Source organism: Carex rostrata, chromosome 1 (assembly GCF_964058835.1).
Source record: "Carex rostrata chromosome 1, lpCarRost1.2, whole genome shotgun sequence".
Taxonomy (NCBI): domain Eukaryota; kingdom Viridiplantae; phylum Streptophyta; class Magnoliopsida; order Poales; family Cyperaceae; genus Carex; species Carex rostrata.
In genome coordinates, this window is record NC_135918.1 from 16,456,699 (window position 1) to 16,512,371 (window position 55,673).

At 35.2% G+C, this 55,673-nt stretch overlaps 3 protein-coding genes and 1 pseudogene across 5 annotated transcripts; 3 read left to right on the top strand and 1 right to left on the bottom strand.

Annotated features, from left to right (window-relative positions):
* Nucleotides 1-4,163: 4,163 nt before the first annotated feature.
* Nucleotides 4,164-6,674, top strand: LOC144551039 (envelope glycoprotein). Of its 3 annotated transcripts, none has more exons than XM_078298871.1 (4): nucleotides 4,164-4,361; nucleotides 4,994-5,115; nucleotides 5,912-5,967; nucleotides 6,177-6,674. In XM_078298871.1, exons 1-3 carry the CDS (start codon nucleotides 4,249-4,251, stop codon nucleotides 5,929-5,931), a joined length of 255 nt encoding a protein of 84 aa, XP_078154997.1. In that variant the 5' UTR covers nucleotides 4,164-4,248; the 3' UTR covers nucleotides 5,932-5,967; nucleotides 6,177-6,674. The 3 variants fall into 3 exon arrangements, with proteins under 3 accessions (XP_078154997.1, XP_078155070.1, XP_078155155.1); XM_078298944.1 differs by having other exon boundaries at nucleotides 4,177-4,361; nucleotides 5,912-5,953; XM_078299029.1 differs by lacking the exon at nucleotides 5,912-5,967 and having other exon boundaries at nucleotides 4,177-4,361.
* A 19,428-nt stretch (nucleotides 6,675-26,102) lies between these two features.
* Nucleotides 26,103-28,214, top strand: LOC144561151 (L-type lectin-domain containing receptor kinase IX.1 pseudogene; annotated as a pseudogene).
* A 4,164-nt stretch (nucleotides 28,215-32,378) lies between these two features.
* LOC144561167 (uncharacterized) lies at nucleotides 32,379-33,827 on the bottom strand. Its single transcript, XM_078310321.1, has 2 exons — nucleotides 32,819-33,827; nucleotides 32,379-32,510 (listed from the first exon to the last, which is right to left on the bottom strand). The coding sequence occupies exons 1-2, from the start codon at nucleotides 33,783-33,785 to the stop codon at nucleotides 32,473-32,475; spliced, it is 1,005 nt and encodes a 334-aa protein (XP_078166447.1). The 5' UTR covers nucleotides 33,786-33,827; the 3' UTR covers nucleotides 32,379-32,472.
* A 5,674-nt stretch (nucleotides 33,828-39,501) lies between these two features.
* LOC144561183 (disease resistance protein RGA2-like) lies at nucleotides 39,502-43,962 on the top strand. The gene is made up of 2 exons (XM_078310322.1): nucleotides 39,502-43,364; nucleotides 43,816-43,962. Exons 1-2 carry the CDS (start codon nucleotides 39,700-39,702, stop codon nucleotides 43,910-43,912), a joined length of 3,762 nt encoding a protein of 1,253 aa, XP_078166448.1. The 5' UTR covers nucleotides 39,502-39,699; the 3' UTR covers nucleotides 43,913-43,962.
* The last annotated feature ends 11,711 nt before the right edge of the window (nucleotides 43,963-55,673 follow it).

Here is a 55,673-nt window from a genome sequence, read left to right on the forward strand (position 1 = left end):
TAAATCTGAGCCTGCTACATTTGGATGCTCCTAACTTCATTTTTTTAAAAATATCCTCCTAAGTCTTTACTTCATTTTTAAAAAAAAATTTGCAAGAATGGATTAAACCTGTTTCTCCGTTGAGAGACGGGGCTCGCGCCATTGCGCTAAGTCCGCTATTCTCCAAAGCTTGGATTCTCCTCCCTATCTTTTGAAAAAATATACCATTTGCACAAATATTGTCTCATGAGCGCTTTTAAAACTAAAATGAGAAAATATACAATTTGCACAAATATACAATGTGCATGTCAACAGAGGGCTTGGATATCTTGAAGTAACCCAAATTGTGAATTTGAATTTATACAGTTTAATCAGAACCCGGTCTAATTCAGTCTAAGTTGAAATTTACGGAGCCCTTTTAATATTCATGCCAAAACTAATCGGATGATTGGGAACTAATCGGATGATTGGGAACCAATCTCAAATTTTAGATTACTTTAAAGGATTCGAATTCGTCAATAAACACACACACTTAGTGAGAACAAGCATAGAAGAATATTTCAAAAAGTTTCTCTCTCATACATACACGCACACACACACACGCAATATTCGGTTGTGTTTTGCCAAAAACAAAAGGGACGTTCCAACACAAGTAACAGGAGAGCATAGAAGACTATTTTGAAAAGAAAAAAATAAATAATATCGCTGGTACACTTGGTAAAACCTCATTCCATATCCATGACATGGAAGAACAGGTAAAATCAAACCATAAATGCCTTTGCCTTTCTTTTTCTCAGATTATGTTTCTATAAATTACCCCACAATTCTAGTTTGAGAATGAATTAATGGTTGTTCTGAAAATGAGAGTTGGGAGGAATTGGACTTTTTACTTCAAATAATTGGCGAATTAAATGAGTTCAGTTTTCTCCAACATCTCGTATTCAACTTTAATCTTACAAGAAAGAAAATATGAAATCATATATGGGTAATTGAATGTGAGATTGCAGGAAATCAAACCAATACATTTTACTGTTTCCTTGAGTTGCTGTTGGTTTGGTTTTCTCCAATATATTACCTTCAGTTGCTCATTCAAAAGCCTTCTTAAATGTAAGGTAGCTGTGTTGCCATGTCGATACACACAACACACACACACACTAACGACTATTATTGGTGTTTATGGGATTCAAATATGAGAATTGGAGGAAATTTAATCCATGTGTCATTGAGGAAATTTTGGATTCAATTTCCTCCAATATCTTATTCTTTATTCCTCCGTTGGATATCAACCAGATGTTTTAGGCAAGAAATATTTTTCATAATACAAGGTATTGTGACCCAAAAATTACATCAAAAATAAATTAATTCCTGTAGCTAGAACATGTAGAGAAAGAGGTTTGTGTAATCATACTAAAAATTATAGCTCCGTATCAACTAAGAATTAATTTGGAGAACAAAAAATATAAGCCAAAATAAAAATTGCAGAGGTAGTACAATCAGCATCAGCAGCAAAAATGCTTCTCTTGATCAACTTGATTTCTTTAGCTCCTTCATGCATTGTAGCTTTAAAATCTCTCTTTGCTTTGATTTTTCTCTCTCAACCATTTTTCCCACCATTTTTTTTTCCAATATAAGTTGCTAGGTCATTTCTTTGTATGAGCAGCAATGTTTTGGCCTTTATATATAGGTCTATATATGATTGGCACTTGGATAACTGTAAACTGCATTTTTGTATTAAATATTTGTGGTTCTGATCCTTATAAAAAATAATAATTTATAGTTTTGGGAGAATTTGTTGGTTGTGGTGATGCACAGAACATATCACATGCACATGCAAAGGTAAGAATATTTCTTTTTTCTTTTTCTCCATATGATATGCTTCTTTTTTTGTTTATTGTTGTTTTTATTTGTTTTTGTTCAATTTAAATGAATGTGTACCCAGTGATCAAATTTGATAGGGGTGAATGAAATTGCACTAATTGTTGGTAAATCAGATTATTGGGTACAGACAATATAAAATAGCAATAAAATGAAATAAGCATAGGTATATGAAATGTGATTAACAAATGTTAAATTTGAAGTGATATTTATCTCAAGTATGGGCAAATTGTCTGGAATAAAATGGACAAAACCATGTGCCTTGATGCATGATCCTAACATGTGCCAAGGCATGTGACATTGTTTTTCTCTATTATTTTTTGTCATATATATGCTACACTCATTTTTCAAGTTCAATGCATCTGATTCTATGTTATTATTTTTTTTTCTTGGTAAAGGTTTTGTTTGCCACAAAGCTAAGTTATTTTTTGTTTAATTGGTGATGCTAATGGTCTAACAAAAGTACTGTCCGGCTTCATTTCTCAAGATCAAATTTTGCTTTCAACCAAAGTATATTGAGTTCAATATATTTTTTTTTATTTCTTTAGATTATTGTTGAAATCAATTTTCATAACTTAGCTAAACATCTCTCCTTATTACATGCCCATATATAGGATATATTACAATTATGTGATTAGAATTATTTATTGATTGATTCAGGGTAGATATATATGGTATGTATATATTTGTATTTTTGCCTTTTTTAATATACAAACACATGTATTAAAAAAAATTTAAAAGATTTTTATTCCCGATTCTAACAATTTTGTAAATAATACTAAGTAATTTACATATTTCAGATCTTACTACATCCAATTTTTTTCTCATATATTTCTATAATTTTTTTGCTCTCAACCAAATTATATTTAGTTCAACTTTTTTTTTTCAATGTCTTTAGATGTAATTACAATGTTTAAATAATTTAGTATTGTAAGAAAATGGTTGTTTGTCTTGGATTCTGGTTGAAATTAATTTTCACAACTTGCTGAACATCTCCTTATTATTACAAGTCCTCAATTAAAATTATTATTTATAGAAAATTGCAAAACCAGTCAGATATCCCATATATTATATTATATTGCAATTATGTGATTAGCATTATTTATTGATTGATCCAGGGTAAGTATATGGTATGTATATATTTTGCCTTTTTCATATATATAGTTGAAATATCGGCTAAATAACAACACATATATTAAATTTCTATATTTGGAATGTAGTTTAATTTATAACAACAGATATTTTTTTAATTTTTTTATTCCCGATTCTTTCATCTTTTTTAAATAATACTAAATAATTTACACATTTCAAATCTTACTGCAATATTTCTCATATATTCTTATCATATATTTTAATTCCTTATTTAAAGAAATAAATAAAATAAACAAACAATTAATAAAAAAGGCCAAAGTAACCCCGATTTCAATACAAATCCTTAGGTGAATTGTATCGAGTCTCTTTAATATTTGTGAGGATTTTGATCCGATGGTTCAAATCTAAACATAAATATTCTGTTACTTAGGTGATATGAATTCTATATATTATCCATCTGATTCGGCAATTTCAGTTGGCTCATATAATTTTGAAAAAAAACCTTATTTAAATCGAAAAAATATTAAATTTACAGGCACTGGACGCTCCAGTTTCTGATGCAATGTAGCAACAGCCAGCAAAAGTCGCTACACGTGAGAGCATCTACATCCCTGAAACTATTAGAGTTTCTAATCTGACGTGGCAGTTTCTAATCCAGTTTCAGAGATGTGGGAGAGTTTCTTATTTAGAAACTATACAGGAAAGTTTCTTATTAAGAAACTATTTATAAACTTTATGTTGGTCAAATGATTGGCTCAAATTGTTTCTCCTTTTTAATTTGTTGCTGACGTAGCTTAATAGAAACTCTAAAATGAGTTTCGGAGATGTGAGAGTTAGAAACTTTAAAGACCATAATTTCTAAAAAGTAGTTAACAGTTATTTAGAAATCATTTTGAGTTTTAGGGATGTAGATGCTCTGAGAGACCAGTGCTGAAACCTGTGCGGGATTGCCTACATCTCTTTCTGTGAGGAAACCTGTGCTGCTCCACCTTTTTTGTGCCATCAAACATCAATCTCTAAATCCATGTATATGCATAAAGCTAGCAGTGCCACATGTTTACTTTCCGATTATTGAATGGTCAAAAAAAAAAAAAAATTAAAAAAAAGCCGAAGAGGCTATTAATCAAACACAAGAATAATATAAAAGCCCAATAGGCTACCCAGCCCAAATATAGGCCCAATGCAAACCATCCAAACTTTCTTTCTTCATTGCCATTTGCCAAAAGGGTTTTGCGAGGGTTTCAATTTGGGTCTCCTGCGCCCGCGCCCACACACCATCGCGTAGAGCTTCTTGCACCGACAATGGCGTCGATCGGTCGCTCAGCCTCTGCCATTAAAGCCTTCAGAGCAGTGGCGAGAGGCGCCGCTCTTCCCAAACCCTCCGTTCCTCTCAGATCCTTCCCTTTCGTTCGCAGGTAACTGTTATATACTGGCTCTACATTTGAAAGGTTCGATCTGTGCTTAGGTTGTGTCAACGGATACGAAACGGGTCAGGTAGAAGCTTTTTCATGCCCTTACCCGTTACTGGTTTAAGTTAACGAAAAAATCTTTACCCTTAGTCGTTAAGCCGTTAGATTACTGGTACCTGATAAGCACAACAACCACAACCACAACTTGTTTCATTTCTACCCGTTACCATACAGGGTAATGGGTACAGAATACTCTTTACCGTACCCTTACCATTACCCATTATGTTAACGAATAAAAAACTTTACCCTTACCCGTACCCATTAAGCTATCGGAAAAAACCTTACCTGTTCCTGTCGTATTGAATATGATATGGACCTGGTAAGCATATATAATTTTTTTTTTTTAATAATTATCATATAGGGTAACAGGTACGAAAGACTCTTTACCATACCCTTACTATTACCCATTAAGTTAACGAATAAAAAGTTTTCCCTTACCCGTACTCGTTAAGCTAACGGAAAAAAACCTTACCTGTACCTGTTGTATTGAATGTGATATGGATCGAGTAAACGGTTAAAAGGGTACCATTGAGAATCCTAAATGTGGTATTACAAGGGTTTGTTTTGATTTTGGATAGGTCGGTGGTGTCGGCTTTGGGGAGTGTGGAGTCTCTGATGCCACTTCACAGTGCCATTGCTTCGGCACGATTGAGGTCCATTATTGCCTCTGATTCCTCTTACTGGAGCTGCCTCTCTCAAGGTCAGATTTCAAATAAAATTTCAGGTTCTTTTGTGTAATTACATACTATACTACCGAAGACACCTATGGATTGGGTTTTTGCACAAAAAATATATTTAAAAATTATAAAGATCGACAATGGGTTGTCTAATGCATTTCATGTTCATATCTTTGGTTGAACAAATTAGTAGAGAGGAAATTGGATGAGAGAATTTCAAGGGAAAGGTGGCGACAGGCATTTTTTATCTTTTGGACTGTTTCTGGTTGGGTTCAGTTAACTTCGGGTTCGATTTCCATTTTACTGTGTTTGAGTCTGGTTGGGTTTTTGCATTCAATTTTCGAAACATTTCTGGTTTGATATTGGCTCGGTTTGCACATAGGATTGGATTGTTTTTTAGGGCAGGTTCGATTTTTATTTTAAAATCAGTTAATTGCTGGGTGCTTTTGCAGTTACTGCATATCTTAGCAATTTTGCAAATACTTAATTAGGCTTTCTAAATATGCTATACTCTTAGGATTAGTATATTATGGGACATTGCTGGTAGACACTATCAATATTTGTTTAGACTGGTACCAGCTGGTGCAGTAATTGTCCCATCTTATAGTATCTAGTACAGCGCTATTGTATTAATGAACAATTAACATCTTACCAGATAGTTCTTGTAAAATATTACTGGTTTAACATTTTTAATGAGTGACAATTGGCACGTGTCATCTTCTCTCTATTTAATTTATTCTGAGAAAGTGTAAGATATATAAGTACTTCTTTTACTATGTTGAAAAAATAGGGATTTATGTTGAAATAATTGTGATATAGGTTTAAGCAAGCGCATCTGATTGCACCAGGAGAGAAAAGAAGGTATTCAGAATTAGGTGTGGTTCAGTGCTGAAAACCATGTTCACTCTTTCTTTTGTGTTCTTTTCCTTTTAATTTATTAGATGAGTTCATGTAAACTTGTCATATAAAGCATTTTTTATGCTGGTACAATAATATTTCTGGGCGTGAAATTTGGCAAAAAAAAAACAAAAAAAAAAGGATGCTAATTTTTTCTGATATATTTTTTTTCTTTTGATATCATTAGATTTTGCGCTCCCTCGGTGATGACAATGATCGAAATATGCGAAGTTTTAAACAAACAATTTAGCTGCTCCCTTTTTCTTACTTTATTCATCTCTTTTTTTTCAATTTCTTTATTTAGATGGAAAAAACGTGACGCTTCAAGCTAGTCGATAATTTGATTTTTTTTCTTGTCATCTTATCCAATTAATCAATAATCATTCTGGAGGTACAAAAAATATCTTTTTTTGTGACATTTTTGCTTGTAATTTTTATTTTATTTTTTCTGAAATGTACGCTCATGAAAATACAGATTATGCCAAGATGTTGTTATTTAATGTAGTTTGTGTATAAGTGTATTAATTTCAAGTCATTTTACTGTAATATTTTTACTGCTGTCGCAACAGTAATACTACAATTGTTTATATCCGTAGTATGATAATTAGGTTGCAGAATTTGAAGTTTCAAATCAGAAATCTACAATTTAAAGATTTTTGAAGATACAATCCTGAAGAAAAAGAAATTTGGGATTTTGAGTATTGAACAGAGGGTTTTAAAATGCGGTTTTGTTCATGCATGTGGAAGGCCACTGCATATGCAGTATGCGAATGCATATGTGGATTTTAAAATAAAAATTCACGTATATATATATATATATTCATATTCATATATTTGAATTTATTTCCACATAATGACATAATCAACGATATTTTTTTTTGACTTTTTTCATATAAATTTTAATTAAAATATAATTATATTATCAAAACTGCATAGGAGGACTGTATGGCTCCATATTTCAGTCCGCATGACTACATTTTTAATCTGCATATGCGTTTTTTTATTCCGCATAACCGCATATTCGGATCGCATATGTGGCTGCATGGTCAAAATCACATGAGAGGACTGCATGGGCATTTTGAGCACGGCTGCCGATCGCATACGCATATGCGGCCCATGCGGTCGCATTTTAAACCACGGATTGAACATGCACGATTCTAATTGCCGTTTTGATTGGCTTTTAGAATGGTATGCATCACAGCATGGCATGATTCCGTCATGACACGTGTGCTAGTCACATGTCATGGTTCGCGTGTTATGTGCTGTGATTATTTGTATGATGTAATTTTTTACTAAAAAATGTAGTTACAAATTGATCTGGTCATGACAAGTAACGTGTAATGAGGATCATTAGACCATCCTTGAATAATGGTGAGTTTTAAATAAACTACTAATATTACAAAAAATAATAATTAAATATGACTAAATGTGACTAGTTACGTTTAAACAACATGTATGATTACGATATGTCTAATGTGTTGCAATTTTTTAAATGTTGTGACTATTTCTTCAAATTTGATTAAGACGCATGCACGTATTTATCATGCAACTTATTGTTATATTTTATATCGCAAAAATAGGTGGCATTTGCTAATTCTAGTTTTGATGATTGTGTTAAGTAGCATGAATATCATTGTAATTTTGTGATAGTATATTCATAGTCTAAAGATGGCTCAGACTCCTTTTGCCCCTCAAGAGATGAAAATATTATCTAGAGTTCTTTATATACAAACCCCGCAGTTACATGAACAAAGGACACAGCGGACAGAGGAGAGAGGAGTGTATTTGCTCCGAGTTGGATTGGATTTTGAGAAAGAAAATGGGTTCCGGATAATACAGATATCCACTTCGTTTATCCACTCATTATATTACCTGAATGCGAATCCGAGTCATCTCTTTGTATTAAAATAATATTCTGATTCGAATTCGAAATTATCAACTCCAATTAATTCAGATACGGATAATACACGGAATCGGATTATTCAAATCCGTTTAAACTCCTAACTCAAAAGTGCTCAATATCATTTCGTTCTCCTATCGCCCCCCTCCATCCCGAATTCGTATCCTCTGCATTAACTCAAAAAGGAATCTTTTGCATTAATCCATATGGACTTTCCGATCAGCTTTAAGATTTGTGCGAATTAAATCCACACTAATATTAATGACCTTCTATGTTTTAGGCCAGTGCTAGATGAGCTCCGTTTGCAATCGGACAGTCAATATCTATTAACTCAAAAGATGCTCTTTTGAGTTAATGCAGACGATGCAGACTCCATCCCATAATCGCTCTGTACTAGGGGTGTCAACAAGTACGTTATGAGTCAGTAGGAAGCAAATTTCATATCTATATATGTTATGATAAAAAATATTTTCATATGTATCGAATAATTAAGTTAATAGAAAAAAAATTATTTTACTTGTTTTTTCGAATATAGTATGGATCGAGTAAACGAATAAAAAAGTGCTATTCATATCCTAATTTATGCTTTCGATAAATTATTTTTCAAAACAAGCAAAAAAAAATAAAAAAAATAAAATAATGAATACAACTAATTTGTTTATGAAAATTTAGTAACGTACAAGAGATTATCCTTATTTGTCTTTTCAAATATGATCTATATCAGAATAAACAGATAAAAAAATATAATCGACACCGCCACTCCGTATCCTCCGGTCTTCTCTAACCTCGGACCAACCCAATATCCGTTCAAAAGATAATTCAGATATAGACTGTTTATTATAAATCATACTATTCAGATCAAATCAGGCCTACGGGCTGTTGATGAAGCAAAATAAAACCAAAAAAAAGAACAAGATCAAATCAGGACAGTCCATAAGTATTTATTTGTCAAGTCTTGCCGTGATAAATTACGCTTCTTTGTATATGAACTGGATCTAAAATCAACAGCTATTCTGTTTAGGACGACCCAATAAAATCCAATCAATTCGATAAAGAAGCTGAATGAACTCTACACATTAGTTAGCCATAATAAAATCTTTTTAAACCAAAAGCATATTTGAATAGTTTTTTAAAAAGCATTATGGATATTTAAGACTAAAAGTTCCAATCCGCTCCTGTTCCTCATAGTGATAAATTGGTAATTAGATAAGGCTTATCAATATAATATTAATTAGAAAAAGCTTACTAGGTGAAATATGTGATTATTTTTTATTTAAAATAAAACAAAGAGAGGAAAGAATAAGCAGCAGGTTATTATTACCAACACGAGAACCAATTCATCTACATGCAATCTTCACAACTTTCTTCAAAGCCTAAAACTGGGACAAACACTGATAACTAAACTAAAATAGCTCTATTGGTTTAGAGAAAATAAATGATCTAAAGACAGCATTTGTACTGATAGTAGTGAATAAATAATATTTTGAAACATAGTTCTAATAATTATAACAAGATAAAAACTTGGTTCTTTTTTGGTGGAAGAACCCAGTAAGTGATGCATGATAGTACATACCACCATGGCACCATGTTTCCATCAGGGAAAAACTACAATTCACAAAAGAAAAAATGGCAAGTTTAAAAATAGCACCCAAAGTTAGTAGTATTGGTCATGTATTTTCGAACAAATTCAACAATTTAATCTGATAGAAATGATCAAGGAGATGTCACTAATTAATTTCATTATTCACAATTATCCAAAACATACAACAATGTTAACAGGGTCATAAGAAACATACTTTTTTTACATTATTTCCTTGGTTCAAAATATATAAACTCCAGAAGCTCAAGATCAAGATAATAGTCATATAATTCATACCCAAAGTATTGCAATTTCCTTGGATGAAGTATCAGTAAGCTATCAGTTATCTCAGAAATTATTGGGTTTCAATTGCAGACGAAATAAATATTGTCATATTTTTATCAGTATATTCTTGTAAGCAACCAATGGGCATGAATCAGAATTATATTATCACAGGTGTCATTTATGATCTGATCTAAATTAATAGCCATTTGTGAAATTATATGCTTAGAAAAGAAGATATACCATACTTCACCTGTGTCAAACTTGATGAAACACAGAAATAGTAAATTAAATTTAGCAATAAGAAATGTCAACAGCTTAGTTCACTTGCTCTTTTCCTCCTTGTCCTGCTGTGCTTTATCCAGATTCAACAAAATCTACAATCATAGCAACAAATGCTCAGCCTTTTAAGATAAGGAAGATGAGAAATCGACAAGAGATGTCCATCTCCACTGGTTTTTTATTATACTATTCTGAGAAGATATTGGTTGAGAAATTTTACCAGTGTGGACAGCTCTGACAACGCCTAAGAAGATGCAAAGATATCAGCTCAGATGATACCAAATTAGAGATGGTACTTAATGTTCCACCTTTTCTGACAATAGTTTGTAAGTTGTCAGTTAATTCAATTCAATTATCTTTCACACCAAAAGCAGTCAGTGTTACACCTAGTCTGGTACCAAACAGACTGCTATTAACTTTGTGCAAAATCAGGCAAACTTTCAGTACAAGACAGAATACATACCAGTTCTAAATGCAAGACTGGTTCTACCGATGGAGGTAGGCAGGCTTCTGGTAATTAATTTGGAAGAAAAAGGTAACAATACCTCATCTGACTTTCTCAGGAAGCTATTGCTTTAAGAATGTGAAAGCACCTGTCGCTGAGAGCAACAGGCATGAGGAATCTAATCCTATGTCAGAAAACTTTCTCAGGAAGCAATTCATCCTTGTCAGATAACTTCTCCACTTGACGTGATCCATTCGTAACTCTTTCATCTGAAGTGGTAACAACTAACCTACTCCTATGCTGCGGGATCCCATGGAGTAGGTTACTTGTCACCACTCGAGATGAAAAGGAAGAGGAAGAATGGACGGAAGATTTACGGCGGCGAAGGCGGTGGCGGCGCTTCTTCCCTCAGAGCTGATCCTTGCGTGCCTTGAGCGAAGAGTCCTTGTGGCGGCGTCTCCTCCGAGAGGATTCGCCATTGGAGGAAGCTATCGCAAGAAGCAGCCATGGCGGCTGGAGAGGTGGCTGGAGAGAGAGACGCACCCTATGAACAGATCGATCTGCTTTATAGTGAGAAATGATAAATTTATTATGGGCCTTTATTTGGATTTGGGCTGGGCCTTTGTTCTAGATTGAAGAGAAATAATATGGCATGAAATTCTATACTCATTTCTTTGTAGATTCAAGAGTGACAATACTGTATTTTGTTCCCCTCTCTCTTATGTTATAAATCAAGCAAGGAGTCGTAACAATGTCAAGTTTATTCTCTTCTTGAGTTATGGTACAATTTATAGTGTATATTGGCTCTTACTATGGACTTATATTTTTATTTTAAAAGTCCTAATGGTTGAGAATGTAATTACAAATCAAATTTTAGTTTTTTTAGATTTTTTTTACTATTTAGTATTTATTTAGAATTAAAGGTACAAAATTACTTGATCTCATATTTGTGGACCATCCAAAAACAAAGACTTTTTACTTATCTAAAAAAAATGAGAAAAAGTTTCTATCCATCTCTGTCTGTCCACATTTTGTCCACTAACTAATTTTATCCAATTCTAACGAATTTTAACGGTCTGACAGCTACTTAGATAAACCTTCCGTTCTTCCCTTTCTTCATTAACGCCATTTAATCATTTTAAAAAATTCCGATCTCATCCTCTTTTCTTTCCAGATCTCTCTCCCCGTACAGATTTCCAATTGGAATCCCTCCACTCCTCTCATCTCAATCGGGCGCGGCACCACCGATCGACCCGGTACCACTGATCGGAGTTCTTTTTGATCTCCCTGTCTCGCTAATCCACCACCAATCGGACCCGGCACCACTGATCAGAGTTCTCTCTCTGCCTGTCTCACTAACCCCTTTATCTCTCTACAGATGACACCGATCCCTTTCAAGCAAGGTCCCAGCAGCGTCAAACGGGCGACAGCGACGGAGTACGAGCGTACGACTACGAAAGGGACCACACTGGTCGGAGTATTGGAGCAATTTTCTCTTGCCTCCACACATGGCCATCTGACCCGAAGTCGTCACAATCACTGACAAATCCTTTGTCAGCAAGTTCAAATTATTTGTGTAGCTGGCTGGGTGGAAAATCAGTAAGTACTCTTTGAGTTTCTTAAGTTTCATGTTTCATGCTGGACTCTTAAGTACTTGCAATAATTTCAAAGCAAAGAATTCTAATACCAAATCAGCACGGCGAGAAGCTGGTGGGAGTGTTAGATCAAGTTCAATATGACAATCTCGTGATATTGTGCCATGGATTCCAAGTTTCTAAGGTTTATTTAATCAGTTTTTCAAAAGTCAGTGCCATCAAGTTCGATGTGACAATTTATTAATGTTCTAAGCTTGCTTGTTAAGCTTTCATGCAATTAAATTATGGTAAATTATGGTAAGTTCAATGTGACAATTTATTAACTTCTCTCCATCTCTGCTGCTCGTGAATTGTTTGATTAAATTCTTCAAAGATTTTGGCTAGTTTTTCTGCAACAAGTAATAGCCTTACTGATATATTATGCATCCTCTTAATTTGGAGAACATTAATAAAATTGAGTGTTATTGCAGGTTTGTTGTAGATAAGACCGTGAAATGAGATCATTTAATGATCCTTACGCTTTGAGATCGGTCTTAGAGTTGCCGAACAGGCACCGTAGAACCTGGCCTTGGTCCTGGTGCATCCGTACAGTGTGCTCGGAGGCTTCCAAGGACTCCTACGTGGGATCATCACTGGACTAGCCGAGAAGGGGTATCATGCCATCACCTTCGACATGCGAGGAACGGGTTGGTCCATACAGTGCCAATTGAGTTCTCGCAACTTTGAATTTCAGGTTGTGACAGGTTTACTTGTTGCAGAAGTAAATGTAAACACCATGTGTGAGCTAGGATCTGGAGGTGTCTTGTTGGTAATTTCACAATATCTTTTCTTGATTTTACCTCAATTTTCCAGTATGAACCTCTTGGACCTGCACAGATCTTAGTTTTTTCTTTCATCTTTCCTTTTTTATTTCCAATCTTTTATTTTTCAATGTTTCCCTGGTTATATGCACTAATGCACAGCTTGAGGATTCAAGGCTTATGGTTTATGATCAATCCAATAAAGTAAATTAAGTAAAAAGATTTACAAACACATATTTTGCCAGTAATTGCAGTCTCTGACAGCATGGAACCATAAATGGTGACAGTAAATACTTACACCTGCTAGTGTATAGACAGTTTTATAAAAAATAGCAAATAATCACTTTGTTTAATTAATATCTTAATTCAGGTATATATGGCCATGCGAACTCTAGGGAAGGTTGGAGTACAAGTTGCTTGGTATGTCAGAGGCCAACATTTCAATTCCTACAGCCTTTTTATTTTTCAGAGCTTTGCAACTTAATTGGTTTTCTTCTAAATTTATTGAACACATGAGATCATGCATATGTACATAATGTCATCAATTGTATATATACACATGAAAAAATGCTACTTTGGTTGTACCAGAGTTAGAAAAGACCTCGCTTTGACAGGATTCTAGGTGTGCTTGATTTTTTTTTTTTATATGATTTTTGGGCCACAAGTTGTAAGAACACTGACTGTATGCAATTATTCAAAATTGTAGTGTGATTTCCAAGACATTTTTTCATGTGGGCCATTTCATAAATTCACTAAGAGATGAGGTCAGAATAGTAAAGAAACTACCATCAAGGTTGACAAAGCGGTTTGAGCTTAGATTGGTGCCCTTGATGCCCCCTATAAGTTGGTATAACATCTCTTATTACCATGATAAGGTTTGTTGAAACTTTTTAGCTATTATAAAGTTTGATTGTACGTACATTTGATATACTCCTAAAGAAATACTTTTCTTTAATCATGTCTTGTTAAATGTAGAAGCCGATGAATTATTCTTTTGGATTGATATTTGATTTTTTTTATTTTGAATTTGATATCTGCATTCAAAATTACATAAATTGTTTTCGTAATATCGTCGATTTGAATTTTCTGATTTAGGAACTTACATAATTTGATATTTTGATTTACAGTATTCGATTTCACTTTTGAAAAGAAAACACGACGAATCATCATTTGCGATTTGGATTGAAGAGCAGCGGCGAAATATAAATTGAGTGAGTTATTTACGGATTTAAATTTTCAAGATGCATATAATCAGTTTATAGGTTCTATACATTATTTTACAGGATCGGTTAGTTAGGTTTTGAATTTCTGTAGAGTATTTTTTATGATATGTTTCATAGTCTTACAAGATATATCATATATTTTATATGAGCTATGCATTGTATTGTTTTTATTTTATTTTATTTTACTGGATCTGTTTAATAGTTTCAAATGATATATGTGCAACAGCTTACAACATATATGCAATATTTACGAGATCTAGTTAAGAGTTTTACTTATTTAAATTTTCAGTATTTTTCTAATATATTTACATAATTTATACAATATTTTACATGATATATGAATCAAGTTCTAAGGTTATATAGAGTAATTTTATATGATATAGTTCACAATTTTACATAATATATGCACCATCTTACAGTATCTATTATTATTGATATTTATAGGTTTACAGTATATAATTCACAATTGTACATGATATAGTTTATAGTTTTACATGATATGTAGAGTTTTTTACAGGATATAGTCACAGTTTTACAGTACCTACATGATATGCAATATTTTACAGGTTATTGATGTTTACAGCATATATGCAATATTACAAGACCAAGTTAACAATTTTATTGACTTAAATTTCAAGTATTTTTCTAATAGATTTACAGGATCTATACAATATTTTACAGGATATATGAATCAGGTTTAAAAGTTATGTAGATTATTTTATCGGATATAATTCACAGTTTTACATGATATATGCATCATTTTACCATTTCTATTATTATTGATGTTTAAAGGTTTACAGTATGTAGTTCACAATTTTAAAGAATATAGTTTACGGTTTTACAGGATATGCAGAGTTTTTACAGGATATAGGTCACAGTTTTGTTTTGTTTTTTTGCAGGATGATATTTTTAAAGAACGCATTGTTCTAGTGATGAGGCTTCCAAATCATCCAAACAATACTAAACAAAGGGTTATGAAGTAAAAGTTTTTGTATGTTGAATAGTATGTTTGTGTGGAATGTATGAATTTGTGTTTAGAATGTTATTGTTTGTTTTTGCTACTGTTGAACAATGATGTTTTCAATAGTGTGGTGAATATTATAGTTTTGTTGAATAGATGATGGATACATGTTTGGATTTAGAAATTTTACAGTATACATGAAATTGATTTATAGTTTAGATTTAGAAATTTTACAGTATTGATTGTTTGTTGGTTGTATGTTTTGTTTTTGTAGTTTAAGTTGAAATTTTATATTTTTTACATTTTATTCTATCATTTTCATTTGCTTATTTTACATTATTGAAATTTTATAGTTTTTACGTTTTGTTTTCACAGTTTAAATTCACAATTTTACAGTATTGAAAATTTATATTTTTTAAATTGCATTTAATCGTTATTATCTGCTAATTTTACATTGTTATAAATTTATAGTTTTTACTTTTTATTTTTACAATTTAAGTTTACAATTTTACAGTATTGAAAATTGACATTTTATCACGTTTTTTGTCAAAATAACTGCTAATAACTAACACTAACTGTCAATAATTGTAATTTCTGAAAGTATAGTTTGAAAATATATATTTTTTTGTCCTGTTGTGCAAGTTGCAATATGTTTCTAACTATCATGGGACCACTTCAAATAGTTGCTGGATGTTTTGTGATTAACTGATATATTTTATGTGATATATTGTATAATTATACAGCATGTAAAAGTAGTTTTACAGTATTTGCACAAGTTAAATCTGTGGACAAATGGTGGACAAAAACTTGTGGACAATTAGACGCTTCCAAAAAAAATAGTAAAACAACAAAAATAATATGCAAGTACATATTTATATATATGGAGATCATATTGAACATTTTTAATCAGCCATTAGAACATTAAAAATAAAAATAATGATCTATAGTATGAACCAATCTACACTATGCATAGTACCATAGCCTCAATCTTCTTTTATTATACACCAAAAATAGTGAAAATACCATAGTTCTTACTAAGACTTCTAAAAACAAACAAACATTTATCTGTACTTCTTAAAAAGATTTTGGTTAACCAAAATAAAAAGAAGAAAGTTGACATGACATATTTGAAATTTCAAAGAAAAATATGGATTTCATTGAAGCCATATCATGATTAGCAAAAGTACAATGGGACTTTTATAGAAAATAACTTTTTTTCCTTAAATAAAAAGGTTCAGTTTCACAAAATTACAATGACTTTATAAAAAATTGTGACCATAAAATTTTCAAAATAAAATAAAGGAAAAACATGCAATGACATCAGTGCTACTAAACGAGCTGCATCAACACTTTCAGCGGAATCTTTTGCAATAGAAAACAATCGCAATATATATCAAATTTGTTTGTCCCATATAAAAAACCAAACAACTTTTATTCACTTTCAAAAAATATTTTGGGTAACCAAAACAAGAAAGAAGAAACATGGATTTCATTGAAGCCACGTCATAATTAGCAAAAGGACAATACGACTTGAAACTTGAAAGGAAAATTAATTTTTCCTTGAAAAAAAAGGCTCAATTAGAAAAATAATCTCAGAAATCTTTATTGAAAATGTGACCATAAAAAATAAGAACAAAATGAAGAACAAAATTACAATGATATTCATGTTACTTAACAAGCATCAAAACTTTTTAGTAATTATTAAAGATACGCATATAATTAATTTGCAGTGCTACAAAATCATGCATAGTTTAGCTAGGCGGTTAGGATGATCATGCACTCTTCATTCATGATCAAAATACAAATAACATGATATATGAGCTGATAAAAACATGAGCAAACAATTTTGTGTATTAAATTATATTCTTTCTCGCGTTTTCAGTTAGAATATATAGTAACTTATTGATTTTTAAAATAATATATTTGCTATTTTTTCTATTATATATGCTAGTTAAAATATTCCAATCAACTTAAATTTGTTTGAGATTTTGGAGTAAATTGATATAAATAAAATTGGACTACATGTATTTTAAGTAATATTAGTTAAGATCAATTTACCTTTATGGCAAATTTACCCTATTAACTATTTACATAATTTATTATGATTTTGTAAAGTAATAATTAGACTCAAAGTGAGAGATACTGAGCTATTCGAATTTTAAATTAATAAAGACGCTGATGACATTTGATTGCTCCAGTCTCCATAAAGTGAGTTTTGATGTTTTATGTTTTTTAGGAGATCAGGAGATGAGACAATAAAATTTGCATGCAATCAGGTGTACTCTTGACCTATTTTGTGGTGCAAATAATACAAAAATTTATTAATTCATTAGAGATAAACGTAATTTTCAGACAGGTGAGGAAGCGTTAATTGATAAATAACAACTTAACTCAAATTCCAATAAGCGGGGGTGCAAAAAGAAATTTAACTAATATATTATAATATAGATATTAATATCTAAATAATATCTCATATGATTTATATTTAATAATAATGTTTTACAAAATTTGGAAATTAATTTAAGAGATTTTGGTTCATTGACCATACAAAATGTTATATATAGAGCAAGGTTCTAAATAGCGATTATAGCGGCATAGCGGGGAGACAAAAAAAAAAGCTATTGCGAATAGCGTAGCTATAGCGGAAGCTATCACACATAGCGATTTTCCCTTTTCAAACTTTATATTCTATATTTCTATTAATTATCAACATAATCAATATTAGAGAATTGATGTAACAACTAAATGACAACTAATCTAAGTCTATACTTTTTATCAATTACGCAAATAAGAAGAAAAAAAAATCTAAAAAGTAACATTATTTAATAGTTTATACTTCATGGTATTACATATTATAATAGACAAAGAGCAATTAATTTTATAAGGTAAATGAAGTCAATATACATATTTAAACATTTTATAATTATAATAATAATCAAAATCAGCTTTCAATTGAAATGAACGATAATAATTTTACAAATGAATACTATAAAAAGAGTAATCAAAATGAAGAATTAGTATTTGAATATTTCTCGATATAGAATGATAGAATAAATCACAAATAAAAATAGAAGCATATAGTTTGGTTTAGTATACTTATCGTAGAAGACCATGTAGCATTAGAAATAAGAATAGAAGTACAGAAGTCCATATAAATTGCAAAAAAAAAAACCATGTAGCATAGCGGTAGCTATAGCGGGTCTCATATAACGGTAATAGCGGTCAGCTATTATAGCTATAGCGGTCGTAGCTGAGTTAGCGCAATTTTATCTCATAGCTTAGCGTTTATGGTCCGGAAAAGCTATAGCGTAGCTATAGTGCCGCTATAGCTAGCTATTTAGAACCCTGATATAGAGAGACTTTGTCTCCATTGTAATTATTGTAGACCATCCAAACAATTAATTAAATAATTTATATATTCTTTAGTGAATTTCCTATTCATTTTCAGTTATTATTAAATTCATTGTGACATTTGTTGAATTTGCTTTATAGTAAAATGAGAACCGTAAAAATGAGAAAAATGGATTGTTAATTTTTTTTTTTATGCTAGCAAATATTTAGGAAGTGCTCCAAGTAGGGGAACGGAGGGAATGGAAGAAAGGGAAAGGAAAGGGACAGGTGAATCATATGTAGAAAAATGAGCAACCTATACACCTCCAAATCGGAGTATAAAAAAGGTGAATTGTTTTCTTCATTTTTTTTTTTTTTTTCTCTATTACAATATCTGTTTCTAGAGCACCCTCTTATGGGTTTATATGTTGAAATGAGTTAAAACATAATTATTATTTAATATATGTTATATTTAATAACTTAGTAAATTAAATAAATTATTAAAAATTGCATAATTATTGGGTGCTTGCTTTAATGGTAGTTTGCTCTCTTGCTCATATTACCCTATAGATGTAATATATTTTCAATTTATCATGTACTCTTACTATGATATCAATGGAAACTAACAAGACATGCAGCTAATTTACGAGGGATCTTTAAAAATAATATTTATAGATAATATTACAAAATTATTCCTAAATTAAAATTATGTTAATTGAATTCGATCCAACCAGTAATTAATTAAGTTCAATATTACTTTGTTAGCGAATGGCCCCTTTAATATTCAACATATATAACATTTATATAGAAGAAAAAAAATGGCGAGGGGTTGATATATAGAAGGAGCTATTCATGTTATGTTTTTTTTTTATATTTTTTAGCCTGAATATATGACAAAAGAATAAGGATTGTTATTATATTTTTCATGCTATATTTGAAGTTCCGCATTTGATTTGTTTAAACAATGAACATGTCATTAGCTATAGAGTTATATATGCATTTGACAAGATAGATCAACAGAAATGAATTGATTATTAATTTTAAATAACCAATTATAAAATGATAATTTTTATGATAATTTTTTTAATTTTATTATTAAAGTCTGTACACAGTTTCCACGGAACTGTGAAAATTAAAAATATATATTATACTAATTGTAGGTAATAAGCTGATGTACTGTATCGATAAAAATCATAAAACTTGACTTCTTTCGGGAAATAGGTTATGGAATAATTACGTTTTCAAACATTAATTCATTGTCTAATTTCTAATCATTAATTTGTACCATCAAGCATATCTTCTTTTCAAGTGAACATTGGAAATTATTTTTTGTGAGATTTAATTTCTTATATAAATTACTTTTGTAAAATGGAATGTTGATGTTTTAAGAATATTGCATAACTTAACTTTATTTTGTTTAATATTACGTTGGATTGCAATCCACGGCTACACTAAAAAAATCATAAAAGTTCGTAAGGTTTATATTTTTAGTATTCGAGTATGTTTTTGCTAGTTTTTTGATCATTTTTGTATACTTCTCTATTGATTTTATTCCTGCAAATTTGAGTATTTTATTTTCCGTTTTATAGTTAAAAATTAATGCATTTTCTTTGAATCGGAAATTTATTTATACTTTGAAATACATAATGTCTTTATTTTCTCAAATAGTATTTAAAAAAATTGTGGTGATAATATTTCTAATTAGTTATTTCTACAATATAACTTTAATTTATATAAATTGCTTCCTTAAATTTCTAAAAAAAATTAAAATATTTTACTAATTAAAAAGAAAACTATATATTTTTTTTTGTTTTGTTTATATTATCAAATAGTTATAATTTGTGCAATTTTTTATAACTTAGAAAATATATCCAAACTTTTTGTAGATACTTTTAGACCAAGAAATAGGGGTGTAAACGGAGTGGATTCAGAGCGGATAATGCTAATACCATATCCGTATCCGTCTTTCAATTAGCGGATACGAATACGGATACAGATAGTAAACATATACTAAATTTAAAATCATATCCGCCTTAAACGGATATGAATTCGAATACAAATACGGAACGGATAATTGTAAAATGTTGAGTAATTCTACTAAATTTCATAATTGTAACTTACCTAGCTAATTTCATAATTAAATTAATAGTCATTCTATGCAATAGAAAAAAAAAAGGAAAATGGAGATGTCCATGACACAGTTGAATGGACAAGAAGAGAACAAACAAAGAGTATATACAGGCATACAGCTGTATTATGTAAACAGCGTGCGCACGGAGCCACGGACCAAAGGAAAAAGTTATAAGCAGCGACTTTTACCGGACGTAAATGCTCTCTTGTTTGACATTCATACAAAATAAAAAATATATATATATAATTATTAGTATCGTGTCCGTACATTGTAACAAGGAACATATTATAAGTTTGAATAGAATATGAAGAGATTTTTGTTTGACATTTACACAAAATAAAAAAAATATTAAAATGAAAAAAACAGAAATCAAAATAATAAATAACAATAAAAGAAACAACAACAAATGAAAAAAAAAACAAATATAACATGATTTTTTTTTTATGAATTCTTTCTACTTCAGACAGATACGATTATTTTCATTTTCAATGCCGAAACTATAAAGGAAGAACAGAAATGAAACGAAGAAAATGGAGAAATAAGCAAATAATTTAATTGCAAGATTTGAAGATAGTTGTAAGGAGAAATATGAAAATGGATCATTTAGAGAAATAATGAATAATTTAATTGCAAGAATTAAAGATGGTTGTAAAAAGAAATGAAACGGATCGTTAGGGATTTATTCAAATTAATTTAATGTGATAAATCATGTAGTCTGTGTGGTGAATATATTTTTAACTAAATTTAGACTTCTACACATAAAATAAATGTATTTAATCAAAAGAAGACAAATTATATGATTGGAGGGTTGATACTCAATTCGAAAATTCATCTTTCAATTTCAGCCGTTGGCAGATCAGAACAACTACGTGCATAATATAAGAAACATGCTATGTCATTTATGAAACATGCTAATGTCCTGATTCGTCAACGGCTACGATTGAAAGATGAAATATTTTATTTAATATTAGCTCTCTATTTACATAATATGTCATCTTTTGATTAAATGCATCTCTTTATGTGTAGAAATTTAAATTTAGTTAAAAGAAGACTCGTGACACGTATGGCCACACTATATATATTACAATTAAATTTGAGGCGATTCAGTTTTTTAATAATATTTATTTGCATGAAATATGTTTCCTTATTTTTCTTACATCGAATTATGCAGCGTATAATAAAAATATGTTTCCTCATTCTCCTTTTTCAATTGAATATAATAAAAATCAATATTTTTTTCTTAAATGAAGATATCTCCTTCAATATTTAAGAATGAAAAAATTCCCACCATTAGTTGTTTCCATATACACAGATACATATTAAAATCAAATAGAGAAAGAGATGAAACTGGACTCATATAAATTCATTTCCGTCAATCCCACAAACCGTCTCTCTCCCCTTTGTCTCTCTCCGAGCGGGTTTCAATCTCTCTCTCTATTTGGTTTTTTGGTTTTTTTGTTTTTTGTTTTCTACTATGACTTGTTGGGCTTTAGAACTAACTAATGTACCAGTTAGCTTTTGATTTATTTGGCTTTCTACGATGACTTGTCGGGCTTAAGAACCAACTAATGTACCAGTTAGCTTTTGATTTATTCGGTTTACTACTATGACTTGCCGGGCTTAGCTTAAGAACTAACTAATGTATCAGTTAGCTTTTGATTTATTTGGTTTTCTACTATGACTTGGCGGGCTAAAGAACCAAGTAATGTACCAGTCAGATTTGGATTTATTTTGTTTTCTACTATGACTTGCTGTCTTGCTCTAGCCATGAAACATAAAATACTCTATGAATATGAATTCTCATAGGATAGGCATTGTCACTAAAAACGATTCTTAATTATGTGCAGGTTAATTAACTAGAATTTCATGACTAGCTGGTCGGACCTCGACTACGATGTGCTTGAGCACATCATCACATTTCTTCCCCTGGCAGATCATCATCGATTTAGTGCTATTTGTCGCAACTGGCGATGGGTGGAAAAACACAAGCACTGCTCTCCATGCGTGCAGCTCCCGTGATTGGTGATGCGTCAGGAAGCTTCCGGCGTGACACGCAAATTCTTCAACCTGACAGAAAACAGGGAGTACCACATTGACATCCCACACTTGTACGGGCAGTATTGCTGCGGTTCATCGTATGGTTGGCTTTTCATTGTTGACCATAAGTTCAAGGGCCGTCTATTGAACCCTTTCACTAGCGAGTTGTACGAGCTACCTGAATTTCCAAAAATGGATACAGAAATGAACCGGGGTAGGATCGTTAAGGCTATCTTATCTGACGACCCAAGTGTAAAATCAGATTTCACCGTAGTATTTTTATATGCTAGGCATATGCAGGCAGTGTTTTGATGCCCTGGTGATAGTGCTTGGACATACATAAGGTGCAAAAAGGGAGTTATAAAAGATGCTGTTTTCTTTCAAGGAAGGTTGTATGTTGTTTATTCAATGGGTTCGATTTATACAATCAAACTCGGACCAAATCCAACAGCAAGCTTGGCGGGACCTAAGGGCCCGCCTGGCCCGCCTCTCATGGGAGTTTGTTATCTTGTGGACTTTATGGATGAATTACTCCTGGTGCATAGGAGTGTAAAGAATATAGGAGATAGCTCAGATAGGCATGTGATCACAAAACATTTTGATGTGCACAAGGTAGATCTAGAGAGCAGAAGGTTGTCTCCATGCATGGACCTTGGTGATTATGCTATATTTTTGGGTGTTAGTTCACCTGTGGTGGTTGATTCTAAGCAATTTCAAGGGTGCAAAAGAAATAGTATCTATTTCACGGATGTGTTTTGTAAATTATCATCACTTGAATACGGATGCCATGACGATCTTGGTGTGTACGATATGAAAAAAGATATCGTGGAACCATATTATCCACCTGAGATCTTCCAACCAATTTGTGAGCTGCCAATTTGGCTGACACCAAATTGCAACAGACTTTTAATTAAATGATTTATTCCCAAGAGGGTGAGAGACCAATTAATCAATTATGTTTAATTATATTTAGTTATATATCATAATGAAATAAGCTATTTGTAATTTTTAATTTGGAAGAAACAGTTAATTGTTTAGCAATTATTACTTAATGCAATATTTGTATGAATATTTATATTTGATCGAGTGTTTTATAAAGAAATAAGGTCCATTGTTTGTGGGCCTAAACCTGTTGTATGAATATATGACTTTTTTTTTTTTTTTTTTCCTGTTGAGATAAAGCAGTGCTTGAGCCTTGAGGCTTAGCTGTTATATTGTTCGAGTTTAACAGTCTCCGCTCATTTTTCTGCACTTGTTTGCAAAAGGTTTTCTGACAAGTGCATATTATTCAATTATAAAATTCAGTTTGCACTGGTGCGGTTTCATACCCATAACAATACCAGGAGAAATAACGTCAGCTAGTTGATAGATAAGAGCTAACTTGTTTTGGTTCAAACGGCAGATAAGTTTAAAATTTTTGGTCTGTTGGATCTAATTAGTTTTAAAATTTCTAAACAGAATCAAACCAAACAATTAAATTGGATAGTTCATTTTGGACTCATTAACATGATGATAAGTAAATTGGATACGTTTGTTTTACAAAATTATTGATAATACTTGTGTTTCCTTTTCTTTGTGCACCTCTAAATAAAGAATATAATAAGAGAACTTATAAGACGTTTCATTCTTGTTATGGGGCATTTCATATTTAATAGATTTTGTAAATTAAGTTTTTTTATCAATGAAAGTAAACGTTTCATATTAACTGAAAATGAGTTGTTTCGAGATTCGTTCTTTAGGAATTTCAAAGATTTAGATTTAATTACTTAGGTCTAGGTATCTATATTTGATTCTTACTTGGGTCATAGTCTTGAAATGGAAATATTGTGATATGTTATTTTTCAAGTGAAGATGCATGCCAAAAGTACCAATAAGGCAAGTAATACCAACAAAAAAGCATGGCTAGATGAGTTCTCTGTGAATTGGGAGTGAATAAAAAAAGGAAATTCATTTTTTTATGATAATTATATAATTGTTTTGATTCTCTATAGAGCAAAATTCAGCCATTTTTTTTACTATCCCATTAGTACTTGCTATACAAGTCTAAAAGTTTTTAATTATATATAGAGAATGCACTATGGATGATGGATGAAATTTGTATGACTTTTCATCTTTAAATTAAAGTCATTAACTATACCTCCATAATATATATAATAGCTATTTTGTGCAATAAAAATTGAACTTACTAAAAGTAAAGATTATTTTTTCAACAACATAGCTAAAATAATTTACAAAATAAAATATTGGAGGAAAACAATTTTTACCATTTGGCCAAGTTGTATCAAATTAATAACACAAGTTTGTTTTAAGGTTAGTCACAACAAGGTAGCAGAGTAGTTAATGATTTTGAAATTAGAATTTAATTTTAAGTAGTAGAAATATAGTTTAGTTTCATCCAATATTTTATTGATAATTTTTTTTAACTTTTAGTTTTATCTTTTTTTTTAGATTTATAATATTTTATTAAATTTTATTTACCTATGTAATTTATTTTAATTTTAGTGTGTAACAATTAATATATATTTTAATTTTGAATACAAAGAATAAATCATAATTATATATTTTTAAATTATAAATAGGAAGAATAAATTACAATTAGTTTTTTTTTTTCGTTTCTTTCAATGTTAGATATGTATGTTATTTGTTGAAAATAATTTAATTTGTAATTTTTAATAATTTATTAAGCCAAAATGATCATCTGTCAAATATATGTTATATTTAATATATAGCTTTGATAAAAAAAAAAAAAAACTAAAATACCATTTCAATTTGTAAGACAAATATTGACGTAGGCAGTAAATACAGCATAGGTGCAGAAGATATTTTGGGAAATATTCATAAATTAATGTAGGCAGTAATTTGAATTGCTCATTTATTGAAAAGACGATCCTGCTAAGCAAATAATTAATTTGGTTATATCCTAAAGTTTATAGGTTGCTCAAGTGTACAATTCATCTAGTGATCAGTTATCTCTAATTTAAATTAAAGGAATAACGATTCATGAAAACAACAGGTGAGCAACAACACACTTGGTCGTTGGTACCAATTCAATTTTGGGAAATTATAAAAGTACACGCCTTAGAATCATTCTTCTTAACTAACTTTGTTTTTAATTGAGTTTTGACTAAATATGATACAAAAATTCATATAATTTCACAATCTACTAAATTGATAGGTGAGTTTTAGCGCATTTAATCTTTGAAGTGCGAATTCACATGACTTAGCCATTCAAGTCGTCGCAACTTGTAAATATATTCATGGACTTAATTAATATCCACTGGTAAGTTTACAAATGAAAGATAATATCTTGTGTGTTTTGGGAGCTAATTATATATTAATAATACTTGCACATATTGCATCAGAAGGAAAATGCAAACGTTTACTTGGTAGCTACTACCAACCCTTTCCAAAAAAAAAAAAAATTCTGGCTAACCTTGTTCTCTGGCACCGATGATTCTCCCATAAACAACAGTAACCAAGCTTTCTACCTCGGATCCGGTTGCAAAAGCCACACAATCAACTGTCACCCAGCTTTCGACGGCTTTAATAAGAAAAATGGTGATACCTGACTTGTGCTCAAGACGAATCCAAGTCTTCTACTTATTTTCATTTTATTTATTTCTGCTTGTACCCCATGGTGGTTCGGTTTATTTTAACTTCACTTTTGGAAAACCCGACACCTGGAGTAACCATATCAATTTCTCAGGCAATGCAACATATTATGATAAGGCAGACTACATCAGCTTAACCGCAGAACTGGCAACCTTCAACATGTATAATGACAAAGGAAGAGCAACTTACAATCAGCCGGTGCCCTTGTGGGATAAAGATACCAGAGAGATAACAAACTTTACAACCCGGTTCTCTTTTATAATAAAAAATACAACACCAGTCAACTTTGGTGATGGCTTAGCTTTTTTCCTGTCTTCGTATCCATCTCAAATTCCGATATATGGCGGGGGCTCATATATTGGCCTTTACAATTCCACTACCGCCATGAATGCATCGGCTAATCAGGTAGTTGCAGTAGAGTTTGATACATACTTAAATTCTGATATAGACCCTAATTCAACAGATCAAACTGACTGCCACATTGGTATTGATGTAAACATGATCAAATCAACATCTTACCAGCTCATTCCGAATCCCCTCTTTGTTAATGAAAGAATGACTGCACAGATCGAGTATAACAGTTGGCTAAAGCTTTTGAGTCTTTCCCTTTGGCATGAGAATAACATGACAATCCAATTTAACCTCAGTGCACCTGTTGATATAAGGAGCCAGCTACCAGCAATTGGATCTGTAGGCTTCTCAGCAGCCACTGGAGGATATACTGAAGCGCACCAGATATTCTGGTGGTCTTTTAACTCAACCTTAGAAATTACAGATAAAAAAAATATTAATGTGCTGCTCGTAGTTGGAATAGCCGTGGGTTTATTTGTCATGTTTCTCTTAGTAGGGATCTTGATATATTATCTCAGAAAAAGGAGCTCAATCAAGAAAATCGGAGAAATTGAGGTGATTGGTTGTGAGTCAATCGATTACGAATTTGAAAAGGGGAGAGGACCCAAGAGGTTCCCATATAGTAAACTGGTTGATGCAACAAATGGTTTCGGGGAGAACGAGAAACTTGGAGAAGGTGGGTTTGGATCAGTCTACAGAGGTACTTTAAAGGATGAAAACATTCATGTTGCTGTTAAGAGGGTGTCAAAAGATTCAAAGCAAGGGAAAAAAGAGTATATATCAGAGGTCAAGATTATAAGCCAACTGAGGCATCGAAATCTTGTTCAACTAATTGGTTGGTGCCATGATCATGGAGAATTTTTGTTGGTTTATGAATTAATGCATAAGGGAAGCCTCGACAAACATCTCTATAACAAAGAAACTCATCTAACTTGGCCAATTAGGCATAATATAGCACTAGGGCTAGGCTCTGCTCTTTTATACCTCCATGAAGAGTGGGAACAATGTGTTGTCCATAGAGATATTAAGCCAAGCAACATAATGTTAGATTCCTCATTCAATGCTAAACTCGGTGATTTCGGCCTTGCTCGACTTATTGATCATAACCAAGAAGTAGAAACGGTCGCTGCTGGCACCAAGGGTTATATAGCACCAGAATGTTTCTTTGGCACAAGAAATGCAAGCACCCATTCTGATGTTTTCAGTTTTGGAGTCGTCTTGTTGGAAATTGCATGTGGAAGGCGGCCCATAATGCCACAACAGGATGAAAGCAAGGTGATTTTAGTTGAATGGGTTTGGGATTTGTATGGGAAGAATGCACTTATGGAGGCAGTTGATCCAAGATTAAATTGTGAGTTAGAAAACATAGAAGTAAAGCACCTAATGGTTGTTGGTTTATGGTGTGCACACCCTGAAAAGTCATCGCGTCCATCTATTAGGCAGGCCATGAATGTTTTGCACTTACAAGCTAATTTACCAATTCTTTCTCCAAAAATGCCGATGCCGGTGTATACTATTTCATTGGATCCTATTATGCAATTTTATACTTCCTCTGATGCTACTTCAAGTAGCGTTGCTGAAAATTCCACCAAGTCAGCTCTTGCTCCGTCTTCGGACTCTTCCAGGCCGCTGCTCAAACAAGAACTGAGAACGTTCTAAATAATGAATTTACAAACAAAGTTTCCTCTGTTTATTTAGTTTTTTTAAATGCACAGTACTACAGTGATTCCTATTTTGTAATTTTTTTGACGGTCTATTTTGTAATTTTTTTTCTTTTTCTATTGGATGGATTGTTGTTGTTTTTTCTCTGTTTCTTATGTTTCTCGACTTTCTTCTTGCAAGATGTATTGTGTATAATTGTTGATTTATTTCCTTTTTTTGGTATGTTTAGTTGTGGTTAGTACCATTATTCTTTTGTAATATGTTTGGCTTGGGCAATTTGTAGTAGAGATGATGTCGTATACGGCAATAAGTGCGAGAACTTCAGAACCTGTTTGGAATATTTTTAGAAGGAAGATGAAGCTTGTAGGCTCCAATTGCAGTGTGACAGTAACACATTACTTGAAATGTTGTTAATGAGTAGAACTACGGTGTTCCTAAGTTCACTAAGCCTGTTTGTGAACTCAACTCTAAAATCTATTAAATTGGCTTTAAACGACAAATCCAAATCATTGAAATCCTTCTAATTTACGAGTGATGCATCTACATGTGAAAATTCTATAGTATCGAATTAATTTAGTATAAAGTCAAGTAGTCAAAATTAGAAGGTTTATAAATTAATTTTAATGCATTCATTTTTTGAACGCCTTTTGACCTCTTCACTTTATGCAAAATTAATTTCAAATTTAAAAAATTACACATCTAGACTTATCACTTGTAGGGTAGAAGGATTTTAACAGTTTGGATTTGTTGTTTAAAGCAAATCCAATAAGTTTTAGAGTCGAGTTCACAAAGAGACTTGGTGAACTTACGAACACCCTAATTCTACTATGTTATTAACATATAAATAATCTATGTCTGTGCACATTTGTAATGTTTATTATAAGAATTTTTCCCGTTTGTAATTATTCACTTGTTATATGTTAATAACTCTTCCAAACTGAAAAACAGTATCAAGATACCTCACCTGTTGAGTTTGCATTAATCATTATTATATTTGTTTCTCATATATGTATTTATTTCTCTATTGATTCTCTTAGTTAATTGCATTAGGTTTACAAGATTCTTGCATTAGGTGTACTTGTGTGATTAATGATAACCCGAAATTTTCATCAATTGGAGACATCTTAGATTTACATAATTCTTTAATGAGATGTACATTATTGAAATCGTATTTGGAAGATATATTTTCTGTATATTCATCTAATCAAAGTTACATACATATATAACCAAAAGACAAATGATAAAATTAGGAAAGTAATAACTACGAATATTCACACAGCTAATCCTAAATCGGTACAGCTAATACACCTCTGACTTTCTATCTTTAACACTCCTCCTCAAGTTGGAGCGTATATGTCTAACATGCCCAACTTGTTACATATAGTATTAATTGGGGCTTTGCGAAGAAGCTTGGTTAGAATGTCGGCGAGCTGAAGATCTGTCCGAACATGAATGAGTTGAATACATGGGGGACAAGAGGATGTTCCTATGACTAGATCTCGAATCAGATGACAATCCACCTCAATGTGCTTGGTCCTCTCATGAAAGACCTGATTCTTGGCGATATGCATGGCGGATTGATTGTCACAGTGTAGCCTCATCAAACCATCATGGCGAACACCTAGCTCGCTGAGTAAACGCTTCGTCCAAACTAGCTCGCAAGATGTGTTTGCCATTGCGCGGTATTCTGACTCCGCACTGGATCGAGATATAACTGTCTGCTTCTTACTCTTCCAGGATATAAGGTTACCACCAAAGAAGACACAATATCCAGTAGTGGACCTTCGACTAGTAGGACAACCTGCCCAATCGGCATCAGTGAACGCTGCGATCCTACTATGTCCCTGATTAGAATATACGAGTCCTTTACTTGGAGATCCCTTGAGGTATCTAAGGATCCGAATAGCTGCATCCCAGTGTGTAGTGTGCGGAGCTGACATGAATTGGCTCACTACACTTACTGGATAAGCAATGTTTGGTCGAGTAACTGTTAGGTAATTTAGCTTCCCAACCAATCTCCGATATCTCTCAGGATCATGTAGGGGTGCTCCGTCATCAGGCATGAGCTTGGTCTCAGGGACCATCGGTGAGTCAACGGGTTTGCATCCAAGCAACCCGCATTCTGAAAGCATATCAAGAACATACTTCCTTTGACAAATAAGGATCTTACCAGGAGACCGTGATACCTCAATGCCAAGAAAGTACTTGAGTTTACCAAGATCTGTAATCTGGAATTGCTCGCTCAAAAACTTCTTCAATGCCGAGATCCCTTCGACATCATCACCAGTGATAATCAGATCATCGACATATGCAACTAAGATGATGGTCTTCTCCTTTAAGTGTCTATAAAAGACTGAGTGGTCATTAGTACTCCTGGTCATGCCAAACTGACCAAGTGCTTGGGAGAGGCGCCCAAACCAAGCTCGGGGAGATTGTTTTAGACCGTATAGAGACTTCCGCAAACGGCAGACTTTAGAAGCCTCCTCCTGAACAACGAATCCAGGTGGCTGAGTCATATAAACCTCCTCCTCAAGGGTGCCATTGAGAAATGCATTCTTGACATCTAATTGGTGCAGCGGCCAGCGGCGAACAGCAGCTAGAGACATGCAGATGCGAACAGATGCCATCTTAGCAACGGGAGAAAATGTCTCATCATAATCAATGCCATAGGCCTGAGAGTACCCTTTTGCAACCAAGCGAGCTTTGAGTCGGTGTAGTGATCCATCAGGATGAACCTTGATCGTGAATACCCACTTGCAACCGACTGCCTTTTTTCCAGGAGGGAGAGGACAAAGATCCCATGTTTCATTTTTCCACAGAGCTGACATTTCCTCCTGCATAGCACTAAACCACCCCGGATTGTGCAGAGCCTCTGGCACATTCTTAGGAACAGAGTAACTGTCAAGACTAGTAGTAAAGGCATGGTGATCTGTGGATAGGGCTGCGTAGGAACAGAAGTGGTCTAGGGGATATCTGGTATTGGGGCATTTACGTGAGCCTTTACGAAGGGCAATGGGAAGGTCAAGATCGGAGATTTGAGGTGGTGGGATGGGAGCAGGAATATGTGGACTTGGTGTGGTAGGGTCAGGTGCTTGTGTAGGAGATTGTGGGGATTCAGTGGTTGTGTCAGGTTCAACAGGAGATGCACAAGTCTCATGGTCCTGCATAGTCTGGACAGAGTTAGTATTAACAGGGAGATCCTTACCCCTTCGAGTATATACCTGAGTAATAGGAGGCACGGGAGGTGTCGGTGGCACGCCACTCTCAAGGATTGAAGAAGAACCGATGAGAACAACAGGATATTTCAGAATAGTCATGATAGGTAGAGAATTACTAGATGTAGATAATGGACCAGATTCAGAGTTTAAGGAATACGGTATAGACTCCATAAAAATAACATCAGATGAAACAAAGTACCTTCTAAGAGTGGGGCTATAACATCGATAACCTTTTTGAGTGCCAGAATAGCCTACAAAAATACATTGTAGGGACTTGGGATCAAGTTTCGTACGACCTGGTCGATTATCATACACATAACAGACGCAACCAAAGATCTTGGGTGAAACAGGAAATAAAGGTGCAGATGGAAATAGGACATTATAGGGTATTGCACCATCAAGTACAGAGGATGGCATACGGTTTATCAGATAACATGCAGTTAGAACCGCATCGGCCCAGAAACGATGAGGGACATGGCCATGTATCATCATAGTACGAGCCACCTCAAGTATGTGTCTATTCTTTCGTTCAGCCACTCCATTTTGTTGAGGTGTATAAGCACATGATGATTCATGAATGATACCATTATCAGTTGTAAATTGCACAAATTCATTAGTAAAATATTCTTTGGCATTGTCACTCCGAAGAGTTTTAACAGTGGTATCGAACTGAGTTTTCACAAAAGAACAAAAAGCTAAAAGTTTTGCAAAAATTTCTTGTCTAGATTTAATAACAAAGATCCAAGTTGCACGAGAGAAATCATCCACAAAAGTAACAAAATATCAGAAATCTGATACAGATGTAACTGGACAAGGACCCCATACATCAGAATGCACTAAATCAAAGATACTATTAGACCTACTAATGACTCTAGGTGGATGGGAAGCACGAACATGCTTTCCCTGGATACAGGACTCACAAACTAATTTTGAAATAGACTGAAATTCAGGACGTATCTTCTTCAACACCTGGAGAGATGGATGCCCCAACTGATAATGAACCTCCTTAGCACTACTAGTACTCAGGTATGCCACTCGCTGAGGTGAGCTCTCCATGGAATATAGACCTTTGTCCTTATATGCAGTGCCAATCAATCTGTTCGTCCCCAGTTCCTGAAAGGTACATTTAGTTGGGGTGAAGGTAATGGAGCAATATAACTGTTCTGTTATTTTACTGACAGACATAAGGTTTTCAGGAAAAGAAGGAACATATAAGACAGATGATAAGGGCATGTTTTGTGAAATCTGGGTGGATCCAATTCCTTCTATATTACAGGTAGAGCCATTGGCTATTTGGACAGGTGGTTGTGAGGTAGTGGCAAGTCCTGACAGTATACTTTTGTTACCAGTCATGTGGTCAGTAGCGCCTGAATCAACAATCCATGATGATTTTGATGCTATAAAACAGTTGGAAGTCATACCTGGGTGGGCTAAAGTAGCCCTCGGAGTCTGTGGCTGAGAGGTCATGTCGGCACGAGAGAAGCCCAGCTGCTCAAGTCGCTGAACAAGTGTAGCAACTTCATCTGAATTGGTACGTTCGCTGTGTGATTGATCGACAGTGGCCACCTGAGCACGAGGAGGGTGTGGTGAACCTTTTGGGCGCTTTGGGCAGTCCCACTTCATGTGTCCCCACTCCTTGCAATAACGACACTGCACATTCTTATTGCTACTAGAATTAGAAGTGCCCTCAGATCCTCTTCCTCCTTTCACAAATGACTGACCGGTGCTCTTACCTTTGTAAGAGTTTGCCACTAATGCTGAGTTTTCAGTGATAGGTGATGAACCAGTCCCATCAGATGGAAACATCTCCCGCAGAAGATGATAGGTAGCAGACAATGATGGTATAGTCGTCTGACCAAGAAGGATCGGTCGTGCTGAGGAGTATCTGGATGACATACCTCCAATAAATGTAAGTGTATTCAGCTGCTCCCATACTGTGGTTGAATCCGCACCGAAGGGAAATAAATCACTCATCTCATCAGATAATTTCTTGAATTTGGTGAAGTACTCGGTCAGAGTTGCATCACCCTGTTCACACCTTGCATGTGCTTGAGAAATTGCATATGCATGTGCCATGCTGGTTTTTGTAGAATATGTGGATTTGAGGTGATCCCACATTTTCTTAGTGGTCTTAAAGGTGTGTACAGTGGATAAAATATCAGGCTCCATCGCATTCCAGAGAATCATGCGAATAGAGCTATCCTCAGCTTTCCAGTCACCGGTAGTTTGTGATTCTTCCGTCAGGTAGCTTCCCTTTCGAAGCGAATCTAACCCAGTCACAACAAATGTGGACCATTGTTCCCAGTTGGAGCTAGAGAGGTTAACGGGAATTTTCAATTGCTGGATGGATATTGGTTGTGAAACCGTAGGTACAATTTGAGTACCCATTAAAACAAAATACAATTTGAGGTACTTTACTGGATCCGAACCCTTCCTTCACTGGATCCGAACTCTTGCTTTACTGGATCCGAACTCTGGCTATTGAGTTCGCTGGATCCGAACTTCTCCTTCTCAGAGAGCTTCTTCTCCCGAAGAAAGAAAGAAAAAAAGAGAAAGATTGGTACCGATGAAAGAAAGGAGAGGGGTGCGGAGCGGAGTGCGCGGAGCCGAGCGGAGTACAGGACGGAACGGAGCAGAACGGCGTGCAGCACGGAGCGGCGGAGCAGCGGAGCAGCGCGGAACAGCGGAGCAGAGCGGCCTGCCGGTGGATCTGACGGAACCCTAGCCGCCTAAGGTACAAAAGCCTGACTTGGCTCTGATACCATGAAATCGTATTTGGAAGATATATTTTCTGTATATTCATCTAATCAAAGTTACATACATATATAACCAAAAGACAAATGATAAAATTAGGAAAGTAATAACTACGAATATTCACACAGCTAATCCTAAATCGGTACAGCTAATACACCTCTGACTTTCTATCTTTAACAATTATCTTTAATTAGGTTTACAGGATTAATGAATTATGTCTACATGATTCGTTAGGTGTTATTTTAGGAGTTGAGCACTTGAGATCATTTTAGGTACACGGTTCTTGCATGAGGTTTATAGTATTCTTGCATTAGGTTTACAGGATTTAGAACATGAAATGAATATTAATAATAATTTGTATTAATACTTGATATTGAATTTTTATTTCAGCTCATCCAACTTAGAGTTTAATTCTTCTAAAAATTAAGAGATGCCCGAAGCAGGATGATGACTCACTAGATCGCGTAATTTTTGCATTGCACAATGTTTTGAAATATGTGTTGATGGTTAGTGAAAAATAATTTAGTTAAACAATATGCTTTTTTATGTTTCACCAAAACAATGATAAGTAGTGTTATGTCAAATATTCTTACATATAGGTCTCTAATCTATGCCAACAATTTGGCTACTGCATAGCACAAAAATGGTATGGACACATAGGAAGTAGTATATGCACACATGTATTCCGAAAATGGTTTAAAAAGAATTCTCTACAAAATTCTAGTGAAAAAAAAAAGAAAATAAAATAAAATACTTGTATAATTTCAATTTTATTAAATATAGATGTCATATCATTATTTTTTTATGACTAGCATGATGAAATTATTGTAAAATTAGATTTTTTATTGCATATATGTAGTCCATGTGCGGTTGTATTTTAAAACATTTTATTGGAATACTTCTGATAATATTCAGATTAATATTCTTCTAATTCTATATCTTACACCGATTCAAATAACATTATTAACACTTAAGATAAGTGTTTGGTTCATTCTTTTGAAAGACGATTCCTGGTCATCACAGGCGCCATTTTTTCCATTATCGTGTTTAGTTTGAACTGTTAAATGATAAACATGGGCAAGACATGGCAGCACCGATTTTTTTTCTAAATATATTTAGTAACTATCTTTTACCGCTTTTTTATTTACCATAGGATCTAAACATAATTGGCTTTAAGCAATGAAAAAATATTGTTTTTCCACAAATATAATATGGAAGAACAAAAAAGCTCTTAAAAGTCATAACTACAATGCTTTTATTTCAAACTTTTGTGCAAAATTAAAGTTTATATTGTTTTTAGTTTTTTACTATTTTCCAATAGGGATGAATTAATTCGTTGTTATTTACTACTTTTTCACTCAAATATTCTGTGCAGGAGAGGAGCATTAATCCAATCAATGGGAAGGAAAACTATATAATTGGTTGAGGCAATTAATAATTGCATTTCGAAAGTACTTCATCTATAAAATCCCATATTATTGGCGAAAATGATATGGTAATATATGATTGCCTTGCAATTACGAATAAAAAACGGCCCTTAAGACTCTTAGCTGTACCCAAAGGCCAAAGGCCGAAAGGCAAGGTATTCTACTCTTAGCTGTACTCAAAGGTCAAAACCCAAGGTATTCTACTCTTAGGAGTACAATTGGAGTCATAGAAACGACAGATCAAACATCACCATCGTTCAATTTAATTAATGTACACGTACCCTTTTCGTTTTAATTTATCTATGATTGTTGGAGACTTGTACCAACTATATAACATATATTTTGCATCAGTAGGTCAACCACCAGCTCTATCTACGATTAAAATAATGTAATTGTAAGGCTTTGACTTCATATACAAAACTTGCAAACCGCAGAAAATTACTAATTGCATGAGAAAAAAACCAATAGAACAACAAAAGGCTTGTCACCAATAGAAAAAAACCAATACAAACATATGTACGTCAAAGACAATGATAAATATTTCTCAGATATAATGATAAATATTTGTCAGAACAATAATAAATATTTTCTTGAACTTTGTTCTTGAACTTGTCAATAAGTAATGCTTAATCAAATCAAAGTATTATCATGTCAGGGACAATGATAAATACTTCTGAGACATAAAGATAAATACTTGTCAGAACAATGGTAAATACTTTATTGAACATCAATAAACAGATAAATAATTGTTAGCGGGAATTGTTATTAAAGGACAGTATAATTAATGCGGGGATTATTATTAGAGGACAGTATAATTAATGCGATGATTGTTATTAAAAGAACATTATAATTAATGCGGAAATTGTTATTAAATGATAGTAATTAATGGGGGGATAACAGTAATTAATGCGGGGATAAATGAAAATTCGTAGTGGAATTAATGGGGGGATAAAAGGTAGTTAAGGAAGTTAATTTGGAGAGAGAAAGTGGGGGGGATAAATGGGGGGACAGGGGTGAGGGGATTGATATAATTATTCAAAACTAATACTTATCAATAAACTAAAGAAAATTGCTCCCTAAAAAAAAAAAATCGTACCAGTACACTAAAAATCTAACATACAACGCAATTTGTTACAGCCAACAATGAGAACTAAATTTGTAAATGAAAAAAACAGTAAAGCTGACTCGTTTATCATTGCTCCTGTCTCCAGATGACCAGATCCACATAAAACTGAAAATTTTGTCAATCTAGATGATTGTTTATCTCCAATTCTGTCATAAAGGATTGGGACTGTATGCCTGTAAAGGATTGTTGACTCCTCCTTGCCCAGTTTGCTAACACATGTGGTTGCTTGAGTATTTCACGCCATGGCATATAGTGACACAATGCTGCATCATTCAATACATCGTAGCACATCTTATTACAGTTTTGGCAGCCCACCAGGAAGGTAGGTCATGTGTTGTTATACTCCTTGTTACCGCTACGAGTACATTGCAATCCAGTTAAATAACATATTGCTGGTCCCTCAGTACCCCTTTCGTCCTTGGTTGTGTCAGTATGCCTATAGCAGATCATGCACTTTGGAAAACTTATAGAATACCTCTTTTAATTTACCCCTCTGAGCAAAGATCATCATACCTGTACCAGTTTTATTGTGGTGTCCCATGATGCATCTATTAGGATTGACACATGATGTATGTATGGTACCTAACCTCGTTTTCCAATGCTGAGATGGAAGTCAGAAGGGAAACCAGTATTGTTGCATTTTATTTAAGGGTTAAATGAAGCATTATCGGGTCAAATTTATTAACAAACAGTTAAATCAGGCTGTAGTGATTTTTTGGGTTTAGAAATTTTATAGGAAAAATACAGTCAGAAAAGACAGAAGATAAAAAAGATAAAATAAGGGCAATGCAGCCACAGTAATTAAGACTATGCTCCAGAGCTTTGTAAAGGAAGGGGAGGGAAGGATAAGGGAGGAGAGAATTCAAGTGCATTCACTTGCTCCAGGAATATACACAGAGTTAAAGAAGTTCCTGCGTTAAGTTTTGATTTTAACTTATATTTTATTTAAATATGACTATTTTGCCCTTATATCACTAAAAGGAAGTTTTTGTAACTTCTCATCTATGATAATCACATTTGGCCAAAGAGCTGAAAACAGAACTGAATAGAATCTTACAATTTACAAAATAAATATTATGTCTTTTGTATGCAGTACTCTGTACCAATGTGTTGCACATAGGCTGCACCTGATTTGCACTGGTATCAGCCCAGATGTGCTAGTAATGGTATTGGTTCAGTCTTCATTTTTCTAACAAGCCAATAACAAAGAAAGTAATATGTTGCAAGGGCACGGGCATGGGAAAGTACCTCAGAACACTTTCATGTAGTCCATAATATTATGCCATGTCAAAATGGACACATTTCTTTGAATCATCTTTTGGGAGGGAAGGCTAGATAGTTCTGTGCTAGAATGCTCTTGGAAGCCTTGTAATTACCCTTCTTTTCCAAGATAATTTATTTTTTTATTTTTGGTTGTATGTCCCTAAGGCATCACTTAGAGCTTCAAATGAAACATGATCAGTTCACATTTTCTTTTATTTTTGGTGTAGGGGGGCTTTTAATTGCTGAGGCATCACTCAGAGCTTCAAGGCTGCTAATCATAGTTCATGAGAATTTAATTTCGATCCAATCAATTTATTAGTTTTTTCTTATGTTGCTATAAATCAGGTGACAGGTCTAACTTATTTCAAATATGGAGAATGCTAAAAATTTCAAAATTTATGCTTAAATCAACAAAATGTAATTTTTCAGTTTTAGCTAAGTACCTGAATTTTCAAAATTCACTATATTTTGAAAATTCTTTAACAGCCAAAAATCACAAAATTCTAAAAGTGCAAAGTTTTCAAAACTCGCGACATTGATAATTTGAGTATTGGTTTCATGACAATTTAAGAAAAAAAAAATCGAATCATACAATTGACAAAGTCAAGAATTAACTGATCTTTTTGACAACTAATTAGTGGGAATATGTGACATTGACAACTAATTAGTTTATTAGTGGCAATATGGTTTGGTATGCACCAATATGTTTATCTGTCATTGATCAATTATTTAAAGGAGTATTAATACTGACATAATCTTCATCTTGAGTTTCTACTTCAACATCAGAACATGCAAAGCCAACAATTGTTGAATTATATCTTTACATACCATGAAAAGGCAAAGTACCTTTGACTTGAGCTCAGCAGAATACCTAGAGCTTCAGGTTGCTTAATTTGGCCAGGTTTTATTGGTACCGCATAACTGGTACAACAACCTGACAGTGAAAAATAGAAGACAATTGATTAAAAATGAAAGCCAAATACAAAAAAAAAAACATTACTATGTTAAATTAATTTGACAAATTAGTGTGACGGCAGGCAAGAATAATGGTAGTGTGTTGTGTGATTCAGCCATGTGTAGTATGTATTGGTCCTGGAAATGCATTTTAAGAAAAGAATAATGTAAGGTGTAGAAAAAATTACAAGACCGGTTTAGGAAAAAAGATTAAGGTAATTTGAGACTCGGTCTTAGCATAAAACTGAAATAATAAGTACATGAGGTCAGGTTGGACCACTCGTGCAAGTAGATTTGACCCCACCTAGTACAATCGGTGCTGGTACTGGCAATTGACTGGTACCAGATGTACAGTTAGTCTTTCTGCTATTCTGGTCATTATTTGACATTGAAGTGTCAATTAGGTGTATCATTTACTTCCTGAAATGCGTGCTTCATAGAAACGACAGATCAAACATCACCATCGTTCAATTTAATTAATGTACACGTACCCTTTTCGTTTTAATTTATCTATGATTGTTGGGGACTTGTACCAACTATATGACATATATTTTGCATCAGTAGGTCAACCACCAGCTCTATCTACGATTAAAATAATGTAATTGTAAGGATTTGACTTCATATACAAAACTTCCAAACCGCAGCAAATTACTAATTGCAGGAGAAAAAAACCAATAGAACAACAAAAGGCTTGTCCCCAATTTGCGAAAGCCTAAACCCATTTTGATTCACGGCCTTTCCCCCATTTTGCACCTTAATTCTTTCCGGTGAGAACATCATGGTGAGCTTGCTACACCCCTTCATTAACATGGTGGTTCAAAAGTCCAGTGAAGCAGTCATCAAACAGTGCACGTTGATGATAGGTGTCAACGAGGAGCGAGAGAAGCTGCATCTGAAACTGCTAACAATCGAAAACATGCTTGTGGATGCCGATGAGAGAAGTGGTACTGGGCAAGGGAAATCCATGAAGGCATGGCTGGCCAAGCTGAAGAAAGTGGCTTACGAGGCCGATGATGTTTTGGATGATTTCCAATACGAGGCAATCAAAAAGGAGGTTGAGGTGGAGATGCCTGGTTATGCGATCACCAAATCTGTAAGAAACTTCTTTTCTACTTCAAATCCAACTCTTTTCCGATATACCATGGGAAAAAGGCTCAAAGATGTTCTACAAAAAATTGATGAAGTAGTTAGAGATATGAGAGAATTTGGTATTAAAGAACATCAGGTTTCACCCTATACTGAACAGCCGCAGACAACATCTGTGGTTGATGAGTCCGAAATTGTCGGTAGGGAGGAGGACGTACACCAACTGGTAAAAACTTTAATTGATGATTACAATGGTGAGAACGTTAGAGTAATTTCAATTGTAGGCATGGGTGGTTTGGGGAAGACCACTCTTGCTCAACTAATTTACAATAATCAGGATGTGAAAATGTTCTTTGCTTTGCGATTTTGGGTTTCTGTCTCAAACGATTTTAGTGTTGATAAAATTGCAAAATGCATGATTGATTATCACACCAGAGAATACTCTAATTTACAAGGCGACAATATGGAATTGTTACAATTCCACCTCAAAAAAATAATCGGCTTACAAAGATACTTGTTAGTTCTAGATGATGTGTGGAGTGTTGATCCTAGCAAATGGGAAAAATTGGAAAATATGTTGAGATGTAGTAGTGTTGGAAGCGTAGTTATTGTGACAAGCCGGATTGAAACAGTAGCATCCACCACGAGACCAGTAAGACACAATTTGGAACATTTAAACGAACACAATTCATGGACCATATTTCAAAGAAGAGCATTTGGCAGCGGTGTGGAGGAAAGTGCAGTGCTTGTAAAAATTGGAAAGGAGATTGTTAAAAAATGTGGTGGGGTTCCGCTAGCTATCAAAAGTTTGGGAATGTTGTTAAGTGAGAAGTATAGAGAGAGAGAGTGGCAAGCTGTTCTACATAGTAAATCATGGGAAAAAGGATTCGAGGATGCCGATGATGTGTGGCATAAGCAGATATTGAACGCTCTACGAGTAAGCTATGATCATTTGCCTCCCCATGTCAAGCAGTGTTTTGTATTTTGCGTGGTGTTTCCTAAAGGCTATGTGATGGACAAGGAGATGCTAATCCAGTTATGGATTGCAAATGGATTTATCCAATGTGAAGGAAATATGGAACCAGAAGTTAAAGGTGAAGCGGTTTTCAATGTGCTGAAGAGGAGATATTTTCTTCAGCCTGAAAAATTCAACTATTGGAAAGAATTTAGATACCATGGAAAATTAACATTTAAAATGCATGACCTAATACATGACCTTGCATTGTCTTTAATAAACAATGAAAACCTCACCTTAAGTAGATGGAGAGATTCAACAAAATCATCTACTCATCTTAATCATTTCCTATTAGAAAATTCTACAAGTCTCCGTTCATTCCTCTCACTGAAGAACTCAAGCGTATGGCAGAATAATCCTTTGTTGAAAAGGCAAAGAGTACAATTATCTCTACCTAGCACTCTCAGAGCATTAGAGTTTCATGTTTATCCTAATCTAACTTTTCCAAAAATGCCTACCAACATGAAACACATTCGGTATCTCGATCTCTCGTGGAGCATGGTTACAGAATTACCTGAAGAAATGAGTACTCTATATCATTTGCAAACTCTAAAGCTCTCCCATTCTGAAGATCTAGTCAAACTGCCAGCAGGTATGAGATACATGAGAAGTCTGAGACATATTTACATTAACAGTTGTGATAAATTAAAGAGACTACCTCCCGGTCTTGGGCAATTGAAAAGGTTAAGAACTCTAACAAATTATATTGTGGGCAATGATGCTGGATGTCAAATTACGGAGTTACAGGACCTTGATTTGCATGGAAAATTGGAAATTTATAATTTAAGAGAAGTAAAACGTGCATCAGATGCTGCAAAAGCAAATATTTTCTCAAAGAAAAATCTAGACAAGTTGCTACTCAGCTGGCCCTTACCCAGAGATATGGACTGGGAGGCGGATAATTCCAAAGATGTTTTGAATGCTCTGAAACCTCATAAGGGATTGAAAGTTTTCGATATAGTGCAGTATGGTGGGGTTGAATTTCCCGATTGGATGAGAGACCATGAGATGTTTCAGAGTTTAGTTGAACTCTCCTTTGATGGTTGCAGGCGATGTAAAAATCTGCCACAAGTTGGTCTGCTACCGGAATTAAAATTTCTCAAGTTATGTAACTTGCATGAATTAACACACATATGTGATGATGGTACTCTGCAACTAGAAGGAGATACTATTTCCCATCAGTTCTTTCCAAAACTGAAGACGGTTGTACTGAGAAATCTCAATAGTCTGGAGGGATGGCATGCAAATGAAAATTTTAAATTGGAAATGCCTCAAGTTGTATTGATGGAAATTTTCAATTGTCCAAAACTAAAAGGCATGCCTATTACTCCAAAGTGGATGGAAATTGGAGAAAACCGTGACTTTCAAAAATGGTTGTGGGTTCAAGCTGCCCTTCAGGATAATTATCCGGTAGCTTGGAAGTTCCGTGATGAAGTTTCCTTTCAACACTTCCAAAGTGTGGATCTGACAAAGGACTTCATGCATTCCAATGTAATTCGTAAAATGTACATGAATTTGTGTCACTTTTTCATTCAATCAGAAACATCTCGATTCCACATAAGTTTTTGGAGGTCATTTACATGCCTCGCATGGTTGGAAATTCATAACTGCGATACCCTTGTCGCATGGCCAGAAATGGAATTTGAGAACTTGAATTGCTTGAAGTACTTGGGAATTCATTTCTGTAAAAAATTTACAGGCGAACCTCAAAAATTAGTACCACCGTCATTATCTAGGAAAGAGACTCTACTGGTATTAGAAGAACTATATATACATAAATGTCCCAAATTGCAAGAATTTCCAACAAACTTTAAGTTTCTCAAGAGATTAGCGATCACTTGTAGCCCCCAATTTCTGTTTTTTCCAGTGGGGTTTGAAACACTAACTTCTCTTGAAAGCCTCGACATAGGTTTATGTGAAAACTTACAATCTCTTCCACAAACTCTAGGAGATCTAACCAGATTGAGAGAGCTCTTTATCGAGAGCTGTCTTGCCATGAACTCATTGCCTAGTGGGATGGAAAAACTCACAGCTCTTAAACAGGTAACTATTAAGAAGTGCCCCAAAATTGATTCCTTTCCTGATGGTCTCCAACAAAGAATAAGCCAACTTGAGATGCTAGAAATCTTTGATTGTCCTGACCTAGTGAGACGATGCAAGAAGGGTGAGTACCTTCATCTTGTTTCAGAAATCCCCAAGAAATGTATACAGGAAAAGCAAGGATTCACATGTAATTTTATCAAAGATAGAGGATTAGCACTTGGGATTTCAATCAAAAAAACATTTTCTCCTTGTGGAAGCACCCGACAATTGAATACTACGCTACGTGACATGTCTTACTGGTATGTAAACACCTGTTTCCATAAACATCCCACTGTTTTAAATATTGTAAGAATATGATTTGTGATAGTACGCTAGACTTGAAAATCCTTTCAGGATATATTAATTTTCATTCCATTGTAATAATATCCTACATCAACATGCATATGAACTATTTTATAAAAATGGAATTCAAAGAAAGTTGTTGCCAAATAAAAAAATTGAAAGCAATTATATTAATATATCTACAAACCATTCTCTTATATATGGTTCCCAGATTCAGCCGATTACATTCTGACTTGTCAAAATCGGCCGGTGCTCTTCCGAGTTTTGACCAATTCACAAAATTAGACGTTTTTTATCAGAAAAACTGGTAGATATTGTTTGACTCGACCAAGTCAACAAAGTTTTATTCCGAGTTGAGCTGATTCTAATCAAAATAGATGGATTGTCATCTGTATGTACTTTTGTCAGGACTCAGGAGAACCTGGACCTCCCAGAGGATGGAGTTGTTGTGCACCATCAGGAGTTGCTGAGGCAGATCATCGGTGAAATCCCTAATGATTATTGAAACAGCATGTTGGTGGGAAGATAAATTTGGGAAAGAAAGAAGAGGCAAAAAAAAAATTTGGGGAAGCAGTGTGGGAAGTCGGAACCAGGAAAAAAGTGAGAAGTGGAGAAGTACAGAGTAGAGGGACTATGTAAGAAGTAAGCTGTTGTGTCATTTGACACGAAGACAGAGCCAAGAGTGAAACGTTTTGTTTGTCTTATTTTATGTTTACTAATATTAGTATTCCTATTTTAGAGATTCTGGTAATATCTTTTGTTATTTTGTTTCCGGTTTTTCTTTCTTTAAAAAGGGCAAGTGGAAAATAAGAAACCATATGCTATCTTTAGACAGTAATGTATTAGGATTTTTCTTTCTATGTTTTGATATAAGTATTGAATAAAAGGATATGAGAAATCAGAAAATGGTGCAGCAATTTTGCACCACAAAATAGTGTTGTCTTTCTTCTCAAATTTCCAACATTTGGTATCAGAGCAAAGGCTTTGAATCATGGCAAAGAGCGGAGAGAACGGAGAGCAAACACCTCCTAGCACGATTGTAAGAGTGGGAGTGCCGATTCAGTACCCTATACTGAGTGACACAAATTATGGTTTGTGGGCAGTGAAGATGAAGATAATCTTGCGGGCACTGGGTGTATGGGACGCAGTGGAGGGCACGGCTCCTGTCGCGAAGGAAAAGGACCAGGGAGCCCTAGCTGCTATTTCCCAGGCGGTGCCTGATGCCGTGGTAATGGCGATTGCTGAGAAGGAGACAGCAAAAGAGGCATGGGAAACCATACAGCAAATGTGTTGAAAATTAATTCAATATTGGTTCTGAAAAATTTCTGTAGGAATTGAGTTGGTTAGATAGCAGTTTTTTTCAGATATGTGAAACTGCTGTAGTGTTGTAGCATTATTTTCAATATGGTTATTCTATAGTGGGTGGTTATTAGTGGGTTCTATTAGTGGGTAGTTATTCTCAGTTATCTCTTGTACTTTAAATTCTGTAGAACTATGTAATTTTCTGAGCGTATGAAATAGATTGTGTGTTTCTATTCTGAAATAGTTCCTTCTCTGAAAATAACTGGCACAGCAGCACAGTTTACTGATTTTTCCTGTTTCTGATCTATTCCTCTGTCAATTAGCAACAAACCTTGCATTCTTTTGTTGCTGTTAGTTCTCCCATATCCCAACAAAATTGGTATCAGAGCGTAAGGTTGATCCAATGACCGAAGTAGGTAACAACACAACCATCAGCATGTCTAATCAGACAGTACCTTTGTTCAAGGGTGAGAGTTACGAATTCTGGAGCATCAAGATGCGAACTATGCTGAAATCTCATGGCTTGTGGGAACTAGTAGACAAGGGAATACCGAATCCTGATCCGACACCAATCGACACAGCCAAGAGAGATGCAAAGGCACTCTTCTTCATTCAGCAAGCCGTACATGAATCGGTGTTTGCGAAGATTGCAGCAGCAGAAACAGCAAATGAGGCCTGGTCTACTCTGAAAACTGCTTTTCAGGGAAGTTCCAAGGTGGTAGCTATCAAGTTGCAGGGCTTGAGACGGGAGTTTGAGACATTGAACATGAAACAAGGCGAGTCAGTTCAATCCTTCTTCACGCAAGTTACAACAATAGTCAACCAAATCCGAAGCTGTGGAGAAGATCTTCCAGAAAAAACGGTTGTGTTGAAGGTGTTGCGCAGCCTGACAACCAAGTTTGATCATGTGGTGGCGGCGATCGAAGAATCCAAAGATCTGTCCACCTACACGTTTGATGAGTTGATGGGATCACTGCAGGTCCATGAAGTTCGTCTCAACCGATCAGAAGTGAAGGACGACACCAAAGCTTTCTATACCAAGGGCGATTCCTCAAGAAGCCAACAACAAGGCAGAGGTAGAGGCCAAGGTAACAGTAGAGGTCGAAGCAGTCAAGGAAGCAGAGGCAGAGGCAAGCCAAGTTACAATCAACCGCACTCTAATCAACCGAAGAAAGATGTAGAATGCTACTACTGTCACAAGAAAGGGCATATGCAAGCCGATTGCTACAAGAAACAGAGAGAAGGTCAAGACGTGGAGTGCTATTACTGCCACAAGCCCGGTCATGTGCAGGCCGATTGCTACAAGAAGAAAAGAGAAGAAGGACAGGCAAGTTTTGTTGAAGAGAAGAGCAATCAGGCACGGTTGTTCATGGCCAAAACCGATGAAGAATCAGATGCGAGTCAAATCTGGTTTTTGGACAGTGGGTGCTCAAACCATATGACGGGTTTCAAACATCTATTTGATAAATTAGATGAGTCATACAAGAAGGTAGTAAAGCTTGGTGACGACAAAGAGATTCATGTTGAAGGGAAGGGAAGAGTAGCCGTGCAGACCAGCAGTCACAATACACGGATGCTACATGATGTGTACTATATTCCTCAACTGTCCCAGAACCTACTGAGCATAGGTCAGATGATGGACAGTGGGTGTACCATCAAGTTTGAAGGTGACAATTGCAGAATTGTAGATGCAGCCATGGATCAGACGATGGCAACAATCAAGAAGACACAAAACAACTTGTTCCCTCTAGAGATAGCCAAGGTGAAAGACAAGGCACTTGCAGCCAAGGAGATTAGTTCCAGTGAGCTATGGCATTTAAGGTATGGTCATCTAAACATGAATGGTTTGAAAGTGTTGAATCAAAAGAAAATGGTGAATGGGTTACCCGAAATTGGTGAAATCGGGTTATGTGAAGGATGTGTGTTTGGCAAGCAATCGAAGCTGCCATTTCCAAAAGATCAGTCAATGCGTGCAACCAAGGTACTCGAGTTGGTGCATACTGACTTGTGCGGGCCTATGGAGGTTGAATCCATGGGAGGAAGTAAGTATTTCATGTTATTTATTGATGATTACAGCAGGATGAGCTGGGTATATTTTCTTAGTTATAAAAGTGAAGCATTTGGGCTGTTCAAAAGATTCAAAGCCATGGCAGAGACGCAAACAGGGGCTAGGCTGAAAGCTCTAAGATCAGATCGTGGTGGTGAGTTTCAATCAAAAGAATTCAAGCAGTTTTGTGAGAAAGAAGGGGTGCTACAGCAGCTGACCACTCCATACACACCTGAGCAAAATGGTGTAGCTGAACGCAAGAACCGCACGGTAGTAGAACTAGCAAGAAGTATGCTGAAATGTAAAGGTTTGTCGAATCTGTTCTGGGCTGAAGCAGTAGCAACCGCTGTTTATTTGTTGAACTTGTCACCAACTAAAGCAGTGATGAACAAAATCCCTTTTGAGGCTTGGTTTGAGAGAAAACCTGGAGTTGGACATTTGAAAGTGTTTGGTTGTATTGCATATACCTTAATACCCTCACAAAGAAGAACAAAACTGGATGAAAAATCTGAAAAGTGCATTTTCATTGGTTATTGCACACAGTCTAAAGGTTATAGGCTGTACAACCCAAAGAGTGGTAAAATTGTGGTGAGCAGAAATGTTTTATTTGATGAAAATTCAAGTTGGCAGTGGAAAGAAACAGTACAAGGAGGAGAGATTGTAGAACCTACAGAAGATGATGTAGAAGGCATTGAAATTATGGAACAACCTATCAATCCAGACAGATTAGACATGAGTAATAACAGCCCTAGTTCAGTTGTAAACAACAGTAGTTCTGATTCTGTTTTGCCTCCACACATACCTGACCAAAGCCAAAACCTTGACCCTAATACACCAACCGTCAGAGTTTACAGCAGGCGTCATTTTGGTCCTGACACACCCGTAAGAAAATTGAAATCTGTGCAAGAATTGTACGAAACTACACAAGTACTTTTTGTGGCAGACCCCACAACTTATGAAGAAGCAGTAGAAAGGGAAGAATGGTGTCAAGCAATGCAAGAAGAACTAGCAGCAATTGAGAAGAATAATACATGGCAGTTGGTGAAACTTCCTGAAGGCAAGCATGCAATAGGGGTAAAATGGGTGTTCAAAACAAAATTTGGTGCAGATGGAAGTGTGCAAAAGTACAAAGCGAGATTAGTAGCCAAGGGTTATGCTCAGAAATATGGTGTAGACTATGAAGAAACATTCTCTCCTGTGGCCCGATTTGAGACAGTGAGGTTATTGTTAGCGTTAGCAGCACAATTGAAGAAACCAGTGTACCAATTTGATGTTAAATCAGCTTTTCTCAATGGAGAACTATTAGAAGATGTGTATGTTCAGCAGCCCGAAGGTTTTGAAGTTAAGGGCAGAGAACAATGGGTGTACAAGCTGGTAAAAGCATTGTATGGGCTGAAACAGGCACCAAGAGCCTGGTACAGTAAGATTGATGCTTACTTCTTAAATTCTGGATTTCAGAAAAGCAAAAGTGAGCCTAATCTGTACATCAAAAGGCAAGGAAAAGGTGAGTTGTTAGTTGTATGTTTGTATGTTGATGATATGATTTACATGGGCACTAATGAAATTCTGCTAGAACAATTTAGAAGTAGTATGAAGCAGGAGTTCGAAATGACAGATTTGGGTTTGTTACACTACTTTCTCGGGTTGGAAGTAGAGCAAGAAAGAGGGAGAATCTTTCTGTCACAAAGGAAGTATGCTCGAGATTTAGTTAAGAAGTTTGGAATGCATAATACCAATGCTGCATCAACACCCATAAATGTTAATGAGAAGCTGGTGAAAGATGATGGTACAGGAGCTGCTGATGCAACAAGGTTCAGAAGTTTAGTTGGTGGTTTGATTTATCTCACTCACACAAGGCCTGACATCTCATATGCAGTAGGAGTAATCTCTAGGCACATGCAGAATCCAACAAAACATCACCTTGGAGCAGCAAAAAGAGTATTGAAGTACATTTCTGGCACAACAGATTATGGCCTCTGGTATGGCAACTCAGATGCATTCAACTTGATTGGTTATAGTGACAGTGACTGGGCAGGATGTGCAGAAGACCGTCGAAGCACTTCGGGGTATGTTTTTTCATTCGGATTCAGTGCAGTGTGTTGGAGTTCAAAGAAGCAAGCAACCGTGGCGTTATCATCTTCAGAAGCTGAATACATAGCAGTAAATTCAGCAGCATGCCAAGCTGTGTGGTTGAGGAGGATTCTTGAAGACCTTGATCAGGTGCAGCAGCAGCCTACACAGATTTTTTGCGACAATCAATCAGCCATTGCAATGACCAAGAATCCTGTCTTCCATGGAAGATCAAAACACATTGATATTCGAGTACATTTCATCAGAGATTTAGTGGCAGAAGAAGTGGTGGAGCTAAAGTACATTAGTTCAGAAAATCAAAAGGCTGATATTCTGACCAAGGCATTAGCATTAGGCAAATTTGAGAATTTGCGGGAAAAGCTTGGAGTAACCAATTTTGAATCAAGGGGGGGTGTTGAAAATTAATTCAATATTGGTTCTGAAAAATTTCTGTAGGAATTGAGTTGGTTAGATAGCAGTTTTTTTCAGATATGTGAAACTGCTGTAGTGTTGTAGCATTATTTTCAATATGGTTATTCTATAGTGGGTGGTTATTAGTGGGTTCTATTAGTGGGTAGTTATTCTCAGTTATCTCTTGTACTTTAAATTCTGTAGAACTATGTAATTTTCTGAGCGTATGAAATAGATTGTGTGTTTCTATTCTGAAATAGTTCCTTCTCTGAAAATAACTGGCACAGCAGCACAGTTTACTGATTTTTCCTGTTTCTGATCTATTCCTCTGTCAATTAGCAACAAACCTTGCATTCTTTTGTTGCTGTTAGTTCTCCCATATCCCAACAAAATGAGCGTAGGAGAAGATCGTGTCAGGAAAGCAAGGGCACAGGTATTGAAAAGACAGTTTGATCGAATGATCATGTCAAACACCGCTAGTATAGTGGAGTTTTCTCAAGAGTTGATCAGTGTAGTAGGAGAGATTAGATCCCTTGGGGTGGATGTGAAAGATAATGTTGTGGTTGAGAGGTTGTTTAGTGCTGTACCAGATAAATTCCTACCAATCATCGGAACAATTGAACAGTGGGGTGATGTAACTGTGATGCCGGTGGCAGAAGCGGTAGGGCGATTGAGAGTCTTTGAGGAGAGTCTGAAGGGCAGACAACAACATAAAGAAGAAGGTGAGCAACTGATGTTTACACGGTCTCAGTGGGAGGCACTCTCTCTAAAAGAAAAAAAGAAAGGGGAAGGATCTGACAACAAAGAAGGATGGCAGAAAGGGGAATATGAGAAGAAACCATATAAGAAATTTGACAAGTCAAGGATCAAGTGTTTTAACTGCTCAGTTTATGGGCACTTTGCATCCGAGTGTCGTAAACCAAGGAAGGAAAGAGTGAATCTGGTGGAGAAAGAAGAAGAGGAGCCAGCGCTTCTCATGAATGAGATTATAAGCATTGAGACGGTTACTGAAGGATCTAAGGCATTATGCTTAGGGGCAAAGGTGAAAACTGAAGAGAATGTGTGGTATTTGGACTCGGGAGCAAGTAATCACATGACGGGCTGCATAGAACACCTCACGAACCTTGACAAAACAATTCGAGGAATTGTGAAACTCGGAGATGGGTCAGAAGTGTCCATAGGAGGGCGCGGCACTGTGATGATTGAAGGGTGTACAGGAGAACGAAGGGCTTTAAGTGATGTTTATTACATTCCAAAACTGACCAGTAATATTATCAGTTTGGGGCAGCTTGAAGAAAAGGGCTGCAAAGTGCAACTTGGAAATGGTAGTCTAAAGGTGCTAGATAAAAATGGGAGGTTGATTATCCGAGTGCAAAGGTCCAAGAATAGGCTATACACTCTGAAACTTGATTTGGTGAAGTCTGTGTGCTTAAAAGCAAGTGTTGAAGCAGATACACGAAAGTGGCATGCGAGGTATGGGCACATTAATTTTCAGTCCCTTAAGAAAATGTGTCAAGAAGATTTGGTGGAAGGACTGCCAAGAATTGAGTGCGTAGAGGAAGTGTGTAGAGGTTGTCTAATTGGCAAGCAGCGTCGGCTGCCTTTCCCTCAAGAAACATAATTCAGAGCAAGAGAAACATTAGAACTAATACACGGGGATTTGTGTGGACCTATTACTCCTCCCACGCCAGCTGGTAATAAGTTTTTCCTTTTGCTGGTAGACGATTACAGTAGGTACATGTGGATTGTACTTATGAAAACCAAAGACAAAGCTTTTTCCTCATTCAAGGAAGTTAAGGAGGCAATTGAGGTAGAAAAGAATGCAAAAGTAAAGGCACTCAGAACTGACCGAGGAGGTGAATTCAAATCAAATGAATTTGTTGAGTATTGCAAGACAATGGGTATTAAAAGGTTTCTGACTGCACCATATTCTCCACAACAGAACGGAGTGGTCGAAAGGAGAAATCAGACTATTTTGGGCATGGCTCGAAGCATAATGAAGAGCATGTGTATTCCTGCTGAATTCTGGGGAGAAGCTGTGACCACTGCCGTGTACATTTTGAATCGGGCAACAACTAAAAGCCTGACGGGAATGACTCCTTATGAGGCATGGCACAAGAGAAAGCCTAAGGTAGATAATTTCCGAACTTTTGGGTGTCTGGTGCATATGAAGGCAACAAATCCTCATTTATCAAAACTTGATAATAGAAGTTCCTTGATGGTGTTTATTGGCTATGAAAAGGGGTCCAAAGCTTACAGAGTGTACAACCCTGTTACTAAGAAAGTGCATGTGACACGGGATGCAATATTTGAGGAAGATAAAATATGGGACTGGGATACCGAAAAGGGGAGCTCAAATACTCAGACCAATGCTGGTTTTAGAATAGAGTATGAACAAAATGAGTCAGGTGATGAATACCAAGATGACAGTGAAGGTGTGAGACAGCAAATCCCAAACTCGCATACACCCATGCAAGAATCGGTAGAAGATACCAATCATGAGGATCAAGGAGACTCACAGGGAACGCCGGTGAAATTACGAAGTCTGGAGGAAATCTGTTGGGATAAACTCAGCAATACTGCACTGCTTTGTGCCAGTATGCAAAGATTGAAGAGAGAAGAATATTTTTCTGAATAGAAACAACGCTTTATTTCCTTTCTCTCTTACTCAATTACATAAAGTTATGCAGTATTTAACGCAATACAATATTCCTAAAATAAGCACCCACAACTTCCCTAAATTAAGCACCCACTACACAACATGCTAAAAATAACTAACCACTATGCCTATTAGTTCTAAAATAACTATGCTGAAAATAACCAATGCCTAAAATAACTCATGCAGTTTTTATGCGTCTAAAAACTGCTTCTAACTAAACTAAACATATGCAGAGATTATCTAAATATAATTTTGAATTAACTTTCAACACTCCCCCTTAATTCAAAATTGATTATGCCAAAAACTGCTTTGAATTCTTCAAACATTCCTCTTGCCAATGCCTTAATCAGAATTTCAGCCTTATGTTCTTCTGAACTTGCACTCTTGATCTCCATTGTTCTCGCTTCTAATATTTCTTCTTGCAATGCTTGATGCTAGTTTTTCATTTTCTGCCATTTCTTCAAAGATTGCGGATCTTTGCCTTCCACCTGCTTTATACACCATGAAAAGCATGGGTTGCTCTTTTTTTTTCTTCTTCACAGCATGCTTGCTGTTCTTCCCTTTGTTTTTTGAAACAATCGGCTTGCACACAGCCATATCTGTTCTGCTGGAAGCACTAGATACATATTTTTGTCATGCTGAAACTCAAACCCGCCAAATCTACAATGGCCATGTCCACCTCTGCCTTGAGAGGACTCCCCCTTTCCGTAGAACGCCTTTTCATCGTCTTTCTCCTTTGATCTGAACTTTGCTTCATGGGTCTGCAGTGATCCCATTGGTTCATCGAAGGTGTAGGTTGCCAGATCTTTGGACTCTTCAATTGCTGCAACTACATGATCAAACTTGGGTGTTAGGCTCCTTAACACCGTCGCCACCACCGTCTTCTCTTCCATGGTGTCTCCAAATGCTTGAATTTGGTTGATCACCTCTTGTACTCTTGAGAGGAAAATTTGCACGGATTCCTCCTTGTTCATCTGCAATGTTTCAAAGTCCCTGCGTAGGCCTTGAAGCTTTATTGCCATGACTCGAGTACTCCCTTGAAATGCTGTTTTCAGGGATGTCCATGCCTCCTTTGCATTGGTGGCTGCTGCAATTTTCGAGAAGATCGTGTCATGCACTGCTTGTTGGATGAAGAACAGCGCTCTTGCATCTTTCTTCATGGTTTCTTGTGGATTTGGATCAGGATTGGGAACTCCTTTCTCAATCAAGTCCCATAGGCCATGCGATTTGAACAAGGTTGACATCTTGATGCTCCAAAACTCATAATTCTCTCCTTTGAAGAGAGGAATTGCTGGTTGCATCACATTCACCAAGCTGTTGCTGTTTTCTGCCATTGAAAACGCCCCAATTCTTCAACGTTGCACAACAATCAACTCTACCATCAATTGCAACTTGACTCTGCCTTCAATTGCTTGCCCATCGAACCTTCGGCTCTGATACCATTTTGTTGGGATAAACTCAGCAATACTGCACTGCTTTGTGCCAGTATGCAAAGATTGAAGAGAGAAGAATATTTTTCTGAATAGAAACAACGCTTTATTTCCTTTCTCTCTTACTCAATTACATAAAGTTATGCAGTATTTAACGCAATACAATGTTCCTAAAATAAGCACCCACAACTTCCCTAAATTAAGCACCCACTACACAACATGCTAAAAATAACTAACCACTATGCCTATTAGTTCTAAAATAACTATGCTGAAAATAACCAATGCCTAAAATAACTCATGCAGTTTTTATGCGTCTAAAAACTGCTTCTAACTAAACTAAACATATGCAGAGATTATCTAAATATAATTTTGAATTAACTTTCAACAAAATCTACAGCGAAACTGAACCGATTCAGTTGAATTACTCTGATGTGTGCTTAATTGGGATGGAAGAACCAATGAATTTCAGTGAGGCAGCAACAGACAAGAACTGGAACTGTGCCATGGCAGAAGAAATCGAGTCCATTCAAGAAAACAAAACCTGGAGTCTTGTAGAATCTGTTAAAGGGAAGAAAGTTATAGGACTCAAGTGGGTGTTTAAATTAAAGAAAGATTCAGAAGGCAGAATTGCAAAGCACAAAGCTCGCCTTGTAGCAAAGGGGTATGTCCAACAGCATGGGATCGACTTTGAGGAAGTGTTTGCTCCTGTAGCTAGAATGGAGACGGTGCGAATGATCATGGTGCTAGCAGTGCAAGAAGGGTGGTTGTTGCACCATATGGATGTAAAATCTGCATTTTTGAATGGAGAATTAAAAGAAGAGGTTTATGTCACACAGCCACCAGGTTTTGAGATAAAAGGGCAGGAACACAAAGTGTTAAAGCTGCACAAAGCACTCTATGGTTTGAAACAGGCTCCAAGGGCCTGGAATTTCAAGTTAGACAGTACTTTGAGGTCCATGAATTTCGAGAGAAGCAAACTAGAGCATGCAGTCTATAGAAGAAAGCAAGGGGAAGGGAGTATTTTAGTGGGAGTCTATGTAGACGATTTGCTCATTACAGGAACGTGTGAATTAGAAATTGCGAAGTTTAAGGGGGAGATGATGGAGAAGTTCAAAATGAGTGATTTAGGTCTCTTGACATATTATCTTGGCATAGAGGTGAAACAAATGTCTAATGTGATCACTTTGTGTCAGCAGAGCTTTGCTCAGAAAATTCTGAAGGAGTGTGGCATGGACGAGTGTAATCCAACACAGGTACCAATGGAAGCCCGACTTAAACTCAGAAAGAATAGTAGTTCTCATTCGGTTGATCAGACCAAATATAGAAGCATTGTAGGGAGCCTTCGATACTTATTACACACCAGACCCGATCTAGCATATTCTGTGGGGATTGTAAGTCGATTCATGGAATCTCCCACAACTGAACACATGGCAGCAGTGAAACACATACTAAGGTATGTAAGAGGGACAACTGGTATGGGTTGTTGTTACAAAAGGATGCCAGAAGAAGATCAGAATTTTGTGGGTTTCTCTGATAGTGATATGGCCGGGGACTTGGATGACAGGAAAAGTACTACTGGTGTGATTTATTTTCTGGGAAACAATCCTGTTAGTTGGTTATCAAGAAAGCAAAAGGTAGTGGCTCTATCCTCTTGTGAAGCAGAGTACATAGCGGCTGCATCAGCAGCATGTCAAGGGATCTGGCTAGAGTCATTGCGTGCTGATTTATCTGGTTGTATGCCTCAAAAGATAAAACTTAAAGTCGATAACCAATCTGCAATATCGCTGTGCAAGAACCCTGTATACCATGATCGTAGCAAACACATTGACACTCGCTTCCATTTTATAAGAGAGTGTGTAGAAGAAGGGAGAGTGGAGGTCGAACATATCGGGACAAACAACCAGCTTGCTGACATATTGACCAAGCCATTGGGAAGATTAAAATTTCTGGAGCTAAGAGAAAGAATTGGAGTGCAGGCCGTCAAGAAGACACAACAAGCTTAAGGGGGAGAATGTAAGAAGTAAGCTGTTGTGTCATTTGACACGAAGACAGAGCCAAGAGTGAAACGTTTTGTTTGTCTTATTTTATGTTTACTAATATTAGTATTCCTATTTTAGAGATTCTGGTAATATCTTTTGTTATTTTGTTTCCGGTTTTTCTTTCTTTAAAAAGGGCAAGTGGAAAATAAGAAACCATATGCTATCTTTAGACAGTAATGTATTAGGATTTTTCTTTCTATGTTTTGATATAAGTATTGAATAAAAGGATATGAGAAATCAGAAAATGGTGCAGCAATTTTGCACCACAAAATAGTGTTGTCTTTCTTCTCAAATTTCCAACAGACTAC

Coding starts and splice junctions, on each gene's coding strand:
- LOC144551039 (XM_078298871.1), top strand. CDS start 4,249: ATGGCGTCGATCGGTCGCTCAGCCTCTGCCATTAAAGCCTTCAGAGCA. Junction 4,362..4,993: donor TCCTTCCCTTTCGTTCGCAG/GTAACTGTTATA, acceptor GATTTTGGATAG/GTCGGTGGTGTCGGCTTTGG. Junction 5,116..5,911: donor CTGGAGCTGCCTCTCTCAAG/GTCAGATTTCAA, acceptor ATTGTGATATAG/GTTTAAGCAAGCGCATCTGA.
- LOC144561167 (XM_078310321.1), bottom strand. CDS start 33,785: ATGGGTACTCAAATTGTACCTACGGTTTCACAACCAATATCCATCCAG. Junction 32,511..32,818: donor GGCTACTTTAGCCCACCCAG/GTATGACTTCCA, acceptor TGTACCTTTCAG/GAACTGGGGACGAACAGATT.
- LOC144561183 (XM_078310322.1), top strand. CDS start 39,700: ATGGTGAGCTTGCTACACCCCTTCATTAACATGGTGGTTCAAAAGTCC. Junction 43,365..43,815: donor CTACGTGACATGTCTTACTG/GTATGTAAACAC, acceptor TACTTTTGTCAG/GACTCAGGAGAACCTGGACC.